Source organism: Capsicum annuum, chromosome 1 (genome assembly GCF_002878395.1).
Source record: "Capsicum annuum cultivar UCD-10X-F1 chromosome 1, UCD10Xv1.1, whole genome shotgun sequence".
Classification (NCBI taxonomy): domain Eukaryota; kingdom Viridiplantae; phylum Streptophyta; class Magnoliopsida; order Solanales; family Solanaceae; genus Capsicum; species Capsicum annuum.
Genome location: NC_061111.1, coordinates 132913983 through 132976898, shown reverse-complemented (window position 1 = coordinate 132976898; position 62916 = coordinate 132913983). Strand labels below are relative to the sequence as shown.

The 62916-nt window shown below is 36.7% G+C and overlaps 1 protein-coding gene and 1 long non-coding RNA gene across 5 annotated transcripts; one reads left to right on the top strand and one right to left on the bottom strand.

Moving 5' to 3' along the window:
- Nucleotides 1–14507: 14507 nt before the first annotated feature.
- On the top strand, nucleotides 14508–18528 carry LOC107879518. Of its 4 annotated transcripts, XR_001676996.2 has the most exons (5): nucleotides 14508–14639; nucleotides 16132–16320; nucleotides 16583–16754; nucleotides 17834–17999; nucleotides 18111–18497. It is a non-coding gene; the product is annotated as an uncharacterized LOC107879518 (long non-coding RNA). The 4 variants fall into 4 exon arrangements; XR_007052542.1 differs by having other exon boundaries at nucleotides 16583–17999; nucleotides 18111–18528; XR_007052541.1 differs by having other exon boundaries at nucleotides 14514–14639; nucleotides 15427–16320; nucleotides 16583–17999; nucleotides 18111–18528.
- A 2065-nt stretch (nucleotides 18529–20593) lies between these two features.
- LOC107879508 (importin beta-like SAD2 homolog) lies at nucleotides 20594–47137 on the bottom strand. Its single transcript, XM_016726543.2, has 21 exons — nucleotides 46876–47137; nucleotides 46618–46781; nucleotides 46367–46537; nucleotides 46151–46261; nucleotides 45970–46050; nucleotides 45120–45316; nucleotides 44968–45028; nucleotides 44589–44663; nucleotides 44271–44348; nucleotides 44086–44148; nucleotides 43920–44003; nucleotides 43684–43838; nucleotides 43299–43338; nucleotides 43063–43206; nucleotides 42851–42970; nucleotides 42555–42770; nucleotides 41908–42084; nucleotides 40494–41178; nucleotides 39929–40116; nucleotides 21607–21742; nucleotides 20594–21018 (listed from the first exon to the last, which is right to left on the bottom strand). The coding sequence occupies exons 1-21, from the start codon at nucleotides 47012–47014 to the stop codon at nucleotides 20864–20866; spliced, it is 3240 nt and encodes a 1079-aa protein (XP_016582029.1). The 5' UTR covers nucleotides 47015–47137; the 3' UTR covers nucleotides 20594–20863.
- Nucleotides 47138–62916: the final 15779 nt, after the last annotated feature.

The window sequence follows — 62916 nt, the reverse complement described above, 5'->3', positions numbered from 1 at the left end:
TTGAAAGTGGAATTGTGAAAGTTATTCTTTCGAAAGATTTAAATAATGTAAATATTATTTAAATCTTTCGAAAGAATAACTTTCACAATTCCACTTTCAAATCACTTCACCATTCACCATAGATACAAGGAAACACACACACTGGGAAATCGTATAACTGACATAAACCATGTGAGCTAAATGGAGTTCAACGTACAACCCACGTTGGGGAGAACCGTCCTATCCTTGCCATCGGAGTGGGACTATCGATATCAAATCCACACAAACTAGTGATCACTATATAAATCAGCCTCAGGCTTACTCCTACGGGGGCACGTAGTTCTAGGGAAGTAAGGTCACTTTATACCTCCCACTTGGTGCTAAATATTTCTCCCGGACTTAGCTCAGATCATTTCAAAGACAATCCACAACAAAATAATTTCAGTAATATATAAATATAAATCGAGAGCCATCATGCTTCCCATCTATCAAAATCAACCACATTGTGGATTTCTTTCACACTCGAGTTCAAAACAACTCCATTAAGATCAAAAGATCAAATCATTTAAAATATCTCAAATATTTAACATCAACGTGCTTATAACACACACTATCTCAAAAAAAAACACAATTTCCAATGGAGATTCACGACTCAAATATCAAAATCATGATAAATATCATTCAAGATTCAAGCTTTATATCTCCACACATATAAATTCATCTTTTCATAAATATCAAGATTTCATAATAATCATCATAAGATATGGGTTCATGCTTCAAATTCGTAAAAATCAAAGAAAAACCATGCCTTTGTAAAGAAAATTACTTTTGGGCACAAGAACGAAAGAGAGTTCTTGTTAAAAAACCCTACATACCTTGAATGATGAACTTTAGATTGATACTCATTTTTGAGATGTTAATCGTGCCTTTGAATGATGGTTCTTGGAGTTCTTGAACTAGGAACTTGGAATCTTGAATAAATTTGCAGAATTAATGGTGAACTTTGGAGGTTCTTGAAGTTGGATGTAGGAGCTTAGCGTTTTCTTTTTGAGGGAATTTGATGAAATATAACATATAATGCTTCTAATAGGCCTTAATATAGGGTTTGGACGGATTTTTGGTGAGGGGGAATGACCAAAACGCCCCTAAATATCAAATAATTCTCGAATCTGTCCTTTGGTAGACTATTTTGATAGTCTGAAGTAGATCAACCATAATGTTATACTCTGATATCCAAATTGGATGAAACTAATTTCATTAGAAAGAGGACCCTCATATATTTCTGTTGATATATAGTATCTCACCCAGATCATTGTGTAAGAGGAGTTATGATTATTTGAAGTTGACCCAAAAATTCGCATTTGATAGGTTGAAGTAGATCGACCATAACTTTTTGCTCCGATAGACAAATTGGATGAAACCAATTTCATTGGAAAAAGAACTTGCAGAGCTTTCCGTTGATGTATAGTAGATCACCCAGATCATTAGGTACAAGGAGTTATGATCATTTAAAGTTGGATCAAAAATACGCCAGGCCTCAGTACTTTTTCCTGCATATTTTACTATTCACAGTTCGATCAGAATATTCATAACTCGTCGCTTAGGTGTCTGTTTTGGATGATCCATATATCGTTGGAAAGCTTATTCGATACTCTACGCAATGGTGGGTCATAATATAAGATATTCCACATGAAAAATTTATAATTATTTTAGAAGATAGAACCTAATATGTTTACGCACAAAATTTCAACGAAAAATTTCTCGGGGTATTACATAACTACCCTTAAAATTGACAACACATGCTCTCAGCATATCTTCTAGAATCTAAATGGTCCTTTCTGCTTGACCATCTGTCTGAGGGTGGAAGGCTGTACTGAGATGAACTTGGGTACCAAGACCCTTTTGGAATACTTTCTAGAAATAAGAGGTAAACTGAGTACCTCTATTTTAGATAATGGATACTGGAACTCCGTGCAACCTGAACAACTCTTTGATATAGAGTTTGGCATAGTCCTCGCCTAAATAGAAAGTATGAACTTTCAAGAAATGATCTGATTTAGTCATCCTATCTATGATAACCCAGATAGAATTACGATGACGACAAGTATGAGAAAAACCCATCACAAAGTCCATGTTTACTTCTTCCCATTTCCATGTGGGAATACTGAACTCCTACATAGACCCACTAGGATTCTGGTGCTCAATCTTAATTTGCTGACATGTAGAGTATTTAGCTACAAACTCTGCAATATCCCTCTTTATCCCACTCCACTAATAGATCTCCCGCAGATCACGGTACATCTTAGTGGCCCTTGGATGAATAGAGTAACGTGCACCATGCACTTCTGCAAGAATTTATTGCCTTAAGTCATCTACACCCGGCACACATAAACGACCCTAGCAACGCAATACACTATCTCCCACTTAGGAGAAAACCTCTACTTTCTGATCTCTGATTGACTCTTTCAATTTAACAAGACTGGGATCTCTATCTTGTTTTTCCTTAATTCGCACTGTTCTGAACCCACACACTACTTTCTGCTGAATCGACTAAGTAGACACCTAGTCGGGAAAGCTGATGAACTTTCTTAACTAACTTTTCCTCACTATCCTGAACATGAGCAACACTACCCATAGACAGTCTACTGAGAGCAACAGCCACTACATTGGTCTTGCCCGGATGATACAGAACACTTATGTCATAATCTTTTAATAACTCTAACCACCTTCTCTGATACAAATTTAAATCTTTCTAAGAGAACGCATACTAAAGGCTTTTGTGATCTATGAACACATCGACATGAACCTCATACAAGTAATGCCTCTAAATATTTAAGGCAACCACTATAGCTGCTAACTCGAGATCATGAGTCAGATAATTATTCTCATGAGGTTTAAGATACCTAGAGAAGTAGGCTATGACCTTACCTCTCTGCATAAGGACACAACTCAAACCTACTCTGTATGCATCACAGTACACAACAAACTCATCTGAACCATCTGGTAGAGTCAAACTAGGGGTGAGGTAAGTCAAGTCTTCAACTCCTAAAAACTCTTCTCGCAAGAATCTGACCACTGAAATTGGACTTTTTTCTGAGTCAATCTGGACATGGGGGATGCAATAGATGAAAATCCTTCAACAAACCGATGGTAATAAGCCAGCTAAACCTAAGAAACTCTGAATATCTAACGGAGAGATGGGTCTAGGCCAGTTTCTCACCGTCTCGATCTTTTGAGGATCAACTCTAATGTCATCACCGAAAATAATATAACCAAGAAATACTACTGACCTTAGCCAAAATTTTGTACTTACTGAATTTGGTGTACAAATAATGAGTTCTGAGAGTTTGAAGTATAATTTTGAGGTGTCAGCGTGATCATTCTCGCTACGGGAATAGACAAAAATTTCATCGATGAAGACTATCGCTAACATGTCCAAGTACTGTTTAAACACGCAATTCATTAAGTCCATGAAAGTTGTTGGGGAATTTTTAAGGACAAAGAACATGACTAGAAACTCAAACTGACCATACCGGGTTCTAAAATTTATTTTTAGAATGTCACACTCTCTGACTTTAAACTGATGATATCCTGATCTAAAGTCTATCTTAGAAAAGTAACTGGCGCCCTGAAATTAGTCAAACAAGTCATCGATTTTGGGAAGTGAATATTTATAATTGACTGTGACTTTGTTCAATTGATGGTAGTTAATACACTATCTGAAAAAATCATCTTTCTTATGGACGAATAAGACTGGTGCAGCCCACGGGGATATGTTGGGTCTGATGAATCTCTTATCTAGTAGATCTTTGAACTATTCTTTTAACTCTCTGAGTTGTACTGGATCCATTCTTTATGGAAGAATAGATATGGGTTGAGTATCTAGAAAATGTTTATTTTGAAGTCTATTTCCCTAACGGGAGAAACTCCAGAAAGATCTTCAAGAAACACATCTGAGAATTTATTTACTATTGGAACTGACTCAAGACTGGGAGTTTCTAAGTTAGAGTCTTTAACTCACATAAGATGGTAGACGCATCCCTTAGATATCATTTTTCTCGCTCTAAGGTATGAAATAAATTGACCCTTAAGCACTGTGGTACTACCCCTCCATTCAAGGAATGGTTCATTTGGAAACTGAAAATGAACTATTCTATTTCTACAATCAACTGAGGTATAACATGAGTGGAGATAATATATGCCGAGAATGACATCAAAATCTACTATCTCTAACTTTATAAGGTCTGCTGAAGTAACTTGTTGAGATATCATAATCGGACAGTTCCTTTATACTCGTCGGGCTATGATAGATTTACCCACAGGGGTAGAAACTGAGAAAGGCTCTACTAGAATTTTTGGACTGACTCTGAAGTTAATGGCTATGTAAGGAGTTATGAAAGATAAGGAAGCCCCTGGATCTAGCGAGATATAAATATGTAAATAGAAGATCTATAACATACCAGTGACCACATCAAGAGAATTTTCCTGATCTTGTCTGGACTAAAGTGCATAAAGCTTGTTTGGGCGTTGCCCACTGGTGGCACTGAAAGCGGCACCCTGCTAATTTGGGTGACCTGACTAAGCTGAAGAGCGAGTATGTTGACCCTAAGAACCTGACTGAGGACAATCTCTGACTCTGTGGTCTGGCTTGCCACACCCAAAACAAATATCACTTCCAGCTCTGCAGACACCCTTGTGGTTTTTGCCATATGTCTGACAAAGAGGATTTATTCTAACACTGCCGACACTACCCTGAGATTTAGAGCCTGGTGCCCTATCCCTGTTACTATTTTTTAACTTAGGTACTGGAGCACTAGCTGAGGACGAAGATGGAACTGAAGATTTTGGATGAAACTGGGAACGGTTACCGCCCTCTAACTTAGGCTAATTAAAATTGAAGCTATCTGTTCTAGCTAACTTGTTTTGCCTCTCTCTCTCTTTATCTTTCTGGTCTTAGCCTCTTTTATCTGCTGAGCATGGACCATAAGCTTGGATATGTCCATCTTTTTAATCAACATCGATGTCCTACACTCTTTAACACACTATCTAACACCCCAGATATGAACTTGCTCATTCTAAACCTACTGTCTGCTACTACATGGAGAGCATACCTGGCTAACTGAGTAAACTTGAGGGAATACTCTTTCACACTCATACTGCCTTGCCTAAGATTGATGAACTCTAACACCTTGGTTTCTCTCAGCTCTAAGAGAAAGAATCTATCTAGAAAAGTAGTAGCAAATTCTTTCCACTCTATAGGCTCTACATTTGTGCCCCTGTCTACCTTTCACTACTTAAACCATGTATGAGCTACATCTTGTAGCTGATAGGTGGCTAATTCAGCACTCTCACTTAGAAGTCACTCCCATGATGCCTATGACTTTCTGAACTTGATCGAGTAACTTCTGTGGATTCTTTTGGCTTATATCCTGAGAATTGGGAAGGATTCATTCGGGTGAAGTCCTAAATCCTGGCTGCAGCAGTATTGGCCACTGGATTAGCCAAATTAGCAGTTGTTCATTCATTTTGAGCTGCTACAGAGTTGGCTAGAGTAGCAAATATAGCTCTAAATTCAACATGAGAGATATGCTCGTCCAGGGGATCTGCCTGAATGGGTTAAGGTGCTGACTGATTTTCGATTCTTATTTTGTTAGTCCTTTTGGGAGCATGTTCTATAAATGAAAGGAAGAAATAGATTAGACTGAGAGTTTAATTTGAGATCATGCTCACTCGCAAGACATGAATACTAAAAGAAGGGAAAGTCTTCCTAAAACATCTCATAGCCTCCTATCCATAAGTGTGGCGCACTATACACTCATGCACAAGACTCTACTAGATATAGTTTTCAGACTTCCTAGGACACTGTTGAACCTTAGGCTCTAATATAAATTTTGTAATGCCCCCATTCTATACCCCAGATGCTACACGAAGCTTACGATCCCAGAGGATCATAAGCTAACCCATGACTGATATCTGTTGTGAGCATTAAATAATAATACTGAAATAAATATAGAAAATAGGTTGAAATTCCATAAGGTTCAAAATTTGTAAATACTGATAAAATATATCAACTGAAAATAGTAACCTATAAAACTGAATACTGTCTAAAAGTCTAATATAAAAAGCCTCTAAACTGAATTGTCTGAATGTGGAGTTGATGGGGCAATCCCCCAAATAACTCCATCTACTGAAATATTGCATCTACAAATAAATTGAAATAATAAATATCCTCGATAGATGAGGACTCACTACTAACTCTAACATTGCTGGCTAAATCTGAATCTGTCTATGCGTGGTCGGGAACCCGAGCGTTCGAACCTATGATATGAGAAATCATAGCGCAAATAAAGAGTATGCATCAGTACGTGGAATGTACTGGTATGATAAATGAGGTAAGGCTAAATACAAGGGTTCGTATGTATGAACAATAACTGACAGAAAGATATAGAGTAATTGAATATAAGAGTGCATAGATAACTGCTATTTCTGTAAATACTGAGTATGTACTAATGTGCATATAAATAAATACTATGACTAAGCTTGTCTAGAGCTAATCCCTGAATTCTGAAACTGAGTAACTGATATCAAAAGTTACTGATAACTGATTTACTGATACTGGTTGACTATATCTGACAGTCATGATTTTGTAGAACTGAACTGAGTTCTATTCTGAAGATTGAGACTGAGACTGTGGGAGGTAATCATCTAACCGACATACCCCAAATAAGATAAGATAACTTAGTTGGGATACAAGCTGTGACCCCAGTTGGAAGGGTATTAGTACCGTACTACGGGTAAAGACACTCAAGAGTTACCCTCATTTGGTAGGTAGTCTAATGAGAATGGTAGAACCCTCATCTGTCAGGTTAAAATACCTCATCAAACCTCAACTGGAGGGTTTGATGTCTCAACCTATGTTGGCTACATAGTTCTGGAATGCAAGGATTATTTTTAGAGATCACAGCCTCTACAGGCAGGTGAGCCCCCATCCTTGGGTTCACTCTATGCTGAATCCTACTTCCAACTGAAAGACACTGAACTGAGTGCATTGAACTGGACTGGACTGATACTGAGCTTACTGTGTTTTCCTGAGTTGATAACTAACTGAGTTCTACTGAGTTTTATAACTGACTGAGAGTACTACTGATTATGACATGACTAAGATTCTGTAACTAACATTGGCTCTAGGTACATAGCTAAATTATTGAGTATTAAATACCCCTAAATTATCGGGTATTAAATACCCCTAGGACTTGATAGCATGAAAAATAAAGCATAATATACACTTGAAAATCATAACAATGTATACTTGTCCATAATTCACTCATAGAGGAATTTAATCAAACATTTGTAATGCATCTACTTATACATGAATGGGGAATACATGCTATCATGTTTAATGGCACTATTTCATTCACATAGGCATTTTATCAAATACATGGGGAGAATGCTTAGGTTGTATAATAATCAAAACATATAGTTATCATGGCTATATCAATCAACTTAAAAATTGAAGGGTTTATCATGAAGATCATGTAATTTAACACATACAATGATTATTTCATAAAAGCATGTAATGTAATCATGGACTAAAACCCAATAATAACATGAACATGAATTTCAATTCAATTCAAGCATGGAAGTTCATAATTCAACAATCTTGTATTTTGAAAATGGATTCGTAGACCTATGGGTAAAAGGAACCCATAGATGAACACCTAACATACCTTGGGTTTTTAGTTCTTGAAGGTGCTTGAAGAAATTCTTGAGTTTTGACCTTAATTCTTGAAGCTAAGGTTTGTAGGTTTGAGAGAAAGCTTTTATTTCTTGAGATAAGTGAGAAAATAATGGGATAATAGGCTATTTAGGGATTTAATCATGTGTTTAGGATGAATGGAATGAGGAAAAAAGACCTAAAAGCCCTTTAAAATTAAATCTCAAAATTAACTAAAATGTCCCCATTTTCACCCTTGGCTCTATCGCATCGTGTCTCTAGAAATTGCCAACTGGGAAAATGCATGGTGGAACAACGCGGTGGTATCACGTTTCCACCTTTGATGGGACGGTGCAATCATGTTACTAAACTGTAAATTGACAAATGTGAACTGGGTCCTTGGCACGACGCGCAAATATCGTGGTCCCTTACTGGAATTAGACAATTGGGAATTAAAAGCCCTTCGTGACATGGTGAGATCGTGGAGTAACACTAGATAATGACAATTATCATTTAGACTGGCTCCGCGATGCGCTAGTGGTCCAAATGACGGTGTTTAACAACTGAAACTTAGAATCGCCATAACTTTCTATTCGGTTATCGGATTTGGGCGAATTTTATATCGTTGGAAAGCTAATTGAATTTCTTATGCAATGGCAGGCTCTACACTGAAAAATAATAAGCATTTCAAAAAAATTTATATTGGATAACTTATGAAATGAGAGTTAATCTTAAGCTAAGAAAATACGAGATATTACACTGATCTATTTAGATATTATGTACCTCAACTGAATGCATCAGCATAAGGTGAGGGTGGTTGATGCTTCAAAAAAAGGGGTTATAGATAAATGTGTTTAACAATATAGATTGTAAGTGAGCTGGAAAAGTTGTTGTCTTGGTGAGTAGCAATCAAGGGCAAAGAGAGTAAAGTCTGAACTTTAAGTCACTTTTTCCAAAAATTTGTCCTCACCTAGCCCTGGAACCTCATTACAAGTCTGAAAAAGACCTGCTTGATCTTTACAAATCAACCATAGGGGAGCATTAGATGATAAGGGCAAGCCTATAGGTATGTATGCTATGTTTGTAACTTCTTTGATGAGTGTGAGAGTCTTGATTTCATTCATAAGATACATAAATAACAAGTTTTGGACTTTGTTGAGTGTAAGGGCAACTCAAGTTACGCTTAGTTTTACTGATCTCTATAGGATATTGTATCCATGTTTGTGTATGTGCTGAATTATAAATAATGTCGGTTGCATATCCAGATATGTTGAGCCCGTATGAGTGAGATAACAGTTGAGTGGTTGTGTGAAATATAGTTCAACAGTTGATTGCCCGTCATTGTATTGCTCATGTATATGCTTTGGTGCTGAATTGCTTGAGGGCAAGCAATTTTCCTAAGTTAAGGGTGTTGATGTTCCAGCTTTTGACAGAATATTACATCTTTTTCAAGGGATAATTGTACATTTTTTAGCAACTTTTGTTGTATTTGATACTAGGCTTTAGTGTTTTTAGGTCAAGGATATAGCAGGAGAAGAAACTTAAAAAAATAGCAGAAAAAGGCCACTGATGGTCAAACTGGCGGACCGTCAGCCAAGTGATGGACCGTCAGGGTGACCGTCAAGGTTAAACAGAAATAACCAAGTAGATGACTCCTACAATGGTCAAAGTGATGGGCCGTCAATTTGGCCATCAGCCTAAAACAGAGAATGGCTCCTCAAGTGATCAAGCAACAGTCCACGCGACGGACCGTCAGGCCAGTGGAAGCCCGCCAACATGACCGTCAACCCTTAACCAGAAAGTAGCACTTTGGGACCATCAGTGAAGGTTCACGTGATGGACCGTCAGGCTTTCGATGGGCCATCAACATAACCGTCAACTTCGACGCAGCTTTAATAAGTTTAAATTTTAAATCCTGAGTACCTGGGAACATATAAATACCCAGTTTAGGTTTTATTTAGGTATCCTTTATCATATTTTCCATCTATAAAACCTTATTGTGATGTATTATTCTCTGAGATTCAAGCTACAATTGGGGATATAGTTATTTTAATTCATATTCTCATTGAAGACTCAAGGACAATTCTTGTAATTTTTGTAATTAATTCTCTGAATTCATTTATGTAGAACACAATAATTTCTTCTTCTTCTCTTGGGATGTGTGGCTAATTTTCCATAACTAGGGTTATGGGAGTCTTTATGTGAATAGTTGATTTGGGGTTGTGAAATACTTAATCTCTATACGTAATTGAGATTGTATAAACCCTTCTTCATATTAATGACCGTTCTTGGTTGCAAACTTGAAGGGTGAGCCCAAGAACATTACTTGTCTGAGAAGAAAAGTGTATGTTAGGAAAAGAAGGGGTTTACATGAAATCTAAAGGCTTTAACCTTTGGGTTATGGGTTGATGTAAGACCCCACAAAAATGTTGTGTTTAAATTCAGCTCGTTTAGTACATCTCGGGCGAGTTTTAGAATTTTTGGAGTAGCGTGAGGGCACGTTTGGTGTGCCAAACCAGTAGCTAAAGGCGCTGGTGAGGTGCCACCCATCTCTTACCCCCTCTCTAAGCAGGTCACCGCCCTGGTCTCTCCTAGGGTCTAAGCAGGGCGCCGCCCTCTCTGTAGCCTTTTGGCCCAATTTTCAGCATTCCACCTCCATATTTTGTGGGGTATTTTGGTCATTTTTCCATACCTATATAAGCCAATAACACGTGATTAAGGCCCTAAAACATCAAAATATACTCCTTTTGCTGAAATTCTCTCCAAAATCATCAAGAACAAACCTAGGCTTCAATTGGGAACTTCAAGATTCAAGCCGATTTCACCGCTAACTTTCACGAATCATCAACCTAAGGTATGTGTAGTGTTCATCCACGGATTCCTTTCATCCATGGAGTCCAAGAATCATGTTTTAAATAACATATTGTGATTTGCTTGTTGTGATTTGATCATGTTCATGTTGATAGTTGTCATTTATGTTTCAAGATGGTGTCTTGATGACTTTTCATGAAGTATGTGAGTTTGTTGATTGAAAACCTATGAATTTGGGTTGTTTTAGATTGTTAAATTGATAAAGACACCTATGCTCAAAGTTGCGCATGCAAGGTGTTCGATAAAATGCCTACATGATGAAGATCGTGTTTCATGACTCAATAGTACTTACATGACAAGTCCATGTTATACCCCTTATGATTCAACACAATTTCCATGCTATTGTTGTGTGTTGATTGTTGTGCTATGAAATGTTCATGATATTGAAATCAAGCAAGTAATTACAAGTTAAATGCATTCCCTTTCATGAACAAGAATATGATAACCATGTGGAGTATGAAATCCCCTATTTATAGCATTATGAATTATGAACTCTATTCCTATGATCAAGAAGTATTTTGGTTGTGTCAGTTTCCTTCCATCGAGTCCTGGGGGTATTTTACCCAAAAAATATAGTTGTATGCCTAGAGCTAGAGTCATGTTTTCATGTTATCCTTAGTAAAGCCATGTTCCACAGAATTCAGTCAGTCATGTGACTTAGGAAATCTCAGAATCTCATGATCTCAGTTAATTATCAGATAGCAGTAATATTTTGTTAGTCAACGGAAGTCAGTAACTCAGTCTATGTACAATCAGCTAATTATGTTCAGTCTCTTCAAATGGGAGTAAAAATTAGCACCGAGTGAACCCAAGGATGGGAACACACACTGTCAGATGAGGGCGTGATTCTTAGCAGTCATCCTTGTGTTCCAGAACTATGTAGCCAGCATAGGTTAAGACATCGACACTGTCAGATGAGGGTTGATGAGGTGGATAAGCACTGTCAGATAAGGGGCCCCACCATTCTTTTTTGGGGATACTATCAGATAAGGGTTACCCACAGTTGTCCTTGCCAGTGGCCCGGTATTGACACCATTCCAATCAGGACACAGATTGGACCCCAGCTCAGCTATTATAGCGCATTTGGGGCATGTCGGTTAAATAACTACTTTACACAGTTTTAGTCTCAATCTCAGTAAACAAACTCAGATAGTTCTTCAGATTTCAGATTATCAGGACTGTCAGACACAGTCAACTCAGTTACAGTACGAAACTCAGATAGTTCCATCAGATTCAGGACTGTCAGATACAGTCACTCATATTATCTGTTATATCAGTCATCAGAACTCATTATCAGTCATGCTAGGTATCAGTAAATTCATGTCATCAGTATATAGATTCAGTTATCATATTTTCACAATCTCAATCACTATGTATTCATGTATGCACTTTCACGTTCATATTAGCCAGTCAATTAGTATTGCTCATGCATGTGAACCCTTGCATATAGCCTACCTCACACGTATACTCAGTATATTCTATTGTACTGACGCATTTGCGCTATGGTGCTTTATTTTTATGTTACACCATAGGTTCAGAGACATAACTTCCAGATCAACAGTAGCAGTAGAATTCCAGTACTCAGAGTTTTAGCAATGAGTCTTCATCCTTCAAGGACATGATTATTTCTTCACTATATTTTGATTAGTTATTAGTTGGAGTTAGTTGGGGACATGTCTCATCAACTCCTTGTTCAGATTATTCAGACAGTAGAGGCTTTCAGACTAGATACAGACTAGATAAAGACTATCATTTTTCAAACTTCAGTATTTCAGTTTCATTTTGGTCTTGTGATACCACTTTATTCAGATGTTATTATTACTCGATTATGTTCAATATTGAACCTTATAGCCTTTCAGTGCATGTTTTTACATTTTTTATATCATAGTATGCAGTGTACAGGTACAGATATCAGTCATGGGTTAGCTTGTGATCTTTCGGGGTCATGAGCACCGTGTAGCGTTTCAGTTCAGATGATCGGGGTGTTACAGTTGATGCCTTAACAAGGATTAACCCACATGAGAGACTAGTTGAATAAATCAATAGTATAGTAGCAAACCATTGGTAGTTTTTTATAGTATAATAGTATAGTAGCAAACCATAGGTAGTTTTTGATAGTATAAGTACCTGCTCACGATTTATATCACTAAAAGCAAACTTCACCTTCTTGTAGTTTGGTCTTATCGTCACCGACCAATTAAGTATCTGGGGCACACTATCTCCCACTCGAACAACTAGTTTATTGTCCGCATATGGATAAGATTCATAAAACCAACATTAGAATGCCAAAAGAAAACCACCACACCGACACATAGACTTTCGCTTAAAAACCTGGTACTTCATTGAATCCAACATATTATGAAAACACAACTTTCCTTAGGGCAGACTCAACCAATAAAAAGGCATCCTTAGTTATGAAATCACCATACGTAATTGAAAACAGAAAACTATGAATGGAGTAAAGAATAGCAATTTACAACGCGTCCCCATCAGATTGCCATTTTTTTCTAAGAAAAAAGCTTTCAACTTAAGCTTTATAACTTTAGATTAATTTGGAAAATAGAAGTCCATAAGGCGACTAGACTGGCTCAAAGTACATGCCAATGTAACATCACCTTTATACTTTAAGCCGCTTATAATAGCAAACTTTGATAGACCAAATGCAACTTTGTGTCATTCACTTTAATCCATATCTCATCATTTTGACTAGACAAAACTTTCATAAGCAACATGCCATGTATCAACTGATTTTAAATGAAAACAGATGGCAAATCTAAAAAATATCTAAAACAGGTGTTTCTAAACAAATCAAGTTGCACCTTAGTCAACATATCTTTCAGCTCATTCACAATCGAGCAATTGTATGCATACTAACATGAGTCATGTAATAATCACTTGGTCGAAAAACAAAATCCCAAATCTGAAAAAAAAAAAACATATATTTCTAAATACGTTAACACTACGCATTACATTGCATAAAACAACTACAATAACAACAGCATACAAAGTAAGGTCTCACATTGCACACATATACAAAAAAAAATACATTATAGTTGTAAAAAAATATAGAATAGCTCAACGTATGATAAACTATAACTTGATTTGCCAAGATGATCAGAAACTTTATGTTTTTTCTTTGACGACACATCAGCATCTTCACCATTTTCTTTTTATTTCATTTCTTTTTTTTTTCGCACTAACAACAACACATTCATCAACCTTCTTCTTCCTTTTTGAAAGATCCTTTTCTTGATCTTTACATGCACCAAAAAATCTCTGACTCTGTGACTGAGTCATCCTCTGAGAAGAAGATGGACTTTTCGACATAGATTTTCTCTTACTTTGAGATCTCATTCTATCAATTTTTTTCTTCTTCAAGTTTGAAGGACTAGGACAATCCTTCAACTGCAACAACATATATGATGATTCTGTAAAATCATCATCTTTCACAATAAATTTGGGGTCAAAATTGACTCCGTTACCAGCTAATTTTAACTTGCTTTTACTACCCATTTTTTGTTTCATGTCTAGACAATGCAAGAATCACCAACTCAATTTCAAATGTTGATGAAAAACACAGATTTATCAAGCATACAAGAGAAGAAAATTTGGAAAAATTCTGTAAATAGCCGTTGAAAGAGTATTTAATACTCTTTAATGTGTAAGAGGATCAGTTTGGGGCCAAATGGCTATTTACGGGTATTAATTTGGGCCGACTCGCTACCTATGTCCAACTTTTAAAAGGACTGATCATTTTGAAATGTCCTTTTTCCTATCTTCTTTAATCTCAATCCAACCCGTCTATTTGACATCCTAACTTTTAATATAAGAAAATTTGTAGGTACGACGAAGGGTAATTTCGAAATATTGAAACTTCTTTATGGATACTTTAGTATTTTACGTTTTAATACAGCCCTCATTTTTATTACGCGTGTTTTGACTTCCTAGACAGCTGGCTTCAATCGTTTTTCTTCTTTACCCCTAATTTTCACTGTCCTCTTTCCCTCTTCATTACTCATGCCATAGTCATTCTTCCATGGACGTGCATGTATTTTTGTACCCTTAAAATAATTCGGTGAGTTCTTCCCATATTATTTTTGTCCTATTTTTGGGTTTCTTTCTTGCTTTTGTTCTTGAGTGGTTGGCATATACGTTTATGTAGTCATCGAATTTCCTTTTCCCCTTCCTATGTTCGAAGGATTATATTTTTGCATGTTTGCTCTAATTTATTGATGCACGTTGGTTTTGTTGTTTGGTCATGTATCTTCTTTTTCTGGAGAAATTTTGGGTGTTTCTTTTTTTAAAAAATATTCCAATGTTAGATCTCTGTTTCAGACTTTCAAATTTGGGCGTTCTGTGCATTTCTTTTTCCTCTTCTTCCAATTGTTTTTCTAATTTCCTTTTAGTATTGCGTCCATAATTTTGGATATTTGGCTTAAACTGATCTGATTTTTCATCTTTCTTCGCTTTTTTGTAGGTTTGTATATATATTTGTTATTTGTTCAAAATATTCTATGGTAGCATGCTAAATTAACATTAACATTAACATTAAAAAAGTGATAATGAAAGGTGAAAAACTTTGTTGCAGCAAAGGTATTGAATCAACTTTTTATAGGGATTTTGTGATAGTGTTAAAGAAAGAGGTAAACTCAGATTAGTTTACACATTTTGCTGTCATCTTTTAGTTTCTATGAACCAAAGCTCGGTTGACTGCTAATTTTTACTCAACTACATGCTCAAATATTTTACGTACTGTCCAAAATGTAATTCAACAAGCTTTGCAGTTGTGTCTGTCTTCATTTCCATGCATGTTTTGTAAATGTAAATTCCTTATTTAACTCTTTTTTGTTACTTTTTTACAGGCGGTCAATGCCTTGCAGGATTAGGCACCCGTCTTTGGCCCCTAAATTTGATGGGCTTCATTTTTTTAGCAATAATATATTAATATATGATTTTTAAAAAGAATATTTTGGTGTGTTCTACGTATCTTTAGTTTAAGACTGGAAGATTCAAGTCTTCTTTACTTTCTTAAACTCCAAACTCCAAACTTTATGTCAAGTCAAATAGGTGAACAAATTGAAACAAAAGGAGTATTATATGTAGAAAAAGGAAAAAAAAGACGCATGCATATTTTTTATAAAAAACTCTGCATCTGAAAATACTTTTGTATGAAATATATTAACACATTAGCTTCTCAAAAAATTCAAAGAATAAACTTTGAATAAAAAAATTAGTTTATTTCAGAAGTTAAGGCTTCCAATTCAATTTTGCCAACGGGTTTGAGCCGCTCCTGCATTTGATATTTCTTAGCATAAGTGACTTATATATATTTGTTAACTGATAGTGATGTGACTCTTCAATTTTATTGGATAACATGTCTACAATAAATATAGTAAGTTAAAAGATTCAACTCGTAATCTGAATTCTACAAAAGGTTTCAACGTTGTTGGTAACATTAAAACAGTTGTTGTCTTGTTGAGAGCTATTGCCCTCATGTTGTCTATTGTTCTGATATTTTTTTTTGTTTTTTAAATGGCAAACATAAAATGAATTTGTTATGCGAATAGTGTGTTGAACCATGGTTGCCTGCGTGGTGGGGTCAAAGCAAGGATCTATGGAAGTGGGGCTCGTCCGCGATCAATATTGGATCAAACAATAGGGGCGTAGCACTAACCTACCGCTCCTCGTGGAGTAGATCGTGCATCCAGTCAAGTCTTTGATCAGGGAATGGGAGAATTTCCACTACTCGGGCAAAGGTCAATCTTTAATAATCATTTCAGCTCCGTCATACTTCTGACGTCAAAATCTTAAGAGTGCAATAAAAATGAAGGTTTCCTCTACAGTCAATTGTGAAAAAATCACATCATCAGTGTTTATTTTTCACTACTACTATATGATCTTCATTAATGTTTCTAGCAAGTGAACTTTTAGTCTATACTGAAAAAAAGAGAAACTTGAGTTTTGATATAACTTGACATAGTTTCTAGTGTGTAAGGTGAAACTTATGATAAATTTCAGGAGCTAGGACAATCAGATCGTCAGCCTTGATCTAGATCCGAATCCAGTGGTCATTCTTGTTCCTTCTAGACTGTAACGTATCTCCGCATCTGCGTGAATGTGCTCAGTGTAGATTTTTTCAACTTCTCATAGATCGATTGTTAACCTATGCCGCTGCACTGAAGGTCTGAAGGTAAATAATGGTTTGTCAAGGTATGTTATTACCTTAGAGAAATAAGTTGAGAATGAATAAAATCAAATAGTTCTATGCTACTCTCTTTTACTGGGTGGAAAAATATTATCTCCTTCTTTTTAAATATCTCGTCAAGATCATTTGGGAACATGTTGCAGATATATATTTTTCGTCAAGATAAAAAAGGGTAGTCCGATGCACTAAACTGTGATGCGTACCTTATCAAATTTAGGAAGACTACCAGCCTTCCACAGTAGTTTGAATAATTTTGTAAGCTTTAATATTTTCTCTTTCAATACAAAGGATTCAACCTGCAAGTATATCACTTTGAGATGAAGTACTCCAGAATTTTGTCCATTGAAAAGGTATTCAGAGTCTATAAGTTTGTACCATCCTCTTAAATATAAGTCTATTCAGTGATGTTCTTCAAATTTATGAAAGGCACATAACTGTCAGCTAAGTCATAGAGGAAACAAATAACTGGATTCACTAGGATTTAAACCTTGCCTAAAGTTATTTGATGGAAAATCATGTATGTGAGATATGAACACCTATACTATAAATTTTATCTACTGTTGTCGATATAGTTTCACATCATTACAGTCTCAGCACAATTTCTTATGCGCCTTATGTAGAGTATTTTTTAATCTAGAGAAAAAATGGGTGAAGATTGACAAAGAATGTGAATAGCATGTTCAGGTTCTAGAAGGAGTTTGTTGGATTTCTAGAGGATGTTGGAGAGCTTTCTGTGCTCAGCGAGAGGTTACCGCTTTAGTTCCTATATTTAGATGTGTCGTCTTTTTTGTTCAATGCAACATATTTATTTCTTGCTCTTGCACTCATTTTCCTCACTTTCTTCAACATTTCCTTTCTTCAACATGTGTATCATGTCATTTGAATATATAAAACGATTACTTTCTTCAACATTTCCTTGTGCCCCTGTAATTTTTGAATTAGAATTTTCTTATATTAATTACATGGTTCTTTTGCTACTTACTATTGCAACAGAATCATTATATGATCTTTCTATCACACATCATTAGTTACAAAATATTTAATTTTTATATTTTTCTTAATAGGAAGTTGAATTTGGAATCATCTAACAAGGGTCAAGGATACAACAATTGTGTTGAGCTTGTAACAGTAGAAAAGAAAGCTCCCCAGCAGAAGTTTTTGGTCTTGAAGATGAAGTAATCACATTTGAGATGAGAAATTATCACCAGTTGTTACATTATATATTTGTTGGTAATTTTAACTATATGGTTCTTTTGCTACTTATTATTGCAACAGAATCATCATATGATCTATCACACGCCATTATTTACAAAATATTTAATTTTTATATTTTCTTACTAGGAAGTTGAATTTGGAATCAGCTAACAAGGGTCAAGAATACATGTGTTGAGTTTGTAACGGTAGAAAAACTCCACTTCCCGCGGAAGGTTTTGGTCTTGAAGATGAAGTAATCACATTTGAGATGAGAAATTACCACCAGTTATTACATTATATATTTGTTGGTAATTTATTTTTGTGGACAGGAGTTAATGATTAAATTGTACTTATTGAACTTGCACAAAAAGCTTGTTAGCATATGGCATGATTGGCAGTTGTAGTAGCTTAACATATCACACCACAGAGAGTATCATATTTTGTCAATATCTAGATTACTATCATGTCATTTTGCTCCAATACAACTTGAACAACGTTGCTTCTGAATTCTAAATGGAAGTGGTATGAAGCAGTTATCGTGTAATGTCATGTATATTTCATTTCACACCTATCTCATATACGAGCATTATTTAAAAATTTTGCAATCAAACAGTTTTTACCATATTGGGCCCGCAACACGAGCGACGGGCTATCAAGTAGCTATATAAGAGGAAGTTTGGGAAACAAGCACACCGTCTCCGTTAACGTGTGTGCAAAGGTAATTGCAATTTCCATGAGGTAATTTGATCATTTTATATAGAAGTGTATTCGGTGCTTTTGATGGATACAAAATGACCAAAAAATTATTAAAAAGGGCAATTTTCATAAATTTCATCAAGTTTCTTCTTAATTACTTTCCCTCTCGATTTTTTTAATAAATCTTCTCTTTTTCGGATTTTAATGGTTCATATACATAACTATATATTAATATACATAAGTATCTTATGTATTATAGCCTGTTTGGGATTGCTTATTTCCCAAAATAAGCACTTATTTTGAGAAAAAAAGCACTTTTAAAAAAAAAAAAAGGTGTTTGATAAACTTGCAAAAGTGATTTTAAAAATAAGCAGAAGCAGAAATCTGTTTCTGGGAAGAAGCAGAAATCTGCTTCTCAAAATAAGCAGAAAATTATTTTTTTATGATAAAAATATCCCTATCACACACACAAATATATAATATATACCTTATTAGTTAATTAACATATCTTACAAGTTTGATTAATGTTTGATTTTTAAAAATTTATATTTTATATTTCGTCATAATTTTTTATGATTTATATATTATTATTTTATTTTCACTCATTTTCTTTAAATAAATTTAAAAATATCATTGATGATGATGACTAAAGAATATATAAATTATTATATTATTATTAATGATAACAATTGACAGATAAATCACGTTACAAGATTGTATTTTGATATCACATATAAAAAAAATTAAATATTTAATTTTAAATAAATAATTCATGAAAAGTGACACATTTGTTAAAATATAATGTATATATGTGTGTGTGTGTGTGATGAATTGCTTATTCGTAATAAATTTTGACACCGTAAAAATATATTAAAAAAGACTTTAACTATTATGCTAACGAAAGCATCATCACAGAGATCAAAGAAGCAGACCAGTCTTTTGGTATACCTTCAGAAATTCAAGACAGATGTTCTACAAGTATGGAGATATTGCGTGATAAAATTAGGGATGAAATTGTTGAGAATTTTTGTAATATATGAAGGTCTAATTTTTTTTGTCGTTAATTTTTTCATATATAGTGATTTAATTTATGAAATTACTTCTGTATTCATTTTTGTTTGATGTTTTAGGTAATATTTAAATTATTTAAGTAATATATCACCATTTAATTTTTTTTAACGTATTTATGTATATAAATATTGATTGAAAATTTTAGAATACGTACTTTTTAATTAAATTAAAAAATTAATATAGCTATTTAATATAATTTTCTCTATAACTCAGATCAAACTCCATTATGATGCTTAAGCTTTGAGAATTACGCACATGCAACAAGTAACTCGTAGATTTTTTATTTAGTGAAGTTGAAAAAATTAAGAAATTAAACTAACCTCAAAAATAAATTAAAGAAGATGACGATGTTTAACAACTTGATAAAATAAGATTTGTAAATTCAAACCTTGAAATCTCTTAATTATGGTTGCTTGATTTTAGACATAAATTTTGGAGGTGTGATACTTATATGGATATCTATATGGAGACTGGAGAGGGAAAATCTAAAACAAAATATTTGTAACTAGTTTCAGTAGACAATTTTATATAATAATAGAAAGTTAGGATCTACATTTATGTAAATTAATACTCACTCAATTTCCTTGTGTTCCACCTTTGTATTATAAGCCCAGAAGGATATTTATGCAAATATAGTAAAACTGGAACACTGTAATTGACTTTGAGAAGGGAATCTTACTACTGGAACACTGTAATTGACTTGAAAAAGGAATCGTACTTTAGCTATAATATAAAATATTATTAAACATTTAAGCACCAGAAAATTCCAATCCAAAATTATAAATCTACAAAAATAAAATCAAAGCCAGCAAAATTTGAATTCAAACAACATAAAATTCCCAAAAAAAAAAACTGCAATCATGTATTTGGAATTTTGGATTGAGGTAAAAATCTTAAAAAACTTGGGTTTGGGTAACTTCCCCATTCCACGTCTCCACCTAGGAGTTATTCCACTTCAATAGTTATGAGACTTGCACAAAGAGAACACAGGACATCCACCAGCACAACAGCACGGCAAATATTACAACAATAAACAAAATAATCAGCCACCAACAGCACACCGGACAACAAGACTACAGCAATCAGAGCTATAAAAGAAATAAGAATGCCGAGAGCATCATATGTATCACATGCTATATAGGTTGTCGGAAGTATAATTTACATTCAGGAAAGACTTCCAAGAAACTCAAAATCAGTTCTGGTGACAACTGTAGCCGTAAAAGCACTTGGTGATATCTTTCAATTGTCAAAAGCACAGTGCTCTCCAGATCCACATCTTCCAAACAACCTGAAGTAATTGAATAAATAAAGGGGGAAAAAACAATACAAATCTTAGAGTGAACATCAAGACTGAAGATATTAAACACGTAAAAGGCAGTTAAAAACGATGTAAATACTTAAGTAAAGTCAACTAGGATATATTTAGCCTGATTTAATTGTAACATCTGCACTGAATGGATATAAATGATGTGTATAGCCAACTCCAACATGAGTTGAGGTATAGTCCACCATTTGAAACTTGAGAGAAAAGACTTCTCTGTTGAAGCAGAAATAATCATTTAAATGTGACAACCTACAGAAGATATTCTCAACATGACATCTCAGTCTCTTTGCTATCTCGGCATTTTAAGATTACAAACTTTCACTAGCAGATTATCTCATGAACCAAGACAAAAATCATTATGATTTCAAAGTAAGCAAAATAATGTTGTTGGAGTCAGTAGAAATGAAACAATTGAGTGATTTTTTCTATGAAACAGATTGAAGAGATTTTCTATACTATAAAACAGTTCAAATAAGTAATAGTTGTCACCTTGCACGTCAAATGTCTGCATCCTTGTGTTATTTTAAAAATGAGAGCATTAGGCAGGCTTACCCAGTTCAATTTCTAGCTCTTGATCTTCCACATCTCCTTCTTCCACTATGGTTCCATTTTCCATTTCTGCCGCTGTCTTGGCACACCTCTCCAAGAACTCTTCTTCAGTTTCTTCATGTTCATCATCTTCAGAGTCCTGCCATTGAATTAAGAATGATAACAATCGGCTTTCATCACCTACTGCAAAGGTGTTATGAAAATATAGAAAATAACAAAGAAGCAGTACAAAGCCTACAAGAAAGGAACAAGAACAACAAAATAGAGCACTAATCGAACACAATAAACAACAAAAAAGCAAAACTTACAATAATACGGCTAGTACAACAACAAACACCAACAAGCCTAAACCCTCGAAAAGCATGACAACACTCCACTACCTATTAACTTTCTACCCTAATAAGCGTCCTCCATACCCTCCTATCTAAGGTCATGTCCTCATAAACCTGAAGTTAGGTCATGTCCAGTCTAATCAACTCTACCCAATACTTCTTCAACCTACCTCTACTTTTCCTCGTACCTACTATATTCAATCTCTCGCACCTCCTCACCGGAGCATCTGCACATCTTCTCGTCTAAACCATCTCAATCTCGTTTTCCGCATCTTGTCCACCACAGAGGCTGCTCCCACCTTATCCTAGCACTTTGTTTGAATGGTGGTTTGTCATGGTTTCATAATGTACGGTACTGTATGGTATGGTATTGTACTATATATAGTATAGTACAATACGATGTTTAGATGGAATATATCGTTCACTGTTGTTTAATAACAATTTTATTGTTTAGTTTGACAGTATGGTATTGTATCGTAATTGTAAGTTTACTAACAGAGTTAATACATAAAAATGACCCTAAACTTGACACCAAATTATAACTATGACCTTAAACTTTGATAGTGCACAAATAGGACCTTTAACTATTCAAAACCTGAACAAATATGACCTTCGATTTTGCAACCCCATGCGTGAGTTTCACACGCGCCTACGTGGAAAGGTAATCCAATCACACGGTGCCACATCGTTAAAAGGGCTGACTTAGAGGGAGGTCATATTTGTGCAGTTTTGAATAGTTAAAGGTCATATTTGTGCACTATCAAAGTTTTTCTTTTTGTGTTAAAAGGCATCATCATTATTATTATTATTATTATTATTATTATTATTTCTATAGTTGCAACACCTAGCTTTTTTTAAAATTAAAAAATCAAACCTGCGGCAGTAGGCTGAAGGAAGCGCCCAAGAAGAGCAAATAATACTACTGGGTTATCTAAGTGTCTTGTTTCATGTGGTTAAACATCAATATACGTACATAAATATAGATTTTCTACCTTATATATATAACGTAATTTTTTTACCGCCCCATGGCAACCACGTAGGTCCGCCCCTGCATTAATTTAATAATGTTTTAATAACGTTAATTTAATAACATTATAATAACGTTAATTTAATATACTACTATCCTTAATAACATTAATTTAATAACGTTTTATTAAAACTATAATTCTTTTATTATTAGTATAGTTTCATCTTTAATTTAATATTTAAATAAATTATATTTAGATATATTATATAACTTAAATTCGCCTTCTGCATTATAATATATATACATACCCGTGCGATTTTTTCGTATGAGGCTGACCCACCTAATTAATAAATCTTCAATATTGCTCTTTTTCCGCAATGACAAAAGAAATTAGATGTTATTTTCATCTTTGAGCCAAAAATAATTAAAAAAATAATAGTAAAAGTCATTTAAAGGTCATATTTGTGCAGTTTTGAATAGTTAAAGGTCATATTTGTGCACTGTCAAAGTTTAAGGTCATATTTATGTATTATGCCCTTAGATTTTAAGTTGGACGCGCCCAGTTTTGCATGTTGAACACGCGTTTTGCCACGTAGTATTGAAGGTCATATTTGTGTAATTTTGGATAGTTAAAGGTCATATTTGTGCACTGTCAAAGTTTAAGATCAAAGTTATAATTCAGTGTCAAGTTTAAGGTCATTTTTATGTATGCCCTTAATTATTATAAATGTTAAATTTATCAATGATTATTAGAAAAATAATTTTCTTCCTGCTAATCTATCACAAATTATGTCATTAAAATTAAGTTATTAAATTCATGTAAATTTTAACAAAATTAATACAAGAGTAGATCAAAATAAATGTAATCGAATTCATTTTTTATAGTAATAAATATTCATTTCTTTTTCGTATTTTGAAACATAGCCACCAACGACAAGTACAAAGTTTGAATGCATCTTTTGTGTATGCTACAGGTGTGTTCGGTATGGAATACAAAAATAATCTAGAAAAATAAATTATTTCTTACTTATTTTCTTGTGGTCGTTACGCAAATAGAAAAATATTTGTATATATTTTACACAAAACATGAAAATGAATAAGATTGTGGGGGGGGGGGGGGGGGCTGGTATGAGGTAGTGGTGGGGTAAAAAAAATTTTAAAAATAAAAAAATTGATTCAGGAGGGAGCTGGTAAGTGGTGGGTGAGGGTGGGGTAAGAAAAGTTTTGAAATTAAAAACAAAAATGGGGTGGGGTCGGGGAGGGGGGGGGGATTAAATAAAAGTATTTCAAAATTTTATTTTTATTTTTTTGGGGGAGGGGTGGCTCATGGGTTGGGGGGGAGGGAGAGGAGAGGAAGTTAAATAATATAAGGTAAAGAATAAAATATGAATATATAATATTAAATAAGAGCATAGTTGAAAAAAAAAATAAGCAAACCATGGGATACCACCAAATCGGTGATTACACAAAGTGAGGATTTTCATGGTGTTATCAAACCATGAAGTTAAACCATACTATACCATACATTTTAAGAAACAATCAAAACAAACATAGTTCTCTTAGTAACCACACCATGAAAAACCACCATCCAAACAGTGTGTAAATATCTTCATTCCTAACCTTATTATTCCTAATATGTCCATACATCCACCTCAACATCCTCATCTCCACAACATGTATCTTGTGAACATGAAAGTTTTTGACTGGCCAATACTCTGACCCATACAACGAAGGTGGTATAACCACCCTATTGAATTTACCAAGTTTAGGTGATACCTTTTTATCACACAATACTCCGAAGGCAAGCTCCAATCCATCCTCGCCACAGATGTGTGATATCTTCGTCCATATCCCCACTTACCTGGATTACAGACCTAAGGTACTTGAAACTCTCTCTCTCTAAGGGATAGCCTGTGTACGAGGTCTCACTTCCATGCCTGCCTCACGCGTAGTACCACTGATGCATTCCAAATACTCTATTTTGGTCCTGCTCAGCTTGATAGACTCTAGAATTCGTCTCCATACCTCCAACTTAGCATTAACTTTGTTCCACGTCTCATCAATCAGTATTATGCCATCCACATATAACATATACCAAGGCACCTCATCTTGAATGTATCTCATCAATTCATCCCTCACTAAAGCAAATAGGAACATGTTAAGAGTTGATCCCTGATGCAACTCCATCTCCACCGAGAAGTGCTCCAAGTCTCATCTCACCGTTCTAACCCGCATTTTGGCTTCATCACACATGTCCTTATCATCCTAGTGTAAGCCACTGGTACACCTCAAGCCTCCAAGTATCTCTAGAGGACCTCCCTAAAAACTTTGTCGAACGCTTTTTAAATATCAATAATACCATATGTAAATCCTAATCTTTTCCTAGCTTTTATGGTCGATCGCCCCAATATGAATTCAAATTGGTTCTATGTAACACCCTAAAAATCCAAGCCAAGATTAGAACCATGCTTCAAGTACATGTAGAATCAAACTTCATGTTTTGATAGTATGAGAAGTGGTTTAGACATTTATTAAGGCCACAAGTAACTTCTAACTCATAGCCAAGTCAAAAGTTTCCTTTTCGGCTGATTTCTTGTGAGGAATCTTGCTATAGTCAACTTTAAATGAACATAACTCCTAAATTCTGAAGTATTTTCGAGCTCAAGACCCACCAAATAATAGATATTTGAATTATCTTTCCAACGTATCTAATTCCTAGTTAATCCAATATCAGAGTAAAAAGTTATGGCCATTTTACTGAAGAACTGTCAAGCTGTCGACGACAGGACATCAGGAGATCCGAGAAGTCGTCGGATGGCCCCACGAGCCATGGAGTGGCTCACGACCAATGCCGAGGGAAGCAAAAATCAACCCCTAGGCGATGACTCGAGCCACGGCCCGTGGCACAACCCGACGGGCGTGAGTCATTGGGACTGATTCCAGCAACTTTCCACATGGTTTTAAACGAATTGTTTGGTCTTTTCCCAATCATTTAACATCAAAACATCGTTTGAGCTTTTTCGAGGCTGATTATTAAGCCTAATATTACCCTAAGCCCCTCGTTCCTCTTAATACAATAGATACTTAGCAAAACCACAGAGAGGCTATTTTCATTCCAAGTAGGGTTTCCCAAGTTCAAAGATTTTTTCAAGATTCTTGTTTCCAAGTTTATCAAATGGGTCCTTTCACCCATTGAGTCCTAAAGTTAACTCAAATCCTTAGTTTAAATTTCTTTCTCAAAGCCTAGGGTTTATGAATATTATGAATTCCTTGAAAATTCAATCCTTGCTACCAATGAGATACAAACCCATGTTCTACTATGAAATTCAGTATCATCGTATGTCTATAATTGAAATCCCTCATATTATGTAAACCATGATTCTCGGACTAGAGTTATAAAATTCCTTATTTTATTCAGTTAACGAAAATTGTCACAGTAGTTGCATTCTTCAAAGATTACGGGTTATGAACACTCAATAACCTAGGATATCATGCATATATTTATGAATATTCAATCATTCAATTTTCATGATTTGAATGCTTTCAGACAAAGTACTTATTTTCAGTCTGAATATTAATATTATCGAGTATTCCAGATATCAGTTGTTATTCAGTTGGGAATGGTACTTAGCACTGAGCAGACACAGGAATGAAGGCTCACCCGTCAGTTAGACTGAGATTATTAGTAGAAGTCCCTAAGTCCCAAAACTACGGCGCCACAATAGGTTCTAAAGAGTCACCCGTCGGATCAGGCTTAATACTTTAGTCCTTATGGACATCAGTTTAGTGGATCCACGTCAGTCAGTGTTCATACCCCTGGCAAGGTACTGAACACCTATCCAGTTGGGATTACAGGTTGGACCCCCAATTAGCTCAGACTGGGGTACGTCGATTAATGATAGCTCCCACAGTCCACGATTCAAATTTAGATATATGCATGACTTTGTATTCAGTCTGTTCAACTTTTTATACCACTACATGTTTATTACTATGTCATCGTATCAGTTTGCATGTCTCGGCTTCTTAGTTTGCCATGTTACCTCCAGCATTTTCAACTTATATTTGATCATGCATATGTCGCAAGCTCAATATATTCATAAGTACTGACCTTCTACTTCTTTGCTCTATATTGTCTTATAATATAGGTTCTGACATTTAGCATCCCGTTCAAGGCTAGTATGATTCTGCTCCATATCAGCAGCAGTGTTTAGTGAGTACTCAACATTCAAGGACCAATTAGCAGCATTTTTTCCAGTATTATATTAGTTTCAGATAGTTAGAGTTAGCTGGAGGCTTGTCCCAACAACTCATCTTATTTAAAGGCTTTCAAACAGTCGGCTAGACTTTCAGCTTTATGGGTTTATTCAGATATTGTCACTTGGGCTTATTGCCAAACTTATTATTCTGATTGTTAATTTTCGCATCAACGATTTTCAGTTTATTTCAATATTCATAATGTCATGTCAGGCCATGGGTTAGCTTGGGGTCACTTGTGACTCTAAGCACCATGATGTTACAACTGGGGTAGTCTCAAGTTGTGACAAACTTGGTACCAGAAAATTAAGTTTAAAGTGTCCTAGAGTGTATGAAAGTCGCGTTAAGTAGAGTCTTGTTCATCAGTGTGAAGCGTGCCACTTATAAATAAGAGGTTATGAAACATTTCAGGAAAAGTTTCACTTCTTTCATGTTCATAACGTGTGATAGAGTATGAACCTATTAAAATCTTCTTCTAACTCGTGCTCTACGCGTTTACAGAAAATGCCTCCTAGAAAAGCCAACAAAAGGAGAAACGAAAACCAAAAAGCACCAACTCCAACAAACTGATCTTGGTGTATTTATACACCCAAACGCCATGTTTTACCCATATTTTAGATTAGTTTGGAGAACAAATTATCTTGTGTAATTGTGTCTAGCTATACTCGTGATGTAAATGCATTATTTTACATGATTAGCAATATTTCACGAGTGAATGAGGCATCTGAGACTCAAGATGACAAAGGATTATAAGAGATAGATTAATTGGGCAAGACATGAGCAAGCACAAGCTTCCAGTGAAGCCATGCGCGCATCCCTTGGTGCTGCGCGATTGGTCATGCACCATACCCCTTGGGGTCGCACGTTTGACCATGCACGCATGTGCCTGCCAAGCGACAATAAACCTTATTCAAGAAGCGTCTTACGCATTATTTTGGAGTAGACTAGAGAAGCTAAGGGTTTTCATTAGGGTTCACCTTCCCTAAATTCTACCCATCATTTTCTTTAGTATGAATAACTTTATTGTTGTAAGTTTATTTCCAACTATGAGTGGCTAAACACCCTTGTTTTTGGGATTAAGACCGAACGCATAATTGTATGTCGTACTTTTAAATTGGTTTAACGTTGAATTTATTATAACGGTTGTTCTTAAACTCTTGATTCTACTATTTTAATGCTTGGCCATCATTAAGATACATCTATAATCCTCTTGTGAACCCGAAAGGAGAATCATTAAGATAGAACGTGGAGTTTAGGAAACGAGTTCTCATCTTTAATAAAGTGAAGATTTGATTTGCGTCTAGGGTAGAAATGTACTTGGAACACCTTGTTTGGTCCAAATACAGGATGATAACTTAATGCATCTAAATTGAAGCATTGCATCTTCACTCAACGATGTAGTTGCATTGTCCTTTTAGGTAGACAATTAGAGACTCGAAAGACCATAGCCATATTATTAACCCTGCGAACCAACAATCGAATAAACAACATAATCAAAGAAAGAGTAACGGCATACATGATTGCAACAAGCGCCTTGACTCTAGAATTTCCCTTGTAATTGTTACAACCTTGCTCAAATTGTGATTTTCATACGTTATAATTTTCGCACACTATTAGAAAGATATAATTTCACAAATCCTTTTGATAAATTACAACATTTATCTGAAATATTATTAGAGATTCAAAATCCTCTTGATAAATTACAACACTTGTCTGAAATATTATTAGAGATACAATTTAGTGAATTGCTAAACATATAGTCCCTGTGGGTTCAATATCTAGCTCCCAGAAAGTCATTATATTACTTGTTAGACCACGTACACTTGCGTGTGCGGTAGGCCGCAACAAGTTTTTGGAGCGGTTGCCAAGGACTAAGTAATTAGTAATTTTTTTAGTTTTGTTTTCAACAATAATATCATACAAGTATTGACAACTTGATCTAAGCAGCTGATTCGCAGGTTTAACTTGTGCCTCAAGCTGGCAAGAGAAAGAGAATTGGTTGAACCGTATTTGAAACCTGAACGAGCATTTCATCAGCGCGCAACGAAGAGCTACTACTCTTCAATATCCAATTCAACAGCTCCAGTTGACTGATCCTAATAGAAATTGTCCTTGCAGAAGTGGGAGCATCTAGGCTAATTCGCGAGGTGGCAATCACACTCGCCAATAATGTCACCTCCATATTCACAAACCGAAAGTAGAAGGCCGATTCGAGCTCAAACAGAATATTGTGCAACTATTGCACACTAACAAGTAGTTTACAAGGCTATCTTATAAGGATTCACAACACTAGCTGAATTTCTTGAGACCAGTGACATATTCCCACAGGACTACGTGAGACTCACCCTCTTCCCTTTTTTATTGTTAGGGGAAGGAAAGGTTGAAGGCTACACCACCTAATTCTATCACCACCTGGGATGATCTAGCAAAGAAGCTTCTAATCTATTTCTTCCCATCCGGAAAGACAGCAAAATTAAGAGTGAGATCTTGAGCTTCAGACAGAAGATTAGTGAAAATTTATATCAAGCCTGGAGAGGTTCAAGTCCATGCTTCATGATTGCCTACACAATCATCAAACTAATGATGTTTTGGTGCATACTTTTATACAAGGACTTGACCTAACACAAAGATTCTTTTGGACTCGGCAGCAGGTGGACAAACCTTAGAAAGACATATGAAGAGTTCCTATGAGGAAGCATGTTTTCAAAAGTTTATTGACTTTTTAAAACAGGTGCACATTAATTTTCCTCTTGTTGATGTTTTGCAGGGAGTTCCTAAGTATGCCAAGTACATCAAGGATATTGTGACAAACAAGAACAGGTTGACAGAATATGCTACTATTGTACTTAAGGATCAAGGGAGCTTCACTATTCAAATCATCATGGGGCAGTCTATCAGTGCTCGAGGCTTTTGTGATCTTGGAGCCAGTATAAATCTAATGCCCACCTTTTTGTTCAAGAAGATGGGATTGGGTAGTCCGAGGCCCACCACAGTGATTTTGCAATTGGTCGATTGTTCACTTGCCATGCTTGACAAAATAGTTGAAGATGTGTCGGTACAAGTGGGTTCACTTATTTTTCCTGTGGATTTCATTATATTGGACTTTGATGCGGATCCAAAAGTCCTATTTATTTTGAGACGTCTATTTTTGGCTATTGGGCGTGCTTTGACGATTGTAGCTGCTGGGCAGCTAGCTATGCGAGCTCATGATAAAGCTGAGGTATTTGATGTGTACAAAGCAATAAAGTTACCAGCTATTTAAAAGGAGTTACCGATTATCACGGTGAAAGATCTTGAAATGGAACTCCACTTATTACTTTCAAGGATCCCTTGAAAAGAGCTTCGGTGGGACATGACATCTTCAGGTATGCAGAAGCTAATGAGATGGTTCAGATTAAAGATGTAGCAAGTATCTCGATTCACAAAGGCGAATTCGAGCCTCGAAATAGACCCTTTGGCCCTCCTCGCAAGCCGTCTATTGATAAATCTCCGAAATTAAAGCTGAAGGCATTGCCTCCACACCTCAAATATGTTTTTTGGGGGGATGATGATAACTAACCTGTTATTATGTCTCTAGGATTATTTGATGTTCAGGTTCAAAAGGCATTATCAGTGCTAAAAAGGAGGAAGAAAGCTATTGGGTAGCAAATGTCAGATATTCAGGGAATAAGTCCCGCCTTCTGCATGCATAAGATATTCATGGAGGAAGGGTATAAATCGAGTGTGCAACACCAAAGAAGATTAAACCCAGTTATGAAAGTAGTAAGAAAAAAAGTGATCAAGTGGCATAATGCGGGCATTGTGTACCCTATTTCAGATAGCAGATGAGTTAGCCCCATCCAGTGTGTTCCAGAGAAGAGGGCATGACTGTGGTGACTAATGATAAGGACGAGTTGATCCCGACTCGCACAGTAATTGGGTGGAGAATCTGTATGGATTACTGGAAGCTTAATGATGCCACCCGCAAAGATCGTTACCCAATCCCTTTCATTGACCTGATGTAGGACAGACTTGCTGGACAGGTGTATTATTGCTTTTTGGACGGATATTCCAGCAATAACCAAATAGTCATAGCACCATAAGATCACCACATTCGCCTGTCCTTATGGGGCGTATGCCTTCAGGTGTATGCCCTTTGGATTGTGCAATGCACCAACCACGTTCCAGCGATGCATGATGACCATCTTTTACGACATGGTGGAAATTGTATTAAAGCATTCAATGAGTTGAGAAAGTTGACAGAGGCACCTATCATGATAGCTCCTAATTGGGAGTTTCCCTTTGAGTTGATTTGTGACGCTTGCGATATAGCAGTGGGAGCAGTGTTGGGTCAACGGAAAGAGTAGGTTTTTCATTCCTATACTATGCCAGCAAAACTATAGATGCTGCCCAAACCAACTACATGGTGACTAAAAGGAGATGTTGGCTCTTGTGTATGCTTTTGACAAATTCAAATCCTATCTAGTGGGGACAAAGGCGATAGTTCATACTCAACATATTGCAACCAGGTACTTGTTTAATAAGAAAGATGTGAAACCAAGGCTCATCAAATGGATTTTGTTGTTGCAAAAATTTGATCTTGAGGTCCGAGATTGAAAGGGGGCAGAGAATCAATAAGCAAATCATTTATCAAGGTTGGAGGATCGATCTCATGTAGTTGACGATGGGTGTATTAGGGAAGAGTTTTCAGATGAACAATTATTAGCACCGAGTATACTAGAGGTCTTGTGGTACGCAGACATAGTAAACCTATTGGTGAGTGGTGTGTATCCTCCTGAAGCAACTAGTCAGCAAAAGAAGAAGTTGTACTTTGATTCACGCTCGTGTGTGTGGGATAAGCCGTATTTGTTTAAGCAGGGTGTCAATCGAGTTATCCGAAGATGTGTTCCAGAGTGTCGGGCTAAACAAGTGCTTGAGGGTTGTCACTCATCACCATACAGAGGCCATCATGGAGGAGAACGCATAATGTATAACGTGTTACAATCAAAGTTTTTTTGGCCCACTTTGTTCAAAGATGTTTCTGCCTTTGTTAAAGAGTGTGACTAATGCCAGCAAATGGGAACTATATTCAGACAACATGAAATGCCATTGAACAATATTCTTGAGGTGGAGATTTTTTATGTTTGGGGAATAGATATCATGGGTCCGTTTCCACCTTCGTTTGGTAATTAGTACATCTTGGTCGCAATAGATTATGTGTCTAAGTGGGTAGAAGCGATAGCTCTCCTTACTAATGATGCAAAGGTACTGGTGGAGTTTGTAAAGAACATTTTCTCTAGATTCGGAACCCCGAGAGCAATCATCAATTATAGAGGATCTCATTTCGTGAATAATTGGATTCAGGAATTTGCTAGCAAAGTACAGGGTGAGACATAGAGTTGCTACAGCAAACCATCCCCAAACAAGTGCTCAAGTCGAAGTGTCAAACTGTGAAATCAAGCAGATTCTCCAGAAGATTGGGCAATCAAATTAGACGATGCAGTATGGGCGTATAAAACTGCTAACAAAACACTCATTGGAACCCTACCGTATCGATTGATATACAGGAAAGCATGTCATTTGCCCGTTGAGCTTGAACATCAAGCTCATTGAGCAATAAAGAAGTTGAACCTCGACCCGAAGATGGCAGGGAAAAAGCGGTTACTTCAGTTGCATGAACTTGATGCGTTTCGCTTGCATACTTATGAAAATGCTACTCTACAAGGAGAAGATGAAAAAGTGGCATGACAAGCATATTTTGCCCAAAGTATTTAAGCCTGGCCAGAAAGTACTATTGTTAAATTCTAGGTTAAAGCTTTTCCCGAGGAAGTTAAAATCGAAGTGGTCTGGACCATTTAAGATTGTTCGAATGACCTCTCATGGGGCAGTTGAGTTATGGCGTGAGGATAAGACGCGACATTTCTTGTAAATGGGTAGAGAGTCGAGCATTACTAGGCCGAGCATAAGGATAAACAAAAGATGTCCATCATGTTTGATGGTGATATGGGTTGTGTTGCGACGTTAAATCAGACACTCCATGCGAGGCAACCTATAAATGTAATGTAACAGTGTCGGATTTCTATTTGAAGGGGAAAAAAAAGAAAAAAATAAGAAAACACAAATATAAAAAGAAGTGTCGAGCCAAGATCGAAACTACGGCGCTTGGTGGGAGGCAACCCGCCTTCTAATGCATTTTTTACTTGTTTTGTAAGAACTTTTAGGCACTACGAGGCCAAAAGTAGTTGGGTAAATCCGAATGATAAAAGGATATTGAGGCAAGTGTTGAGACGGGAATTGACCCTTGTGTTGCACCCCCCAAGGCTCGTGTGATGCTCACACCGCACGTCATAGCGCATATGTCCTCTTGAATGGTCACGCGTCGCAGGTCTACGGGCCTTGCAATGGTTGTGCAATGCAGGCCTTGTGCTTCACGGTCAGCCTTGCAGACCCCTCAATTTTTCCTAAATCTTGTTTTAATTAATTCGGGTCAACCCAACCAGGTAAGCTTATTTTAAAACCCTCACACCTGATTTTCACCCTCTTTTCATTCCCATTTGCGCTGCTTCTTCCTCTCCTTTCAAACCCAATGCGCGACGCACCAACCCTAACCAAATTTTCTATTCTTTTTCACTTACTTCTTCAATCCAAGGTATGTTTTGATGAACTCTTAAGCTTGTTTTGGTTATTTTGTTGAAATAGGTGCTTTTAGTTTGATACTTTCGTGTGTTAAATGTGTAAATGTGTGAGAATGTGTTCTAGTTTGCATCTTTGAACCTTGGGTGATGAACACCGTGCTTAATGTCATTGTGGTGCTTATGGGTGTGCCAAATTCTAGCAGGAAACTACTTTTAGGGAATGAATGGGGCTGGTTTGGTTGAAGTGGGTAGTTGTTTCCTTATATGGGTTATCATTGTTTGGACCAAAATTTTCCAATGAGCGAGCCTATGTGAGAGTAATGTGCTTAATGTGCAATTTGAAATATTGCTCCGTGCTTAATTTGATAATTGATGCGGAGTGAAGTGCATTATGGTGAAAAATGTTTGTAAGTATAATGGAGTTGTGTTGGTGATGCATATTTGTTAAGTTTGGTGTGACTTGTTTGTGAACTATAGTAGTGCTCAACAAGAATACTGTGTCATAATGGCTATGTGATGGTGCATGTCTACGAGTCAAGAGTAGGGGAAGTCTGAGTACCCGAAAACAGAGACTCGTTTCAATGGGAACACCACACAGCTATTCGTCACTCTTTGTGGGCCTAGATCAACTGCTAAACGGGAACACCACACAGATAAGGGAAATCACAAAACCTACCCTTATGCTCACTTTAACAAAGAAGCTCAGATTTGGATGCGGATTGTTGGTGCTTGCTTGATTCCAGGGTCTCACTTTACTAATGTCACGCAGTACCGGTTATGTCTAGTTTTTGCTTTGATAACTAATGTCCCTATTAACGTTAGTGCAGTGATTAGATCAGCAATGAGAGGAAAGCCCGAGTTCACAATGGCTTTAGGTTCAATTTTGGTGGTCTTGTAACAATTTTTGAAGGATAATGGGGTCGAGGAAGACCCGATGGATTACAAGCCTCCTAGAAACATGAGAGGGGTTGATGTGTACAAGGTGAAAAAGCCTGATTCCACCCATGGACCGATTCTCACCACTGCCGAGAGAAATGCACGTGATGATGGCTTCTTTTGCCACCTCAATGGCATGACTGAGCTGATGATGATGTGTGGCGGACACCCACTCAATGCAGATGAGCTGAGACAGTTGGATATTAACTATCCTATGAATGACCATGCAAAAGCCATGTATCGGGTTGGTCCAACATTTAGAGAGTCAATAAATGACGATGTTCCTGCAAATGACGAGCACTTGCTAGTTGATTCTGACGTGGAGATAGATTCTGACCAAGAGGATTCCAAGGCGGGATATCTAGTCCCGATGTAGATGAGAGTGATGACTAAAGCACAAGAAAAACTTTTTCCAAATTTTTTGTTTATGTTTTTTGTTGTGCACTGTCCACAGTGCACAGTGGGGGCAAAAGTTTTCCTTGGGTTGTTTACTTTTTGCATGTTTGTTACTACGTACTTTGGTATCTTGTTTCAGTGTTTTGATGAATTTGTTGCTAGTCGGATCATTGTGGTTTGTGATAAGTAGTAATTTGTACCTTATTGACTTTTAAGATTTAGTAGTAGTAATTGTTTTTGGTATTAGTTGTTTTGCTTTTGGGTTCCTCGACTTTTGTTTTCGATACTTTTCCCGAGGATAGTCCCTTTAAACCGGGTTTCAAATTTTTTTGTTTTTTTAGTACGTTGCACAATAAAGACATAGTTAAGTACTTTTCTCGATGATGGATGGATGACGATCGTCTTAAGAGAAAAATAGTCATGGATAGAGTGTTGGAAGTAGAACCCTTTCACTAATTTGAGATTAACTGCTCTTATAGGTCGCATGACTATATGGTACAAGTGTGGTTTGAATTGAAAGCATGTGTGATGAGTTGAACGATTACTTGTGAGACACTTAGGCTCATTTATGCGACTCTCATATGATTTTAGCTTAATTTTGGATTTGTGTTATTGCTTGAATGAGAATCCATAAGGATCCATCTAGATTTGAACATGTGACATGTGTGTGAGGTTTAGCTTTAATCCATGTTCGCATGTGGGTGTCTAGAACATGCCCGATGTGTGTGCAAAACGAAATGAAGAATGTTAAGTATATATAGAATCAAACTTCATGTTTTGATAGTATGAGAAGTGATTAAGACATGTATTAAGGCCAGAAGTAACTCCTAGCTCATAGCCAAGTCAAAAGCTCCGTTACCAATTGATTTCTTGTAAAGAATCTTGCTATAGTCAACTTCAAACGAGCATAACTCCTAGATTCTGAAGTATTTTTTAGCTCAAAACCCACCAAATGATTGATAATTGAATTATCTTTCCAACGCATCTAATTGTTCGTTAATCCGGTATCAAAGTAAGAAGTTATGGCCATTACTGAAGCACTATCAAAGCTATCGTCGACGGGTCGTGGCATGGCCCTACGAGCCATGGAGTGGCTTGCTACCAATGTTGAGGGAAGAAAAAATCAAACCCTAGACGACGACTCAGGCCACAACCCGTGGCACAACCCAACAGGCTGTCACATGAGTCGTAGGGACCGATTGCAGCAACTTTCCACACAATTTTAAAAGGGTTGTTTGGTCTTTTTCCATTCTTTTAACATCAAAACGTAACTTTTTCAAGGCTGACTATTAAACCTAATATTACCCTAAGTCCCTCATTCATCCAAACACAATTGATACTTAGCAAAACCATAGAGAAAGAGGCAAATTTCATTTCCAAGTAGGGTTTTCCAACTTCAACCCCCAAGTTCAAAGGATGACAGTCGGCCTAGACAAGCCGGCGCCTTGCCCATCACCTTGCTTAGGTAGCACGATGAACACAGCAGCACCTTGGGTAGTAATGATTTACACTCCGTCCAATTAAGGGTATTTTCGTTCTCCAACATTTGGATACTCATTATACATGTTTTAAAACCCGCTATCAACAAAGGAAAACACTTATAAATTTACATTCTCATTCCTTTCCCCTCTCCAACCTAAACTACAAGGGTTTCAAGAAAATTATGCTCAAGACTCTATAAGGAGCAAAACGAGGGAATTTTTCTTCAAGTTCTAGCATCCTCTATTAACTAGAAGCAAGTAAGGTAGCTACCCTTCATCTTATTCTTCCCATGAATTTTGCACCTATGTTCACAAGTTGTCTCCTATGAACGAACTAGAGTTAAAGCAAAACCCCCATGCCTTGAATCCTTCATGATTCCACATGAATTCCAAGAACCCTCTACGCAGATATTCCATTCTTATAAAATTTCTCTATCTATATGATCCTTATAGGTTCTCTACATGATTTCATGATTGTCTATGGAAACGGAATGATCTTTAAGCTGAATACTAAGTCTTTATGATTTCGTTTGATAGCTTTAAAAAGGACAAGATTCATATAATTGTAGCCAATTTGTGAAATCTCCTAACTACTTCAACAATGTAACTTTATGATCTTATGACATGAACTTTGACTATGTATTATTATGACATAATGATAAGAACCTCTTACTTATGAATTATGACAAGTGACATGATCTCTACAATCTCAAGAGATGTTACTGAATTGTAACTTATGAACATGGCCAAGGAATAACTTATGAACATAGCTAAGGACTAACTTATGAACATGAGCCGAAGGGCTAAATTATAAACATGAGTCTCAAGGGCTAAACTATGATAAGATGAACTTAACGGAGCTAAATGGTTAATCGAGAAGTCATAAGTCTAAATGTTGAATGCATAAAATTACATTTGCCGATGTAGGTTATGGATCATACTATTGGTTTGAGCAACTCCATCATGTGCCCTTGGTAAGGGCTTATTATGAATCCCTTTGCTAGCAAAATCATGACATGTATCCTATATGCGGCAAGGTATGGGATGGCTTAGCTGATCGGGCCTAGATCAATCCCCCATGCGCTCACATGGTGGTTTATGCCGGTTACATCCTTAAACTCCCATAACAAACAAAAAGAGGATGGAAGTCCTAAACTTTGAACAATCTATTGATTTTAGTTCTCTTCCATGATCTTACTCGAGTGGTTGTCCCTATTTCTATTCATAATTCTATGTCATATTTCTTTTTGACATTTTACATATAGTACATTCCATGTATTGATGTACTTAAACTCATTTGGCGTTGCATCTTTCAATAATGCATATTCAAGAGCTCAAACATGTGATCGGCAAACACAGTAAACTCTCCACTTCCAGCTATTGGTGATCCCTTCTTACTTTTAGAGAACTTAGTCTGCAGTTAGTAGCTTTATATTAGTTAATAAAGTTATACCGGGGGCCTTGTCCCGGTAGTCACTATTTCATTCATGTTAGAGGCTTCATAGACAGACAGAGAGTCAGTTAATGTTTTACTTTCAAGTATGACTTCATTTCATCTTACATGAAAATTCAGTATTTCATTTTTATGAAAAAATCTTCAATATAAAACCTATCTCTTGAATGCTTTTAAATCATGTTTTGTTCATGTTTAGTGGTATGCTCATGTTTCATGCTATGGTACGAGTACGATCAAGCCAGCAATGGCATCGAGCGTCGACCACATCAAGGGTGTAGGCTTGGGGTGTGAAACTTTCATAATGGCTTAGCAACTTGATAATTGTGTAATTGTTATAATGTTGGATGCCATTCTCGTTCTTATGCAACAAAACCATTTCACCCCAAATCCATTCTTCACACATTTTTGTCATCTTAAAGATGACATTAAACAAACCAGTTAAACATTCAATACTTAACCTGTTTGTGCCTTTTCAAACCTCCACCAAAATCTCATCTGGTCTGATCGCTCTTCCCCTACTCATTCTACTAATAGCACACTTAACTTCTTTGATCTTAAAACACCTACAATACCCCAAATCTCAATGTCTCGGAGAGCTCCAAATCATCCAACACAATATTTTTGCCATTCTTCATTCAATAGTTTATGGAAGTAAGCTTTCCATATTTGCTTAATGAGCGTCTCTTCCACCGACAACCTACCTTCCCCATTATTGATTCAATTCATTTGATCCATGTCTTGAACCTTTCTCTCCCTCGCATTCGCGAGCCTATATAGTTTCGTATCTTTGCCTTTTGTCCCTTAGTTTAGTATACAATAGCTTAAAAGATGTCATTTTACTTAATGTAACCGCTAGCTTAGCCTCCGTCTTCGCCACCTTATAAATCTCCTTATTTGACCACTTCTCTTCCTCGTCCTTGCATTCCACCAACTTTACATAAGCAACCTTCTTTGCTTCTACTTTGTCTTGGAGTTCTCCATTCCACCACCAATGCCTCGGCGACCACTAAAGTTACCCCTCTACACCCCAACACCTCTCTAGTTGCTTCCCTAATGCAACTAGTTATCTTATTCCACATGTTCCCCGCATCCCCACTCTCCTTCACGCCCCCATCACCATTAACTTCTCCCTCATTTCCCGAGATATAGTATAAATCCACCCTATTCAATCCTTGGACAATCATATAAATTCTTCTTCCTCTTCCGTGCTTAATCTCCAAGTCCATCACCAAAAGCTTATGTTGAGTAGTAAGATTCTCACTCGAGATAAACTTTCAGTCCTTACAAAGGCCTCTATCACCATTCCCAAGAGTTTGTAATCTATGTGAGTTTTAGTCACCGTGCTACGGAAGGTAACCAAGTGGTTTTCCTTCTTAAGAAAGCACAAGTTAGCTATCACCAACTCAAAAGCTTTAGCAAATTGCATGAGTTGTTACACCTGCGTTTCTATCCCCAAAACCAAAGAATCATGCACATCGTGAAAACCATTAAAAGTTGCCCCAATGTGGCCATAATGTGTTCTTTTATGAAAAGAAAAATGTGCTTCCATCAAGAAAGCGGGTGAAATGTGAGAAAAATTCAACTTACATGGAAGGACCACAATTAAGCAAAGAGCTACAATTTTCTAATGAGACAAAGCTCATGTCAGAAGGCTAACAAATTATCCCGAATGTAAAGACTCATCAGTCACTTCTATTTCAGTAACCCAAAAACCAGACTATAACATATGTTCTACAAATAGACACTTTGACCATTATGAAAAGTCAGTCATACGAACATGATTACCATGTAAACAGAGTCTATCTGACAGGAAAAAAAGTGTGGGTGGAGTAGGGGGAGGGGGTAACTAAAGATAATTAAACAAGACAAAATTAGTTTGGTGAACTAACCTCGTCATCATCTTCAGTTTCCTCATCACTAGAAGCCTGATCTTCACTTTCTTCACCTTCCTCTTCTTCTTCCAGTTCTTTATACTTCAGAAATGCTTCCATCAATGATGTAAAGCAATCATGTAGCAATGAACTCCCTTCATTTAGCCGTCCTATCAGCTTGTCAAGAGATTGCGCCAGTGCCATCACTGGTAAAATCATAATAGAAAAAAAAAAAAGACATAGAGACAGTGCTGATGAGACTCTTAGGAGAAGGCTCTTTACACTCAATTAAGAGAAGAAAAATTGAATACTTAAAAGGCAAAGCAAGGAAAAACACGATAGTTAACCGCGAGGTATAAAAAAAATTAGTGTTAGATTGCAATCTAATGACATGCATCGTAGTTGTGGAGACATAAGCAGATCTAGATATAACAACAGCATTTTCCAGAACAAACAAAAATGGCTCATGTAAAGCCATGGCATCACCAAAATATCTGTTGCCCCATGAGAGAATCAAGGGGGAAGTCCATAATTGCGTTAAAATCTTAAGAAGTAGTTGGGTAAAAAGAAATAGAATACTAACCTACCAACTTGATCTCAGACTCTGATGACAAACTATGCTCAAATTTACTTGTTGAGATAATTGCCAAAGCAGATAGAAAGCTTGTAAAGCTTTCATGTTCAATGCCCTCTAATATCTTCTCTACAATATCTGGGAAACATAAATAACAAGACGCTACTGCAAGCAACAAAGGTTTCCATAGTGGGACAGGTTTGTCTCTAATCTCTCTAAAACGAGAAAATGCAGCCTGACACAAGGAAATCACCAAAGATTGCTTGACACCTTCTCCTTCAGGTAAGTAACTGGGAGTATGTAACAGAATGTGGACACAAGAGGATGCTCTCCATACTGCAGATGGATATTGTGAGAAAGCTTCTGTAATGAATGCACCAATTCCTTCAAGGATGGATTTTTGGGGAACAGGTGGAGCAGGAGACAATGGCATCTTCCCCACTAGAAAGTTCTTCAAAGAAAATTTCCTATCTAGGCTAACAGCTTTCTTAATACAGTTAAAGATTGAAAAATCCTCTATCTCCTCCCATGCATGCCAATCAGCAATGAGATATGACCAGACCAGCATTAGCTCTGAGACCTTTAGCTTCAGAAGATCGTCAGTTTGGATAATTCCTTGCAAAATGAAACCAAGTAATGTGGAGCAGTCATCGACACATGATGAAGGGGGCACTGAGAAGGCAACCTCATGTTCCTGTTAATTGGAAACAATATATGAAAGATAACAAGAGATTTGAGTATATCAAAAAAACAAAAGATAAATTAAATCCTTTTATCACTCCATTATCTTCTACTCCGTAGTGCCCAATACAAAGGCAATATGAATAGGAATTTTGACAGTCACCAGTTTAAGTACAAGTTGAATCTAACTAGGGTTCTTGTTGGTGGAGGAACTGGATCGGAAAAGAGAGACTCTGGTGGTAAGATATCTACCGAAACCACTGCTGGAATGGAAATCTTATTCGAAGATAAAGATCTCATGTATCTGGAGTTTCTTTTTGTGCGTGGTCGAAGATCCAGTAGGCAGCCACTCCCTTCTCAGATAAACCTACCCGAGCTTCCATCAATATATGTACAGCTGTGGGTTATGCATGAGAAGCCAAAAGACGTAATCTATTTAAGCTTGGTATGGAATTTAGAATACAAAACAACATCTATTGCAGAATAAGCACTAAAGTTAAGCTGCATCCACAACTAAGGTGATTGATTTTCAATATAGACAAATGAACTTGAACTGGCTTCAATCATGATGTTACAGGCATACGACGGAAATACTTTACTGAAGTACTGAGTATACTGCATTGACGGAAAAGTAAAAAATGGAATATATTTGCGTACATGTTTGTATTGTGATCTTGTCATTTTGTATTGTGATCTTGTCATTTACTCTCAAATTAATTTTGATACATGGCTCAAGACTAACCATCAGTGGAGCAGATCTCAGCCACACATGCTGTAGGAGATCTGAAAATGCTCTCATCATGGTGGCCTGACCAGAAAGCCACAATTGACTAGAACCATCCTGCCCATTTTCTTCAGATGCCGAATCTTCCCAACACTGGGCCATCACTGCTAGTGTTGCAAAGCACTGTTCCACCATCTATCAGACACAGGTCAGTAATTTCAGAACTCAATATGCCTTCAATTATACATGTGGATGAGTTCATTTTTCTAAATTTCAGATTTGAGTGAAGAGTGATGTTGAATCTAGAACATAACAATGCATTAACTAACTGGGGAGGATAAAAAAGCGACATAAGATCGTCTCAAGGCATTTCAGTAACAAGAAGGAATCGGACAGTTTAGCCTTATTCCTATCACAGTAATGGCTCTTGATATCCTGACCATGTGATATCATATGCAACAGCACTGAGAAAGATGATGTCATTGAACGAAAGTGTGAGCAATCCAACCGATATTTAGTAAAAACAATGAATAGTGAACCACATAACTACATGAAATGTACACGAGAAATGTTCTGATTTTCATGCCAGTTACCAAAATGATAATTAGAATCATCAAATGATTTGTTGAAGAAAAATACAAATATGTCGGATACATAAAAAATACCTGAGGCCATGGTTCCAGATCTGAAGGCAAGTTCTTTGAGATTTGTCTAACCAACAGACAAACAATATCTGGAATATGAGGTGAAATTTTTTCATTTGCAGCTTCGGCCATAGTACTTAGAAGCTGAAAGTAAATGGAGCTATCTTCTTCCTCATTACTAATTCTATGACAAACCACTTGAAGAAGTGGCAACCACTCAGGTGGCATGTACTCATTCTGCAGTACCAAAAGGTCAAGCATTAGTGAGACTATCATACTTCAGGTCGATAAAACAGATAGCCATTTTACACACTTACTTCAACAAGTTGCGCAATGGCAGCAGCAGCTGTCACCCGCACAGGATACCAAGAAACACCCCCTATATCTGACATTGTTAACGCTTTCACTAATGAAGAATAAATATCAGAACTCAAACCCTGTTGTGGAAAGAGAAAAAAGGAACTTACTCCACAAAACATCTAATCGCAAAGTAAAATGTTAAAAAGTATCATCAAGGCAGCTATCTCACTTTAGAAAGACATGAAGCAAGCTCTCCTAGGACCCAATTTGCAGTGGCAATTAAATATGGTTGAGGAGTTGGTGTTCCATACAATGGTAGCACCCGAGTCTTAACTAGAGTTTCCGTAAATCCAGGATTCTGCTCTGTTAGAAACTGTAAATACAATGCCAGATAAGAAATAGAAGTACACAACTTTTTAATTACAAAAAGTTATATTTAGAAATAATAGTATGATCTCTCCTTACATCTAAAAGGCTGCTATAGGCCATCAGGACTCCATAATATCTGACAAAGTTTAGACAAGGAAATGAAAGTAAATCTCGTATACAGGATGCAAGCATGATTAAGGTTAGAAAAAGATAAAAAGGGTCAGGATAAATGGAAAAGCAAAGTAGGACAATTTGTTAATGGCATGACATTAGAGCGAGCACTCTACGGCTTATGCCACCTTACAGTCCAAAGACTTCTAAAGTTCAAATATAATGATTCTTAGAACTTTAATAGAAAAAAAAAAATAGCTTCCAAACGGTGGAGAACTTTCTGAATAGATTCATCAGTATTGATGTGCAGTGATATAAGAACAGAAATTACAAAGTTAAAGGAGTTGATATCATAGTTTTGTTTACTCACTCATTTACTGTGCTTTCTCTGTTATCAGTGGGAACAGGAAACTTTGACAAGAACGGAAGCACCAACAACTCCCCCATCAAGCTGTAACCTTTTCTTTTATATTTTTCTCCTTTCTTACGCTTTGATGAGGCTATAGAAGTCTTTACTGGAGGTCCCTAGAGGTCCAAGAAAATTACAGATAACTATGTGCATTTTAATAGAAGAAGCTTGAGCAACATCAATTATAGAAAACTAACCTTTGATAATGAAATAACACCAAGCAAGTTTAAAGCACTTTTCCTTGCTGTAAACAAGTCATCTCTGAAGCCAGAAATTTCTTCCTGCAGGATCATAAAAATCAGACAATTTGCTGAGAATGTTTAGAGTATACAGCTTATAAGGAAATCAAAGATTTGAACATACAAGGTCAGACGGAAGATTTTTCCTTATGTACTCATCTGGATCTTCTTCCCACTCTGCTGTGTCCTACTTAGCAGGCAGTTAAGCCTTTAATCAGAACTTCTGAAGAGTATGCGACAACAAAAGAAAGAATCACATGTACATAGACAGAGAGCTTCTCCGGAAGGCAAATTCGTGGAATAGCTGACCTTCTCATTCTTCACAAGAGCTGGGAAGATTGCAGAATTCAGCAAGGATGAAAAGTGAGGTGAAACCAGTCGCCATCCCTGTTTCAGATGATGATAATAAATATACTTTGTCTTTGAAACTTGAAAAGTAGCAGGCACCAACCATAGAAGTCCTTTCCAATAGAAGAGAAACCATGAAACTAGCAGAAATGCCTAAAAAGAGAAGGAAGCAAGGAAGGCGAAAGAAACAACCAGGAAAATAAAACATCGCCTGCTAGAACTACAACAAACTGGTCAAGCAAAAGAGAAACTTTGATGGAGACAACTGAACAAACTTACCGGACCTGTCTCTAAAATATGAGAAATAACATCAAAGGCCAATGACACAATCCTTTCCGACAGCTGATCCAGTTTCTGCGCCGAAGGAATAAGTAGATGAAGAGAGAATATAGAAAATAAAAATGATCACAGGAAGAAAGACGAGAAAAGTGTGTGGGAACAGCATTTAAGAAAAACAGCATAAAAGTTCATGAGACAGTCTTGACAGAAAACAGATATTGAGATGAAGCAGATATTCCTGCTTTAATGACACAACATTAGTGAAGTTCAAGAACGGAGACTCCCACGGTAGCATGCTGAATAAAAAAATAACATTATGAAACACCTGACACGAAAGTTCATTTTTGTAAAACTATCAAGCTATACTCATAAGACTTACACTGATGATTGTGCTATGCTTGACAATTTCGGAAACACATTTCACCATATCAGGCATCAGTCTGTCATTGTAAGATGATAAGAAATTGAGGGAAAACCAGGATATTTATATTTTCATTCTGAAGCAAATAAAATGCATTTTTGACAGCATACTTGTCAGCGAACTTCCGGTGCCGAGAGACTAAAGCACAGAAAATTAGCAGACTTCTCTTTGCAGTCTTCATCCGCAAAGAATACCCAGCTTTGCAAGTCAAGCCACCATCAAAACTTAAGGAATTCAGAATCTGTATTAGATCTTGACAAATAGAAGGAAGCAAAGGAGCCAAGGCAGATGGCATGTGAGACTTCACCTATAAAATTGATGGACTTATGATTATAATGCTGCTCAAACCAGGTTCACAACAGAAATCTTCTTAGAGGAAGAAAGATGCCTCCAGATAAATATTACTTGGACACATAAAAAGAGATATTGGTTTAAGAATTCCTCCTAGTAATTTAAATAGTCTTGAAAAGAAGAAAATAGTGCATTGATATCTGATCTGACCATTCAGATCACTTCGATGGTGTATGTTGTAAACTGTTGTTTCTTTTTTCAAAAACAATGTTAAACGAAACAAGACTTTTCCACAGTAAACCAAGTAACCAATGTTTTGAATGAAACAAAATCTATCGTCCTGGCACAAGCTATGTCTAAATGCACTTACGTTTCAAAGATTCAAATCACATGCAAACAAATCAATTCAACTCATTACTGATGCCTAATTCCCATTTTGAGCAGAACTACTTTTACACGTATAATCAGCTTCCTCTCCTCAATATGCTTGATAACTATTTCAAGCAATTTTCTTCTTAATGTTTTTGTTATTTTTCTATATCCAGAAGGTGTGTGTCCAATATGGTGTCAGCTAAATTCATAAGAAAAAAAATGAAAACAGAACCTAGAGCTCAAATGATAGTTGAGCTTTCATGGATCAAACATCATGTGTTTTAAGTTTATCCTCACCGCAAAATAGATGCACTTGCATATGATGAGACGGATAGCTTCTGTCTGCAGTTGTGATATGTGTTGGGCATCTGATGATACCTATTCCATCCAGCAGTGAGTCAGCACTTCCAAAATACTCTAAAAGTAATGGAAATACATACATAGAGGAAGAAGAATGTAGGAAATTAATTATGTGAACCTTGTCAGTGCAGAGGTGAAATACAGCAAGTAAGGGTACAAGGATCTCTCTTGTAATAAGTTCTAACTGTGGTGGAACTGGCTCCTTCACAAGTTTTGGATTCAAAAAGTACTGCCACGGGACATAAAATAAGTTGCCAAGTTTAGAGAGTGAATTCCCCTACAAGGTTGACAAGAAAAAGGAAATGAACCTGGATTCAGAATATAGTTAAAGTACCTGGAAGGGTCTAATCAATGAATGAAGAATAGTGAATGCGTTGATGGTTTTCCATTCAGAATTTGGATTCTTATCAATCAGATCACTGCACTGAATGACGGACCTTAGCTCGGGCACAAGCTCAGGCCAGGCATCCTCCTTCACAAACTCCACTGCAATAATTGAGCGAAACTGAAAACAAAGAGAACAAAACACAATTAAAACAAAATCATCATTAATTACAGGCAAAAGAACAAAAAATTATCACTTACAGCTTCAACTAATATTTTAAGAGTCGTAGGTTCTGCTTGAAGCAGAGCGCGAACAAATGCATCTTTAAACTCTTTGGAGAATCCTGAATTTGTATCAACGTTTCTTCTAGTGAAGTTCTTGAGATACGTGGCTGCAGCTACTTTCTGACCTCCGTTCTCACCTCCTATGCAAATGGTCATCCAATATACAAACATTAACTTAACAGTAATGTAAAAGCATAATCAGATGAATTACTCTACATCCGAAATCCAGAGTACCTGTGGCTATAGAGAGCAGAGCGAAGGGAAACTCTGGGAGAGTAGAGAGGCGATCGAGAGCATCTGTGGAGGCGTTGATGATGGCACCATTGGGGCTCAGAGTTTGGTTGAGGAGCTGAGCAATTTCATGAATTTCCATAACGTAAGTGTGGTGGCGCAGCAGCAGAACCCTAGCAAACACTGCAGCTAGAAACACCACACTTGGCACAGACCTGTAAAAAGAAACAAATACTTGACAAAAATAGTTGCAAGCGCGGGAAAGCTGATATTCGCGCCCTCATTTTATTGGTTTTTCTTTTCTTAATTAATTCTTAATAGATCATTTTTCTAAAAAAAAAATTTCCTACTTTTTAATAAGGCCTTGTTGCCATATGGCCATTAAAATTATAATTTTTTAGAGTTGGAGTTGAAGTTGAAGTTGGAGTTATATTTGACCATTAATATAAATTAAAATTGTTTTGAAATTTTGTGAGTAAAGTATGAGTGAAAAAAGTGAAAATATTCCAAATACAATTTCGGAATTGTATTTGGAATTCTCATTTGACAGACACCACAGTTTTCACTTTTTTCACTAAAGTGAAATAATTTTCCGAAAAAAATAAAAAATTACTCATGGCCAAATGGCTACTGAGTTTTGGTAGGGATAAAACGTGTCTCACGCGTCGTCTCAATCCTCGTGCTCATCTCTTTCGTGGTGGCGTAAGTAATTGAACATAACCACCACAGCAGGCAATCTTAACCCAACTGAAGCTCTTCCTTTCCCCCGCCTCCTTCCCCAACAACAACAACGAGAGTAACTTTTGGGTGTCTCACCAATTTTCAAAGATTAGAACCTAGCTCAAATTATACTCAAACTCTGACCAACTACTTAATTTCTCTACGGGGCCTGGGTATAAGGAAAATTAGTCCAAAAAAATAAAGAATCCATAGGTCCCAACTCCAACCATGGGAGATGGAACCTCCTCATAGCAGTGCCCGAGCTCGGACACGTCGGATAACAATACCTAGAGCAATAGAGATAAAGAATCATATGCTTATGCTCTGTGTAATGCGTCTAGCATTCCACAAAAGAGGATTGGCTCACCTACAGGCCATACAAAATACAAGAAGGAAAACCCGTGGTAATTTCACTAAAGAAAAAAATAAACTTTTGGCGTCAACGTGCAAATGGACAATCATCGGTAACTTCATTCGAATCAGACCCCTCTATTGATTTCATTCATGAAGAATTTTCTAAATTGACTCCAGTAGGGGGAATTCGAATTGGTGCCTATGTATGCGACATGTATTTATTGATTTCGAGTCTCAGGAGGACCATATGAATGTGATTTCAAGGGAATTCCTTCAAATAGGGGAAAATGTTATGAAATTTGTCAAATGGACACCAATTTCAAACCTGAGCCAAAGACTACCTTTGCCCATGTCTGGATCACTCATTTGGATCTCCCATGGCATTTCTACAAATAGAATGCCCTTTGTAGAATAGTGAGTCCGGTAGGGATCCCTCTAGCAATGGATAAGTCCACGAATACTAAGTCGAGAGCAGTTACGGCCATGGTGAAAGTTAAGATTGATTTGGCCAAAACTCTTGTTCATGAAGTCCTTATTGAAATTAAGAAGACTAATCGCTCAACAGTTTTACTAACTCAAAAGGTGGAGTTTGGTAGCATCCCGACCTATTTTTTTAACTATAAGGTGCAGGGGCATAATGACTCATGTTGCAGGGTTCTCCATCCCGGTCTGAAAAATTCTAGTCACCAAAAACGGATCAAGGAAATTTCCAAAAGAACAAAAATAATGGAACAAAATCCTCTCACAAACCTTATAACACCAAGGTTAATGTTGGTCAGACCTCTAGTGAGTCTCCAATGCAGATTGATAGCATTCATAGACCAGCCTCTCAAATGCCTACTGAGTCCACGAAAGATAAACAAGTTACTGTAATTTCGGAAGGCAATTATAAAGAACTTGGTTGGCAAGAAGTCACTAGAAGAAGAGGGAGAAGTGCCTACAATAAAACAATGGATAATAGAGGAAATACATCAGAAAACTTTTCAGTTGTAGCAAGTGCTAAAACTCTCTGCCACCAAGATAACATATCTATACAGAATTCCAATGCTTCCCTGATACTCAAGAGGTTATATATGAAGATATTGCGATGGATCGGGAAGGGGTAAAACCCATTAATATACTAGAGCAACTCTCATTTAGCACCTTGCACATGAACCAAAACCCAAACAAAAAGGTAGAACCCAAAAAGAAAAGGGGTAGGTCAAGACTTCTAAAGATTGAGAGTAAGGTGGCCAAGGTTAAAGCTACAAAAGAATTTGTTTTCCCTGAAATTGAGAATCACTATGAGACTATGCAAGGTAATCTGGCAAATTTAAATAAATATGAGTTGAATAACAATGGGAATAACTAAAAAAAGTTTGTTAGCAGTGTGGCCAGGCCATACCCCTCTCCAACCTTTGCTTGGAACAGTTCCGTCAGAACGATGTTGATAGTGTCACTGCAAAAAACTTTAGCCTAGATCCAAACCTAAATAATTCTATTTTACAGAGAAAAGATAAGGAGGATACTGAGAAACATCTAATTGGCTCCCAAGCTACCCAAGGGGAAAGTGGAGATCTTTCCATCATTGAAGATACTGTCATTAAGGATGATAGGGGAAACACCAAGATCACTATTGAAACCATACTAGAATCCCTATTAGAAGAACATGAAGAGTCAAAATCTGATGATGAGATGTCTAGAGGCATGACAGATTCCCAAATTAGTTCAAAAGGAATAGTGTCTCAAAACACTATTCATCAAACTGTCAACTACTTCAACAATTTATCTACAAGAGAAATGTTAAGCTCTAATGTGGGAAAAGTTGTTAGCTTTCTTAAAGGAAGTAGAAAGCATAACATGTGTGACTCAAAAGACAATTCTACTAATATTTCCCATGTTTAATACACTATCATGGAATATTAGAGGAATTGACTCACAAGGAGCCCGTGAAAGGCTCAAAATTCTTACACATCAATATAAACTTCCTATTATTTTCCTTCAAGAATCTATGGCTACTTCAAGAAATATTATATTGAGAAATACAAAAGGTATCTAGGCTTCCATTCTTCTTATTTCAATCGTTCAAACAAAATTTTGGTGTTTTGGTCTTCTGATCTCAACATTGATATCCTAGATGACAAAGAACAATATATTCTTATTGAACTTTCTTAACCTCCCAGAACCTCCCTTTTTTATCTCTATTGTATATACTAAGTGTGATAAAAATATGAGGATGTCACTATGTAATGATCTGAGAAATATTTCTCATGTTATAAATGGTACTTGGTGTGTAGTAGGAGATTTCAACACTATTACTAGTAGTGGTGAGAAAGTTGGTGGCATGTCCTATAGAACGGAAGATGGTTTAGATTTTCTAATGTGTCTTTTAGATTGTGGTCTCCAAGATGTTGGTTTTTTGGGTCTAAGTTCACTTGGTGTGACAATGAGACCCTCCTAACACTATACGGCAGAGACTTGACAGGTTGGTGTATAATATAGATTAGTTTGATGACTTTGGAAACACCTCGGTCACTCACTTTTCAAGGACGAGCTTTGATCATACTCCTTTTTTTATAGAAGCAGGGTCTTCCAATAGAGATTTTGTAAAGTACTTTAAATTTTTAAATATTTGGGTAGATCATGAAAACTACCTCAGCACTGTCCAACATGACTGGTCTTACAATATTATTGGGAACCCTCTTTGCATATTGTATCAAAAAATCAAGAATATTTGCTCCGCTCTTAGTAATTGGTCCGAACAAGCCTTTGGGGATATCTACAATAAAACTAAAAGGCTGGAGATCCTAATCAGGAATTTGGAAGAAGTTATGGTCAATAATTCAAATGAGGAAAACAGACATAATCTTTCCAAAGCTAAGGCTGAGTTTACTAAGTTCTTAAAGCTTAAAGACTCTATATCCAGGCAAAAAGACAGGGTCATATGGCTTTCGGATAGTGATGCTAATACTTCATTTTTTCATGCAGTGATCAAGAACAAGAGGAAAAAGTTGAACATTCAAAAGAGAAAAATGAGAAAGGTAAGATAATTAAAGGGATAGAAGTTGTGGCCAATAATGTTGTGGATTTCTTTTAGAACTTGTTTAATCCTAATGCTGAATGTACCGATTATAGTGCACTCGATGCTATTCAGAGGTCCATCACAGAAAAAGATAATGCTAACATTATCTCTCCATCTACCATGGAGTAAATAAAAGATTGTGCGTTCTCTATTGATCCTGATAGCGCCCCTGGACCTGGTGGCTTAAATGGTAAATTCTACCAAACTGCTTGGGAAATGATCAGTCAAGATATATTTAATGCTATCAAGGCTTTTTTCAATGGTGCTCCTCTTCCAAAATTCTTTACCCACACATGTTTAGTGATGCTCCCCAAGGTTGAATCCCCCTAATCCCTTGCAGGCATAAGGACTATAAGCCTTTGCAATGTCTCCTCTAAAATTATTGCAAGTTACTCAACAATAAACTAAGTGCTATCATACCTAGAATCATTTCCCAAAATCAGAGTGGGTTTGTAAAAAGCAGGTATATCACAAAAAATATCCTTCTCACTCAAGAGATTGTCAACAACATAGAAAAAAAAGTCAGCAGAGGAATAATATGAATATGATTATAAAGCTTGACATGTCCAAAGTATATGACAAGGTCTCTTGGACTTTCCCTTCTCTAATGCTAAAAAAAATTAGGTTTCTCTGAAAAATAGATCGAGTTGATATATAGCTATATCTCCAATAACTGGTATAGTATTATGGTAAATAGTGGAAGGTATGGTTTCTTTAAGTGAGAAAGAGGTTTAAGACAAGGCGACCCCCTATCTCCTTTCTTATTTATTCTAAGTGCAGAATTGCTCTCTACTCTTCTCAATAATCTTATGAATAACAACATGTATATTGGTTTTTACATGAACTAGGAAGGCCCCCAAATCAATCATCTTACCTTTGCAGATGATACTATAATTTTCTACAATGATGAGAGAGGTAATATCAATTTTATTTTATCAACCCTAGCCACTTATGAACAGGTTTCTGGAGAACAAATTAACATGACCAAATATATTTTTTCCATGGCCCCCTCCACTAGTATTGGAATCATTTCTAGAATTAAGAGACTTACTAACATGAGATACGAGGAACTTTCTATAAAATACTTAGGTTGGCCCATCTATTCTGGTAAAAAGAAAAATGAGATTTAGTCTAATATGATCAACAAAATTGTCAACAAGATCAAATAGTGGAATCTGAAACTTTTATCCACGGGTGGGAGAGCCAGTCTTATCAAACACATTTTGTTGGCGCTTAACTCTCACATTCTTGTTGTTGTTCATCCTACCAAATGGACTCTGGAAGCTATTTTGGTCTGGTCAAGACAATAATAACAAATACCATTGGGTGTTCTGGGATAACTTGTGTTATCCATATGAGAAAGTTGGAGCCAATTTTAGAAGCCTTGAAGATATATGTTAGCTTTCATAGATAAATAAGAGTGGAGGTTGAGGACTACTAATTCTTTGTGGTCTAAGTTTGTTACTGCTAAATACATCTCTACTTTCCGCCCTTTAGTGATCCCATGGAATGTTGGACAATCTCATAATTGGCAAGCCGCATGCAAGATAAAATATGACATAGAGCAACACATTTTTTGGAAAATTGGCAAAGGTGATGTAAGTTTTTGGTATGAAAATTGGTCCAACCATGGACCCTTATGCACACTGGTTGAGGATAATAATACCTTTGATAATATTACTATTAGAGACGCTTTTGTTAATGGTCATTGGGATTGGAATATTTTCTAAATCCAACCACCTGAAGAGGTTAAAGAGATTGCTCAATCTATTTTTATCAGTCTTGACCCTAATATTTCAGATACTCCAATTTGGACCTTTTCAACTTCTGGTGATTTTTCCATAAGTTTTGCATGGGAATCTTTCAAGCAGAGAAGAGAGGTGTCTATATTTGACACTAAATTATGGAACAAAGTTGTCCCTTTTAAGGTGTCTTTCCAAGCTAGGAGAGCTACCCATAATAGGCGCGCCACCGATGGTAGAATCTCTAGGCTGTGAATTATTATTGATAACAAATATTTTGTAGGGATCTAAGTATGACTCAATAGTTAGAAATAGTTGAACATCTCTTTAGTAGTGGTGATTATGCTCAGAAGATCTGGAATATCTTTGTTGGATTTATTAGTATTACGCATAGGAACACCTTTTTTGAGAACTTATTTCACAGTATTTGGAACTATAGAAGCAAAAATACTATTGCTACTTTCATTCTTTATATTATACCACCTATCATTTACCTAGAAACTTTAGAGATCGAGATGTAGTCAGAAATATGGGGGTGAAAATATCACGAACTGAACCAGGCTTGGTCGTGACAAATATGGTATCAGAGCCTATGTTTGGTGTCATTGGGTATCTAATAAAGTCGTATCAAGTAGAGTCTCATTTATGGGTATGTAGCACGCCACACTTATAAGAAAGAGGCTATAAGGCAGTTAGAAATATTTTCTTTCTTGTTGTTCTACTTCAAACTATAGAGTCTAAGGTCTTGAAGCTCCTTTAATTTTTATATGTTCGCTTTTCAGATCATGCCTCCTAGAAAATTTGATGTTCGGGGAAACTCTTTTATCCTGTCTGAGGATAATGTGGGTGGAGCTCATCCTACTCTGAGAGTTTACACCCGGTCGAGGGTCGTTGCTTCTGATTGCCTTGATAAAGCTTTATCGGTTCCCCTATCTCTCCTTAGGCACCCCAGGCTGGCATGTTTAATGTTGAGTTCGTCAATTAATTCACTTGATTACCTAGTTGGTGGCCTCCCAGACTGACGTATTGCTTCTATTGCTCCATCCTCCGAGGCTAATAGAGTTGGCTAATTTATGAGGTTGAGTCCTCCTGCTTTTATTGGTTTTAAAGTTGAGGAGGATCCTCAAAATTTTATTGATGAGATGGAAAAAATCTTTTGAGTGATACATGCTACTAATGTGGAGGGTATAGAGTTAGTTGCTTATCAGTTGAAGGATGTCGTATACCAGTGGTATGAAGAGTGGGAATAGCTGAAGGGCGATAATGCTGAGTCTGCTTTGTGGGATAACCTCTCTAGTGCTTTTCTTGATCGTTTCTTTCCTTAGGAGTTAAGAAAGGCGAGGGCTGAGGAGTTCGAAAATTTGAAGCAAGGTTGGATGACAATAAATAAATATGCCTTGAAGTTTCATCAGATGTTGCAGTATGCTCCGGAATTAATATCTAGCATAAGGGATAGAATAAGGAAGTTTACCTCTGGGTTGTCTATGAGTTGATCTTGGAGAGCAATATTGTCTTATTGAATAAGGATATGAAAATCTCTAGACTTGTGGTGTATATGCAATAAGTAGAAGAGGAAAAGAAGAAACAAGTAGAGATGTGTGAAAGGTAGAATAAGAAGTTTCGCTATTCGAATCAGGGTGGAGGTCGGCAATAAAGTGGTAGAGACGGTGGAAAATGTTCTAAGAAGAGTGGGATAATTCTAGTTCCTATTCTATAGCTAGTGCTCCTTATCCAAAGTCATTGGGTGATCATCGTTCTCAGTACTACAGTAGGTTTAGAGCTTCAGGAGCCAACCTTCATCTAGTGGGGATCAGTCAGCTCCATCATACCCTCCTTGTAGATTTTGTGGTCACGTGCACCTTGGTATTTGTAAAGAAGAGAGGAACAAATATTTTAAATATGGGCAGATTGGTCATATACAGAGGGATTATTCTTCTAGGGCTACTTTTAGGGCAAATTAGATTCATGTTGCAACCTCATCAGATCCTGTACCAAAAGGTATTGCTTCTGCTTTTGGCTCTGGCACTGGTTGAAAACGTCTGTATGCTCTTGGCACCAGCCAGGACTCTGAGGCATCCCCCAATGTTGTTACTGGTACGCTTAAACTCTTCTCCTATAATGTATATTGCTTACTTAATCCTAGGTCTACCCTTTATTATGTAACCCCTTATGTGGCTATCTATTTTAGTTTTAATCCTGAATGTATTTCGAACCCCTTACTTGTGTCTACCCCGGTGGGTGACTATTGTGGCTAAAAGGGTCTATATGGGTTTTATGATGTCAATATATGATAAAGAGGCCTTGGTAGACCTGATAGACTTGGACATGTTAGACTTTGATATGATTTTAAGGATAGATTAGTTTCATTCGTGCAATGCGTCTCTTAGTTGTCGGATTCGAATGGTCAGTTTTCATTACCCTAATGAGCCAATGAATAAATGGGAAGATAGTTCCCTAGTACCCAAGAGAAGGTTCATTTGGTATTTTAGAGCCCAAAAATTGATTTCTAAATGGTCATCTATCACTTAGTGTATGTTAAGGATCCTAGATCCGAAGGTCTTTCTTTTCAAACTGTCCCTATGGTCTGTGAATTTCCGGAGGTGTTTCTTAATAATCTTCTTGGTGTTTCTCTCGATAGGGAAATCGACTTTGGGATTGATCTTCTTCCGTCCACTTGTCCTATTTCTATCCCTTCTTATAGAATGGCTCTGGCTGAGTTGAATGAACTCAAAAAATAGTTGAATAATCTTCTTGACTAGGGTGCTCCTGTTTTATTCCTGCGCAAAAAGGATAGGTACCTTTGGATATGTATTGATTACCGTTAATTGAATAAGGTGATCATAAAGAATAAGTATCCCCCTTCGAGGATTAATGATCTGTTCGATTAGCTCTAGGGTGCTAAGTTCTTTTCTAAGATTGATCTTTAGTCGGGTTATCATCACTTGAAGATTACAGAGGTGGATATCCCTAAGACTGCTTTCAGAACCCGATATGGTCCTTTGAGTTTGTGATAATGTCCTTTGGTTTGACTAATTCCCCGACAATATTTATGGATCTTATAAATTAGGTTTTCTATCAGTTCTTGGATTTGTTCATGATTGTCTTTGTTAATGATATTTTAGTGTATTCAAAGAGTGAGGTAGATCACGTCGATCACATCTACCTTGTGTTGAAGATCTTTAAGGAGCAACAGTTGTATGTGAAATTTTCTAAGTGTGAGTTCTGCTTAAATGTTGTGACTTAGCTGGGTCATGTTATTTCTAATGAAGATATCATGGTAGATCCACAGAAGGTTGCGGTGGTTAAAAAGTGTCCTAGACCCTCGACTCCAATCGATATTCGGAGCTTCTTGGGTTTAGCCAACTATTATAGAAAATTTGTGGAGAGTTTCTCTTCTATTGTTGCCCCATTGACTAAGTTGACCCAGAAAAATGTGAAATTGTTGTAGTCCGATGTTTGTAAGGGTAGTTTTGAGAAGCTAAAGGATAAGTTGACTTCAGCTTCGATCTTGACTCTACCTGAGGGCACTAATGGTTTTGTTGTCTACTGTGATGCGTCCTGGGTGGGATTGGGTTATGTGTTAATGCAGCATGGCAAGGTGGTTGCTTATGCCTATAGATAATTGAAAGTCTATGAGAAAAATTATCAGACTCAGGATTTGGAATTATTGTCTCTGGTGTTCGTATTAAAGATCGGACAACATTATTTTTATGGGGTCCATGTTGATATATATTCTGATCATAAGAGCCTGCAATACATGTTCACTCAGAAGTAGCTAAATCTCAAGCAAATGATATGGCTTGAGTTGCTCTGGGACTATGATATGAGTCTTCACTATCATCCAGGTAAAGCTAATGTGGTTACTGATACCCTTAGCCGGTTGTCCATAGGAAGCTTATATCATGTGGACGAAGAGAAGCGACATTTGGTAAAGAATATTCACTGTTTGGCTGATCTTGGAGTTTATTTTTTGGACTCCAAAAATGGTGGTGTAATTGTTCAAGTAGTGGCGAAGTCATCTTTTAGAGTGGAGGTAAATGAGAAGCAAGTGTTGGATCCTATCTTTATGCAAATCAAGAACAATATATATAAGCAGAAGGTGATGATTTTTAAGATCGGTAGTGATGATATCCTGAGGTATCAAGGTAGATTATGTGTTCCCAATATTGATGGGTTGCGAGGAAGAATTTTGGACGAAGCCCATGAGTCGCGTTATATTATTCATCTTGGTTTGATGAAAATGTAAGATGATCTTAAGGAGATTTATTGGTGGAATAATATGAAGAAAAATGTGGCTAATTTTGTGGCTAATTGGATGGTGTGTCAGCAAGTGAAGGTGAAGCACTTGAGGCTCGGTGGGTTGACTCAAGAGATTGAGTTGTCGGTGTGGAAATAAGAGATAATTAATATGGATTTTATTATTGGTCTTCTGCGATCTCGCCAGCAATTCATCGTGGATAGTATGACTAAGTTTGGTCACTTCTTGCCAGTGAGGACTAATTTCTTTTTGGAGAATTATGCCAAGTTTTTTATTAAAAAAATCATGAAGTTGCATGGTACTCTAGTTTCTATCTTATTTGATCGGGGTACTCAGTTCTTATCTCACTTTTGAAGGTCATTCCAGTGAGGTTTGGGAACTAACCTAACCCTTAGTACCTCTTTTCATCCACAAACGAATGGGCAAGTGTAATGGACAATTCAGGCCTTGGAAAATATGCTACGGGCTTGTGCATTTGATTTTGGTGGTAATTGGGTTGACCACTGACTTCTCATAGAATTTACCTACAACAACAGTTATCACTCTAGCATTGATGTGGCCCTATTTGAGGCCTTTATGGTAGGAGGTATAGGTATCCTATTGGGTGGTTTGAGGTTGGTAAAAATAAGTTATTTGGTCCTGATTTGGTTTACCAAGCCATGGAGAAAGTGAAAGTGATTCAGGATAGACTTAAGGCCGCCTAAAGTCGCTAAAGTCCTATGCAGATGTGAGGAAGAGGGAGTTGGAGTTCAGTGTTGGTGATTGGGTGTTTTTGAAGGTGTCTCCCATAAAAAGAGTAATATGGTTTGGTAATAAGGGGAAGCTCAGTCCCTGTTATGCTGGTCCGCACTTGGTCTTGAAGATGGTTGGTAATTTTGCATATGAATTGGAGTTGCCTTCTAATTTGAGCTTCTTTCATCCGGTGTTTCACGTTTCGATGTTGAAAAAGTGTGTGGGTAATTCTTCGATGGTTGTTTCTTTGGATAAGGTGGTTATTTTGGATTCCTTGACCTATGAGAAAGTTCCAGTCGAGATTTTGGATCTACAAGCCTGTTAGTTGCGGACTAAGGATGTGCTCTGATAAAGGTTCTTTGAGGAATCAGAAGGTCGAGGAAGCTACTTGGGAAGCCGAGCAGGACATGAAGTCCAAGTATCCATTCTTGTTTCCCATTTTGGATAATCGTGCTTGAGGTATGTGTATTCCTTAATATCTTTATTTTATGCCTTTATTAGAGGTAAGTGTGGTTGTGTTTGGAGTCAAATTGTGTTAATAAATGCTTTGTCATGTCATTCGAGGGTGAATGATCTCGAGTGGGAGTATGTAATGCCCCGAGTTTTTGGTCCTTGAAATTTTTTGAAATTTTATCCTCACTGTCCTGACTACGATTTCCCTGACGAGTCTTAGGGAGTCTTGATGAGTCGTTGGGCCAAATCATAACCAAATTAGTAAGTGTGTGGCTGGGTTCTGGTTTGAGTACGAGTGGCTCACTATGAGTCGTAAGGACTTGTTACGAGTCGTTGGGTACAAATCGTAGGGTGTCCAGTGTATACCCCAAATGGTTGTTGGGGTGACTACTACTAGCCCCTATGAGTCGTAGTGAGTTATGTAAGTTGAGTTATAGGGTCAACAGATTATGAGTGCCTTGGAGACTGTCTTGGCTACGACTTGCTGTGATGAATCGTTATGAGTCTATAGAGTCGTATAATGACCCATAGTCACTGACGACTAAATTTTAGTTTTTAAATTAAGGGCACTTTTGACACTTCTCTTCTCACCCAATTAAAATCCCACGTTCATAACTCACTTAGGAGGGGTTGTTTCTCATTCATAACGTACTCAAATACTTCCAAAGCTCTCTTAAATTCTCTCAAGCAGCCATACTTAGGGTTTCCATAAAGTAGGTCATCTAAGGGCTCAAGTGTTTAATTCTTTTCGTGAAACTTGGTATTTCATGCATGTTACTCTTCCCTAATTATTAATTTTCTAAAAGCATAAGTTTTAAAGTGTTGCTCATATGGTATTGAGGTTGGTTTTGGAAACATGGGTTGAGGGTTTTGAATAACTGTTGTTTATGTGATGTTTCATGTTTGTCCCTACACGGGTTTTGTTTATATGATGGTTTTAAAAATCAAATTGATGCATGGGAATGATGAATGAACTAGGGATTGTGATTTCCCAAACTTGTGACTTTTGAAGTGGTTATGCCCTCAACCCCATATTGTGAAATTGGTTTTGAATATTAAAAGTATGCATATTGAACTACGCTCGAACTATTGCATAATGTGAAAAGTTAATGAAGTACAATGATTTTGAATTGAACCTTGTGGAGTTGTGTAATTCCTCAAGCTAGTGTGAAATTGAACCAAAGGGGGTTGTGAATTTCCCCAAGTAATGGGAATTAGTTTGGCATGTTGATGTTACCTTGCAAGTGTAGTTGGTATAACGATACCAACAATGTATGCCTAAATGTATATCATGGTTCAATAAACGATAATATAAGTGCTAATTATTTTAATTGGCCTTTAATGAGGGTTGTGTAGCTAAGTTGTGAAAATGGCGGTCTTGAAGGACCAATGCTAGAAATCGCAGTTACCGACGCAGGACTCTATACGATTGGGTGGTTCGAGTCCCCCTTACTATTATTATATAATTGAGAGGTCCGAGTCCCCCATATTATACTACAAGAGTTAGTGCTAATGTCATCTTGATATGCTGGGATGTTTGAGTCCCCCATAGAGCATATGTATACCCTCTGGTTCGTGCGGCCATACGAACTGGGGCCTACAAACTGGGGGAGAGCTGAACCCATATAGCTCGTGGGTGCCTTCTTATGCTATGATGGTTGAGCTATACAATCCAGGCTAAAGTTTTAAAGTGTTTTTTAAGCTTTGTCCTCTATCCCAGCACATAACGTACATTTATGTATTTGCATATAATTATGTGCATTGGATTCTGTCTGATTTTGAAATATTTAGTATGGCATTATTTTGCTCTTTTATCCCTGAGTTACATGCTAGTGTTCACCTCACTAACCGTCTCCGAACGTTGTATCCCCATGTGATGTAGGTAACAAAGATACCTCTACTTTTCTGCACAGAGTTAGGTCGATCATCTCAGTTCGTTGTGGTGAAGTAGTGAGCTTCCATATTTTGGAAGACTTAGACATTTCATCAAATTTTATCATAGATTAGAGTTGAAAGTTTCAATATCATTAACATTATCATTGTCATTGCCATCTATCAGAGTTGGGGACATGTCCCAACTAAGACTGGTTTTTATTTCTTTTGTTAGAAGGCTTTTTTTGGATTAGTGTGGAATTGGGTGAAGTTGGTCGGTTGTTTTGGTCGGTCGATGGTCATCAATTATAGACATACCCTTTATTCTTTGAACTTATCTTGTTCTATGTTAGGAATTCATATGACATTGGGGCTATTGTGTTTGGTTTGGTTAGGTTTAGGGGGTGATCTCCAGTCCACGTGGGACTTGAGATACCCGTCACGGCCATGCCCTGGTTTGGGTTGTGATAGAAAAGCCATCTATTAGAAGATCAAAATCATTAATAACTTTCAATATCAGTTAGATTGTCAACTCTTATTTCTGGAAGATTATTTGTGGGAATAAATGGGAAAATATATGCAGGCTTTTTGAACTATTCCTCAACATTGTCAATATCATTAGAGTGCGTTGGCTCAAACCCCTTATTCTCTTTGTGAAGCTTAATAGTAACGGAAGTTGTGCTAATGGTAACTAAGGAGGAGGTGTTGTTATAAGGGACAACATTGACAAAATGATTATGGCCTTTGCACTACCTCTGGGAAAGGGGACCACAACCAAGTAGAAACCAAAGCATTACTTTTTGGCCTTAACTAGTGTTTACATCATGGATTTGACTTCATTATAGGTGAAACCGACTCTTTCTTAGTTCATAACTGTATTAACGGGTTATGAAGCATACCTTGGAACATCAGAGACACGATCTCGAATATCAGAACACTGTTGGATGCTAAAGGAATCATCATTAAGCATTGTTTCAGAGAAACCAATCAAGTTACTGATTTTATGTCATCCAGTAGTTAGCACATGGATAACGTGGATATTATTACTAACTTTACCACCTTTCCTTGGAAATCTAAAGGTTTACTGTAACACCCCACACTTTCGGTCTAGACTTTAAAGCATTGTTATTACGTGTGAAAACTATAATCCCCTGATTTACTTTTGAATTTATATGTTGTGATCTTTCTCCTAGCATGTGAAGTGCTTTCGAGGTGAAAATGTTCATAGGAATCACTTAGAACTAAGTTGAGTTAAGAGACTTTGATTCATCCAAGGTTTATTATTTGATTCTACAAGGGTTTACTTTAAACGTGTATAACTTTTGATATACGTAGAATTTTGCAGATTAAGACCCATCAATTTGTAGATAATTGAATTAGCTTTCCAACTATACCAATTTCGTCTTAATCCGATACCCGAGAAAAAAGTTATGGCCTTACAAAGGGTCGTGTGTCGCTTGAAAAATTGCAGAGGGCCACTGGAAAATGTGTGTGATTGGCCATGGGAAGCCTACTTAAGGACAGGGCTATTGGCCATGCGACCCCCACATTGGCTTGGGCGATCTGCTGGGCGTCGCCTTGGTCCTTGCACATGCCAAAAGTGCTTCATTTTTGTGTTATTTTTCGGGGAATAAAGTCCTTTCACGTTCCATAATCGTCCCTAAACATCTATAGATGAAATTAAGGTCATTATTCACATTTTACCTCTAACCAAATTCCTAATTCATCATCCTTAAGCAAGAGAAGGGAAAACTAACTAAGGTTGAAGAGATTGAGCATCAAAGATAAAATTTCTCTATGTTTTCGTTAATTCAATGTACGTGGGACTATTCTAAATCTCATGGGTGTAGATTTACTATTTTAAACAAGTTATAAAGAGTATATACTTATGCATACGAAATGGGGTTTGAAAGTATTGATGAACATGCATTGAAAATCCTATTTTAGGATGAAGTCTTGTAGAAATTGTGGCGTTGTACCCTAAATTCGAAATGTTTTCAAGTGTTTATGTGATATTAAGTTTAAGAAGTTAAATAAGAGCATGATTTGTGTAATTCCTTCTCTTATTATGAAATCCATTATTTTTACATGTTGTGGGTTGATTCTACAGATTGTTAAAAGCTTGAGTTTGAAGGTTTATTGTCATGTGTAAATTATACTGTTTCGTGACTATATGAGAGGTTTTCCTTAATTTATAAATGCTTATGTTCCTAATGAAGAATTGCATGATGTTGATGAAAGAGATGCCTACCGTAGATAAAGTTTTGAAAAGAGAGTGTTTTGGCATAAGTTTTCAAGTGCTTTTGAAATATGAACTCTCGTGTGAATTTTTAAATTTTTTGGGTGATCAATTATACACTTTGAAATAAGAAGCGCAATAAAGATATTGTGATATGAAATGAAGGACTTGCAAGTCTCGGTATGAAGATACCCTATTATGATATGCCTTAAACAGAATAAGAGAGAAATAGTTATAAGAAGAAAACATGATTTAAGAGTCTAAAATGGGGATTAAAAGAGTTAGATGGTTACCCAAAGAAGGTACGAGTTCAGATAACCTATTGCCCAAAATTGTGATTTGCAGACACGAGTTTTATGTTGCCCTGAAATAGGGGATTGTACGCTGGCAACGGCCTTGCGGCGTAGTACAGATGCAGCAACTCCAGCCCTTGTGGCAAACTTGGGTTGGGGGCTTGGCCACCGAGTTAAGGGTAAATTTTATATAGCCCGTGGAATTATAGATTGTAGGGTGTACCATCTTACTTAGCAGAGAAACGAAGAGTTGAGTCATGATTTCAAGAAGATGTTTTAAAGCTTATCAAATTATGCCCATGTATTTTCAAATGTTTTAT

Bases quoted from the DNA above. Each gene is read 5' to 3' on its own strand.
- LOC107879508 (XM_016726543.2), bottom strand. From the start codon at position 47,014: ATGGAAATTCATGAAATTGCTCAGCTCCTCAACCAAACTCTGAGCCCC. The intron at 42,771-42,850 runs GTAAGTGTGTAA...TTGGTACTGCAG, and splicing joins CCATTGCGCAACTTGTTGAA to AATGAGTACATGCCACCTGA. The intron at 21,743-39,928 runs GTTAGTTCACCA...ATTCAATGGCAG, and splicing joins AAACTGAAGATGATGACGAG to GACTCTGAAGATGATGAACA.